Source organism: Capricornis sumatraensis, chromosome 4, assembly GCF_032405125.1.
Source record: "Capricornis sumatraensis isolate serow.1 chromosome 4, serow.2, whole genome shotgun sequence".
Lineage (NCBI taxonomy): Eukaryota > Metazoa > Chordata > Mammalia > Artiodactyla > Bovidae > Capricornis > Capricornis sumatraensis.
Genome location: NC_091072.1, coordinates 100100152 through 100172240, shown reverse-complemented (window position 1 = coordinate 100172240; position 72089 = coordinate 100100152). Strand labels below are relative to the sequence as shown.

The 72089-nt window shown below is 41.4% G+C and overlaps 1 protein-coding gene across 7 annotated transcripts; it reads left to right on the top strand.

Moving 5' to 3' along the window:
• The first annotated feature begins 35870 nt into the window (after positions 1-35870).
• On the top strand, positions 35871-71449 carry OS9 (OS9 endoplasmic reticulum lectin). 7 transcript variants are annotated; one of them, XM_068972002.1, is made up of 15 exons: positions 35871-36033; positions 36456-36632; positions 37505-37568; positions 37699-37775; positions 37960-38058; positions 66280-66490; positions 66609-66713; positions 66934-67034; positions 67236-67287; positions 67961-68049; positions 68276-68506; positions 68830-69019; positions 69927-70091; positions 70264-70376; positions 70700-71449. In XM_068972002.1, the coding sequence occupies exons 1-15, from the start codon at positions 35872-35874 to the stop codon at positions 70823-70825; spliced, it is 1962 nt and encodes a 653-aa protein (XP_068828103.1). In that variant the 5' UTR covers position 35871; the 3' UTR covers positions 70826-71449. The 7 variants fall into 7 exon arrangements, with proteins under 7 accessions (XP_068828103.1, XP_068828102.1, XP_068828105.1 ...); XM_068972001.1 differs by having other exon boundaries at positions 68276-68551; XM_068972004.1 differs by lacking the exon at positions 69927-70091.
• The last annotated feature ends 640 nt before the right edge of the window (positions 71450-72089 follow it).

The following is a 72089-nucleotide window of genomic DNA, read 5'->3' as shown; positions in this document are numbered from 1 at the left end:
GACTGAGCTGAACTAAATTTATACCTAAAGAGGAATGATTGACCTTTGTTATGCATTTTAATGTGTATGACTTGAGTTTCACAGTATCTTTTTAATGTTGGCAGCATCTTTAGTCATGTTCCATTTTCCAGCCTGTGGTTTCTATTTCTATTAGAATTTGGATTTAATTAATTTTTGACTTGTTGATCCTTTCTATTGAGTGTTTATTTTATACTTCTATCTACTCTTTTTTTTTTTTTTGCCATACCATGTGGTGTGTAGGATCTTAGTTTCCAGACTAGAGATCAAACCTACGCCTCTGCACTGAAACTGTGGAGCCTCAACCACTGGACCACCAGGGAAATGCCTTCAATCTGCTCTTTATTTTATCTTTTATCTTTTTTTTGGCTTTCTTTTTCTTTTTGTTGCCTTTTTTCCTGACTTCTGTAGATGGGTATTGAACACATTCATTTTCAACATTTTTTCTTTATTAATATATGCATTAATAAATGCATAAGGCTATGGATATTGTTCTACATACTATTTTACTTTCATCAAACAAGTTTTGTTATGCAGTTCTTTTGTTATTATTCAGTTAAAATATTTTCTAATTTCCATTATGATTTTAACTTTGACCCACTAATTATTAAGACATTTGAACATTTCCCAGTATATAAGGTTTTATAATTACTGCAACAATGCCAGCATGATGACTTATTTGCTTTATGACATAATATACACAAGAAAGTAGGGTAAAAGTATAATACCTGTAATCCTGTGGTTACTGAAAGCAGGTAAAGATTTTTTGGGTCAAATGTACATGTTATTGTGTTTGAAAGACACTTAGGGTTGTTTCTTCCGTGTAGTTATGCCACTAAATGGGTGGATAGTTAGGCTAACTTATTTAATTTTGTTTTTAAATTTTAGGGGTTAATTTCTTGTGAGGGCTTGGGAGACTTATTTTTGCAAAATATTTACACAGTCCAAAATCTTATCTGAAAAATAAAGAACAAGGCTGTGGTAGGCAGAATAATATCCCTCAAAATTATCCACACCCAGATCCCCAGAATCTGATATGTTTTGTTACATAACAAAAGGGACTTTGTAGATATAATTAAGGTTACAGACTTTAAAATAGGGAGATTATTTTGGATTATCCGGATGGGCCCAATATAGTCATATAAGCTCTTAAAAGCAGAGAACTTTCTCCAGCTTGGAGCAGAAAAGATGCAGCGGAAGAATGAGTTGGAGAGATTTTTCTGTATCTACTGAGATGGCCATTAGATTTTTCACTTTTCATTTAAAAATAAATTAAAATTAACAAGTAATCATAACCATTTTTAGTGTACAGTTCAGTAGTATTAAGTATATTTAAGGTATACTATTGTGCAATGAATCTTCAGAATTTTTTTGTCTTGCAAAACTGAAACTCTATAACCATTCCACCCCTTTTTAATTTTTTAAGTATGGCTAATTAAATTAACTCATCTTCTAAGGGTTTTTATATTTTTGAATTTTCTGTGATAATCTATGGTCACAAAGCATTTTTTTAGTACATTGCTGTATTCAGTATCCTAATGTTTTAATTTATCTTTAAAACTGCTTTCATACATGAGATAAGGCCATACTTTTTTTTTTTTGTACTGTCCTTTTTTTGTTTATTTGTTTTGGAGTCAGCTTATTTTAGCATCATAAAATGCCTTCAGGAGCTTCCCTCTTTTCCTGTTTTCTGGAATAGTTTGCTACTGCTACTGCTGCTGCTAAATCACTTCAGTCGTGTCCGACTCTGTGCGACCCCGTAGACGGCAGCCCATTGGGCTACCTCGTCCCTGGGATTCTCCAGGCAAGAACACTGGAGTGGGTTGCCATTTCCTTCTCCAATGCAGGAAAGTGAAAAGTGAAAGTGAAGTTGCTCAGTCGTGTCTGACCCTCAGCGACCCCATGAACTGCAGCCTTCCAGGCTCCTCCATCCATGGGATTTTCCAGGCAAGAGTACTAGAGTGGGATGCCATTGCCTTCTCCGATAGTTTGCTAAGATAGGCATTAATCTATTCTTTAGAGATTTGGTACTAATAGAACTCTTTAAGATGACCCCATGGGGATGGCTTAATTTTTTCTTTACAAATTTGACATTGTGTTCAGTGCATATGAATTCAGAATTTTGGTATTATTATGATACACTGCAGATGGTGATTGCAGCCATGAAGTTAAAAGACACTTACTCCTTGGAAGAAAAGTTACGACCAGCCTAGATAGCATATTCAAAAGCAGAGGCATTACTCTGCCAACTAAGGTCCATCTAGTCAAGGCTATGGTTTTTCCAGTAGTCATGTATGGATGTGAAAGTTGGACTGAGAAGAAAGCTGAGCACCGAAGAATTGATGCTTTTGAACTGTGGTGTTGGAGAAGACTCTTGAGAGTCCCTTGGACTGCAAGGAGATCCAACCAGTCCATTCTAAAGGAGATCAGCCCTGGGATTTCTTTGGAAGGAATGATGCTAAAGCTGAAACTCCAGTACTTTGGCCACCTCATGCGAAGAGTTGACTCATTGGAAAAGACTTTGATGCTGGGAGGGATTGGGGGCAGGAGAAGAAGGGGAGACAGAGGATGAGATGGCTGGATGGCATCAATGACTCGATGGACATGAGTTTGAGTGAACTCTGGGAGTTGGTGATGGACAGGGAGTCCTGGCGTGCTGCGATTCATGGGGTCACAAAGAGTCGGACACGACTGAGCGACTGAACTGAACTGATGATACATTATTCCTCTTATTTCCCTCTTACACCTTACTGTTCTGATCATTTTTTTCCTAGTCACATTTTTTGAAATTATGAAATATATCACAATACATAAAATTGTATAAAACATACACATATTATAATAAGGTATATATATAATAAAGTAAAGAACAATAAAGGAATAAAATCTAATCACTTTATGGAAGAACAAGAACAGAACCTTAAAACCCTTCTGTGCCCTGCACCCCCCATCCTTCTTTCTTCCTTAGTACAGAAGTAACGAGTATCCTGATTTTGTGAGGATAATTCTTCTGTTTTTCTCTAGAGTTTTACCATCTATGAATGCATCTCACTGAATTTAATCTTTTTCTGAACTTTTTACAAGTAGCATCATACTATATGAAAACAAGCAGAGTACATATACAGAAGTCTTCTGGCACTTGTTTCTTCACTGTGTTAATGAGGTTCCTACATGTTGATGGCTACAGTTGCAATGCATTCACTAACATGCCCATATAATATTCTTTTGTATAATTCATTGTCATCTGTCCACCCAAATTACCTTTCGTGGAGATTTGGATTGTTTCCATTTTTCTGCTATTACCAACAATTGCTTCTATGAACAACATTATTTTAAGTACCCCCTAATATTATGTACAAAAATTACTTCAGGAGAATTTTATTTGGTAATACCTTAGTGGGTGTAGGATATGAAGGTGAGCCTGTATCTTATTTTAGTATAATATCCACTTTATTTGTCTATGCCAATTGGTTTCCAAAATTGTACTCCACGTACAGTGTATTAGAGTTCCTAGCATTTCATATCCTGGCCGATACTTGGTATTGACACACTATTAATTTTATAAATAAATTATTGGGTGTTTAATGGTATATCATTGTGAATTTAATTGACATTTCACTGATTCCTAACAGTTGATCATATTTCAATTTTTTATTGACTAGTATGAAACTGATTTAAACTAATGTACTTAACTGATATGCTAAAGTCAAACTTCAGGCTGAAATTAAGTGTTATTTATTTTAATGTTAAACCAACTTTGTATTCCTGAAATGAACCCAATTTGGTCATTATGTATTATCCTTGACTATCCTTTTTATATCTTGCTTGATTCAGTTTACTAATTTGTGTATGTTTGTGCTATTTTTTAAATTGAATATGATTCAAATATGACCTTATATGAGTTTCAGGTGTACAATATAATAATTTGATATTTGTATATATTGTAAAATGATCACCACAATAAGTCTAGTTAATACTTATTACTCTACATAACTACAAAACTTTTTATTGTGGTGAGAACTTTTAATATTTACTCTTCAAATTTGCAATACAAGAGCCTCTTGATGAAAGTGAATGAGGAGAGAGAAAAAGTTGGCTTAAAACTCAACATTCAGAAAAGTAAGATCATGGCATCCAGTCCCATCACTTCATGGCAAATAGATGGGGAAACAATGGAAACAGTGAGAGACTTTGTTTTGGGGGGGTCCAAAATCACTGCAAATGGTGACTACAGCCATGAAATTAAAAGACGCTTGCTCCTTGAAAGAAAAGCTATGACCAACCTAGATAGCATATTAAAAAGCAGAGACATTACTTTGCCAACAAAGGTCCATCTAGTCAAAGCTATGATTTTTCCAGTAGTCATGTATGGATGTGGGAGTTGGATCATAAAGAAAGCAGATCACTGAAGAATTGATGCTTTTGAACTGTGGTGTTGGAGAAGACTCTTGAGAGTTCCTTGGACTGCAAGGAGATCAAACCAGCCCATCTTAAAGGAAATCAACCCTGAATATTCATTGGAAGGACTGATGCTGAAGCTGAAACTCCAATACTTTGGCCACCTGATGTGAAGAACCAACTCATTGGAAAAGACCCTGATGGTGGGAAAGATTGAAGGCAGGAGGAGAAGGGGACGACAGAGGATGAGAAGATTGGATGGCATCACTGATGCAATGGATATGAGTTTGAGAAGGCTCCAGGAGTTGGTGATGGACAGGGAAGTCTGGCATGCTGCAGTCCATGGGGTCGCAAAGAGTTGAACATGACTGAGTGACTGAATTGAACTGATTATTAACTATAGTCACCATGCTGTGCATTATATCCCCATGATTTATTTATTTTATAACTGTAAGTTTATATCTTTTGACCCCCTTCACCTATTTTGCCTATCTCTCATCTCCCACCTCTGGTAACCACCTATCTGTTCTCTGTATCTATGAACTCAGTTGTTGTGTTTAGTTTTTAGATTCCAGGTATTAGTGAGATGTTACAGTATTTGTCTTTCTCTGTCTGACTTATTTTGGGCTTCCCTGTTGGCTCAGAAAGGAAAGAATCCATCTGCCAATGCAGGAAACCCAGTTTTATCCCTGCATTGGAAAGATCCCCTGGAGACAGGAATGGCTACCCACTTCAGTATTCTTCCCTGGAAAATCCCACAGACAGAGGAGCCTGGTAGGCTACAGTCCATGGGGTCGCAAAGAGTCAGACATGACTTAACACTTTCACTTTTCACAATGTATTCAAGTTCCATCTATGTAGTCACAAGTGGCAAAATTTCATTCTCTTTTATAGCTGAATGATATTCCATTGTGTGTGTGTATATATATACATATACATATACATATATGTGTATGTATATATGTGTATATATGTACATATATGTGTATATATGTGTGTATATATGTACATACATATATGTGTGTGTATATATATATATATATATATACACACCACATTTTCTTTATCCATTCATCCATTGATGAACAACTTAGGTTTTTTTCATATTGTTTCTGTTCAGTCGCTCAGTCGTGTCTGACTCTTTGCCACCCCATGGACTGCAGCATGCCAGGCTTCCTTGCCTTTAACCATTCTGAATGGACCATATGCTGGTTCTATTTTTAGATTTTTGAGAATCTTTCATATTGTTTTCCATAGTGACTGCAAATTTTATGGTTCTGCCAATAGTGCAGAAGAGTTCCCTTTTCTCCACATCTTCTTCCTGTTCAACATTTGTTATTTCTTGGCTGCGTGGCATGCAGAATCTTAGTTCCCCAACCAGGGATGAACCTGTGCCTCCAGCAATGAAAGTCCAGAGCCTTAACTACTGGACTACCAGGGAAGTCCCATTGTCTTTTTGATAATAACCATTCTAGAGGTGTGAGGTGATATCTCTCTGTGGTTTAGATTGCATTTCCCTGATGATTACTGATGCTGCACACCTGATTTTCATGTGCCTACTCATCTTGTCTTCTTTGTAAATATATGTATTCAGATCTTCTGCACATTTTACAATCAGACTGTATTTTTTTTGCTATTGAGTTATATGAGTTCTTTATAGGTATTGACTATTAACCCTTTATCAGGTATTGTTTGCAAATATCTTCTCGCATTCAATACGTTGCATTTTCATTTTGTTGATGTGAAACTCCCTTTGCCGTGTGAGAGTTTTTTAGTTTGATGTATTCCCACTTGTTTATTTTACTTTTATTTTCTTGGTTTGGTGTCAAATCCAAAAACTCATCCCCAGGACCAATGGCAAGGAGCCTACCACCTATGTTTTCTAGTTTGTTAATTGTTTAACACACTGATCCTGAGAGATAATGACTTGTGGTTTTTTTCTCCTAGTTCTTTTCCCATCTTTCTCATGTTTTGGTAACAAGGGTATACTAGCCTCAAAAAATAAGTTCAAAATGTTCTTTGTCTTCTTACTCAAAGGAGTATATAAGATTGTAATAGTCTTTTATTCAATTTTTCGTAATAGAAGTCACTTGTAAAACCATCTTGGCCTAAGTTTTCTTTGTAGAAAGATTTTAGACTAAGATTCATTTTCTTTAGTAGTTTTAGGACTATTTAAAGCTTTCAATTTCTGGTTGGATCAGTTTTAGTAAGTTATATTTTTTAGAAGTTTATCTAGTTTATGTGATTTTTCATATTTATTATCATCAAGGTGTTCATGATATACTTCTACTGTCTTTCTAATCTCTGTAGCATCTGTAATTTGGTTCCTCTTTTAATTTTTCATGGATTATTTTTTTCCTCATTCTTGTTATTGGTCAGTCTCTCCAGAGGTTGTTTAGTTTTGTTAGTTTTTTCAAAGAACCCATTTTTGGCTCTGTTGAGCTTCTGAATTATATTTATTCTCTATTTTATTAATTTCTGCTCACTTTATTTTCCTTCTGCTTTGGGGGGCTTAATTTTCTGTTCATTTTTTCAACTTCTTTTTTAAAATATTGAGATAATTTTGTCTTACAACATTATAATAGTTTCAAGTGTCCAACATAATGATTTGTATACATTGCAAAATGATAAGCCTGGTTAACATCCATAACCACACAGAGTTACATTTTTTTTCTTGTGATTAGAACTTGTAGGATCCACTTTCTTCACAACTTTCAAATATATAACGCACCATTATTAACTATATTCATCGTGCATAACCCCAGCACGTAAACCGTGTTCATGGATCAGAAGAATCAATATAGTGAAAACGAGTATACTACCCAAAGCAATCTATAGATTCAATGCAATCCCTATCAAACTAGAACTGTACATGGAACGACAGACTGATTCCAAATAGAAAAAGGAGTATGTCAAGGCTGTATGTTGTCACCCTGATTATTCAACTTATATACAGAGTACATCATGAGAAATGCTGGGCTGGAAGAAGCACAAGTTGGAATCAAGATTGCTGGGAGAAATATCAATAACCTCAGATATGCAGATGACACCACCCTTATGGCAGAAAGTGAAGAGGAACTAAAAAGCCTCTTGATGAAAGTGAAAGAGGAGAGTGAAAAAGTTAGCTTAAAGCTCAACATTCAGAAAACTAAGATCATGGCATCTGGTCCTGTCACTTCATGGGAAATAGATGTGGAAACAGTGTCAGACTTTATTTTTGGGGGCTCCAAAATCACTGCAGATGGTGATTGCAGCCATGAAGTTAAAAGACACTTACTCCTTGGAAGGAAAGTTATGACCAACCTAGACTGCATGTTAAAAAGCAGAGACATTACTCTGCCAACAAAGGTCCATCTAGTCAAGGCTATGGTTTTTCCTGTGGTCATGTATGGATGTGAAAGTTGGACTGAGAAGAAAGCTGAGCACCGAAGAATTGATGCTTTTGAACTGTGGTGTTGGAGAAGACTCTTGAGAGTCCCTTGGACTGCAAGGAGATCCAACCAGTCCATCCTAAAGGAGATCAGTCCTGGGTGTTCTTTGGAAGGACTGATGCTAAAGCTGAAACTCTAATACTTTGGCCACCTCATGCGAAGAGTTGACTCATTGGAAAATACTCTGATGCTGGGAGAGATTGGGGGCAGGAGAAGGGGATGACAGAGGATGAGATGGCTGGATGGCATCACCGACTCAACGAACGTGAGTTTGAGTGAACTGCAGGAGTTGGTGATGGACAGGGAGGCCTGGCGTGCTGCAATTCATGGGGTTGCAAAGAGTCAGACATGACTGAGCGACTGAACTGAACTGAGCTGATCTATCAAGCTACCAATGGCATTTTTCACAGAGCTAGAACAAATCATTTCACAATTTGTATGGAAATACAAAAAACCTTGAATAGCTAAAGCAATCTTGAGAAAGAAGAATGGAACTGGAGGAATCAACCTGCCTGACTTCAGGCTCTACTACAAAGCCACAGTCATCAAGACAGTATGGTACTGGCACAAAGACAGAAATAGAGATCAATGGAACAAAATAGAAAGCCCAGAGATAAATCCACACACCTATGGACACCTTATCTTTGACAAAGGAGGCAAGAATATGCAATGGAGAAAAGACAATCTCTAATGAGTGGTGCTGGGAAAACTGGTCAACTGCTTGTAAAAGAATGAAACTAGAACACTTTCTAACACCAAACACAAGCATAAACTCAAAATGGATTAAAGATCTAAATATAAGACCAGAAACTATAAAACTCCTAGAGGAGAACATAGGCAAAACACTCTCCAACATAAATCACAGCAGGATCCTCTATGACCCACCTCCCAGAATATTGGAGATAAAAGCAAAAATAAACAAATGGGACCTAATTAAAATTAAAAGCTTCTGCACAACAAAGGAAACTATAAGCAAGGTGAAAAGACAGCCTTCAGAATGGGAGAAAATAATAGCAAATGAAGCAACTGACAAACAACTAATCTCAAAACTATACAAGCAACTCCTGCAGCTCAATTCCAGAAAAATAAATGACCCAATCAAAAAATGGGCCAAAGAACTAAACAGACGTTTCTCCAAAGAAGACATATGGATGGCTAACAAACACATGAAAAGATGCTCAACATCACTCATTATCAGAGAAATGCAAATCTAAACCACAATGAGGTACCATTTCATGCCAGTCAGAATGGCTGCGATCCAAAAGTCTACAAGCAATAAATGCTGGAGAGGGTGTGGAGAAAAGGGAAGCCTCTTACATTGTTGGTGGGAATGCAAACTAGTACAGCCACTATGGAGAAGAGTGTGGAGATTCCTTAAAAAACTGGAAATAGAATGGCCATATGACCCAGCAATCCCACTTCTGGGCATACACACCAAGGAAACCAGAATTGAAAGGGACACGTGTACCCCAATGTTCATCACAGCACTGTTTACAATAGCCAGGACATGGAAGCAACCTAGATGTCCATCAGCAGATGAATGGATAAGAATGCTGTGGTACCTATACACAATGGAGTATTACTCAGCCATTAAAAAGAATACATTTGAATCAGCTCTAATGAGATGGATGAAACTGGAGCCTATTATACAGAGTGAAGTAAGCCAGAAACAAAAACACCAATACAGTGTAATAATGCATATATATGGAATTTAGAAAGATGGTAACGATAACCCTGTATGCGAGACAGCAAAAGAGACTCAGATGTATAGAAAAGTCTTTTGAACTCTGTGGGAGAGGGAGAGGGTGGGATGATTTGGGAGAATGGCATTGAAACATGTATATTATCATATGTGTAATGAATCGCCAGTCCAGGTTCGATGCATGATACAGGATGCTCGGGGCTGGTGCACTGGGATGATCCAGAGGGATGGGATGGGGAGGGAGGTGGGAGGGGGGGTCAGGATGAGGAACACATGTACATCGGTGGCAGATTCATGTCAATGTATAGCAAAACCAATACAATATTGTAAAGTAATTGGCCTCCAATTAAAATAAATAAATTTATGTTAAAAAATAAAAATAAATAAATAGATAATTTTTTAAAAGTGAAAATAATAATAATAAAATTGGAATCAACTTCTTGAATGCTTAGCTCCTTCATTTCCAGTGTTTCCTCTTTCATAATAGGAACATCTCATAAATTTCTTATCAAGGACTACTTTAAGTGTCTCTCACAAGATTTTTTATCACTATTTTAACTTCCTTATATAATTTTAAAATGAATAATACTTTCCTATGATTAAAACCCAGAAATTTTAAAATTATAGAAATTTTAAAATTATAGAAAAGTGCATAAAAAAGAAATTATAGAAAAGCGTACAGTGAAAAATCTACCTCCCAAACTTGTCTCCCATCTGCTCAGTTCTTATTGTGCCCTCCCCCCACCACCAAGGTAACCATACTGTTAGATTTTCATGTGTCCTTTCAGTCTTTGTGCATTTATGAGTAATTATGACTAGAGATTCTTTTTTCCTGGTCCCTTTGTTCACACACAGATAATAGGATATTAAATGCATGGCTCTGCAGTTTATTTTTATTCCCTTGAATAAAAATTGTGTTCCTCTTAGAGTTAATTGTGTTTCCCCCTTAGAGTCTTTTCAGCAACAATATGTATAGAGCAGCCTCCTTTGTTTTTATGGTTGTATATTATTTCATCTAGGAATGTTCCATCATTTTGTTCCTAGTACTATCCTGATTAAAATGGTTCCCCCAATCATTTGTTATTCCAAAAGTTTATCACATTGTACATATATAAATATAACATGTTTTTGTGCTTAGTCACGCAAGAGAGTCGTGTCTGACTGTTTACGACCCCATGGACTGTAGCCTGCCAGGTTCCTCAGTCCATGGAATTCTCACGGCAAGAATACTGGAGTGGGCTGCCATGCCCTCCTCCAGGCGATCTTTCCAACTCAGGGATCGAACCCAGGTCCCCCCTATTGCAGAAAGATTCTTCAATGTTTGAGCTACCAGGGAAGCCCAAGAATACTGGAGTGGGTAGCCTATCCCTTCTCCAGGGGATCGTCCAAACCCAGGAATCAAACTGGGGTCTCCTGCATTGCAGGCAGATTCTTTACCATATGGACATATACATACATCCATAAAAGTATAGTTACTTTTCAAAGAGTCAGACATGACTGAGCGACTAACATTGGGGGAAAGGTATGTTTATTTAAAGATTTCATTTTAAGAAACATTTTATTATGGAAATTCAAAACAAATATAAAATTAGAAATATTATAATGACTCCCTATGTATCCCCTGGCTTCAACAATTAAGGCCAAACTCATTTCATTTATCCCCTGCCCACCTCCCTGCACTACCCCCCACCACTCACAGATTATTGGGAAACAAATCCCAGACATTATATTGTGTCATCCTTATGCGAAACATATTTCTGTTTTTACCTCTAAAAGATAAAGACTCTTTTAAAAATATAACCACATACTGTATCACATGAAAAAATTAACAGTAATTCTTTAACAGAATCAAATATTTGATATTTCCAATTTTTCTAATTTTTTAAAAAATCTATTCTTTAATTGTATAATACCTTTACAATCTTGTGTTGTACAACAACATGTGTTCTGCTGTACAACAACGTGAATCAGCTATGAAAGTGTTAGTTGCTCAGTCATGTCTGGCTCTTTGCCACCCCATGGACTGTATCCCACCAGGCTCTTCTGTCCATGGAATTCTCCAGGCAAGAATACTGGAGTGGGTAGCCAATCCCTTCTCCAGAGGATCTTCCCAACCCGGGGATCAAATCTGGTCTCCTGCATTGCAAGCAGAATCTTTACCATGTGAGCCACCAGGGAAGCCAAAAAAAAACTTATAGTGCATGATACAGGGATTAAACCTGTGACCTGGTGTCACTAGCACCATGCTTATATGTATACATATATCCCTTCCCTCTTCAACCTCCCTCTCACCTCCCCATCCCACTCATCTAGGTCATCACAGAGCACGGAGTTAAGTTCCCTGTGCTCTACAGCAGCTTCCCACTGGCTATCTCTTTTACACATGGTAGTGTATATATGTCAATGCTACTCTCTCAATTCGTCCCACCCTCTCCTCTACCCACCCCACATTCATGTCCTCTGCACCAGATTTTTCTAATTATCTCAATCTTTTTAAATAAGAAAACTATACTTGGCTTGTTTGAATCACAATCCAATAAGGCCTATATACTCCATTAGATTTTTATAGCTCTTAAAATTTCCTTTAATCTGTGGATAATTCCACCATCATTTTCTATTTCCTGTCCATCGTTTGTTAAAGAAACTAAATATTTGCCTCCTTGTTTTCCGTAGTCTTCTTTTGCTGTTTGCATCCCCAGGGGTCTTTTGATGTTTTCCTCAGTCCCCCTGTGTTCTCTGTAAATTGGTAGTTAAATACTGATCACATTCAGATTTCTTTTTTCTCTCTTTTGTTGATTCCACAAGTTTTGCTATAATGATATTTTCATTACCAATTAATTACAAATGTTTTCTAGTTACATTCTGATTTCTACTTTGAACCATCAATGAATGACAGAAAGAACATGATGATCACACAGGATATTTACAGGGCCAGGCCTGAAGGTAGTGTACATCACTTGACGCACCACTGGACAAAACTCAGTTACACAGTTCGATCTAACTACAGCAGAGACTAGGAAATGTAATTTAGCTGTAGGATAAGTAAGAAAATTAAACATGTTTGGTGAACACAGGATGTGGCTTTTACCTGAGTCCATTCTTTTAGTCATCAAATATGCATTTTATGTTTATTCACACACGTATATTACACACTTGCCTCAAGTTTTGAGAGAACCCAAATTCCCAACTAGTACTTGCATTAAGTTCAGCCCCAAATCTCAGAATGAAGTCTTCTTCCTCAGTTCCAGGTGTGGCTCCTCTCTGCCTCCACCTGCTCCCACCCCTGGCATAGGTACAGAAGAGCTGCAAATAAACACTCAGATAATCACGATGGTGTGATCACTCACCTAGAGCCAGATATCTTGGAATATGAAGCCAAGTGGGCCTTAGGAAGCATCACTACGAACAAAGCTAGTGGAGGTGATGGAATTTCAGTTGAGCTATTTCAAATCCTAAAAGATGATGCTGTGCAAGTGATGCACTCAGTTCAGTTCAGTTCAGTAACTCAGTCATGTCTGACTCTTTGCGACCCCATGAACCACAGCATGCCAGGCCTCCCTGTCCATCACCAACTCCCGAAGTTTACCCAAACTCATGTCCATTGAGTCAGTGATGCCATCTAACCATCTCATTCTCTGTCGTCCCCTTCTCCTACTGCCTTCAATCTTTCCCAACATCAGGGTCTTTTCCAATGAGTCATCTCTTCGCATCAGGTGGCGAAAGTACTGGAGTTTCAGCTTCAGCATCAACCCTTCCAATGAACACCCAGGACTGATTTCCTTTAGGATGGACTGGTTCAATCTCCTTGCAGTCCAAGGGACTCTCAAGAGTCTTCTTCAACACCACAGTTCAAAAGCATCAATTCTTCTGTGCTCAGCTTTCTTTATAGTCTAACTCTCACATCCATACATGACTACTGGAAAAACCATAGTCTTGACTAGATGGACCTTTGTTGACAAAGTAATGTCTCTGCCTTTTAATATGCTATCTAGGTTGGTCATAACTTTCCTTCCAAGGAGTAAGCGTCTTTTAATTTCATGGGCAATCACCATCTGCAGTGATTTTGGAGCCCAGAAAAACAAAGTCAGCCACTGTTTCCACTGTTTCCCCATCTGTTTGCCATGAAGTGATGGGACCAGATGCCATGATCTTAGTTTTCTGAATGTGGACTTTTGAGCCAACTTTTTCACTCTCCTTTTTCACTTTCATCAAGAGGCTGTTTAGCTCTTTGCTTTCTGCCAAAGGGTGGTGTCATCTGCATATCTGAGGTTATTGATATTTCTCCCAGCAATCTTGATTCCAACTTGTGCTTCTTCCTACCCAATGTTTCTCATGATATACTCTGCATATAAGTTAAATATGCAGGGTGACAACATACAGCCGTGACATACTCCTTTTCCTATTTGGAACCAGTCTGTTGTTGTATGTCCAGTTCTAACTGTTGCTTCCTGACCTGCATACAGATTTCTCAGGAGGCAGGTCAGGTGTTCTGGTATTCCCATCTCTTTCAGAATTTTCCACAGTCTATTGTCATCCACACAAAGGCTTTGGCATAGTCAATAAAGCAGAAATAGATGTTTTTCTGGAACTCTCTTGCTTTTTCCATGATCCAGCTGATGTTGGCAATTTGATCTCTGGTTCCTCTGCCTTTTCTAAAACCAGCTTGAAATTCTGGAATTTCATGGTTCATGTATTGCTGAAACCTGGCTTGGAGAATTCTCAGCATTACTTAACTAGCATGTGAGGTGAGTGCAATTGTGCGGTAGTTTGAGCACGCAATATATGCCAGCAAATTTGGAAAAGTCAGCAGTGGCCACAGGACTGGAAAAGGTGTTTTCATTCCAATCCCAAAGAAAGGCAATGTCAAAGAATCCTCTAACTACCGCACAATTGCACTCATCTCACATGCTAGTAAAGTAATGCTCGAAATTCTCCAAGCCAGGCTTCAACAGTACGTGAACCATGAACTTCCAGATGTTCAAGCTGGATTTAGAAAATTCAGAGGAACCAGAGATCAAATTGCCAATATCCGTTGGGTCATCAAAAAAGCAGGAGAGTTCCAGAAAAATATCTACTTCTGCTTTATTGACTATGCCAAAGCCTTTGACTGTGTGGATCACAACAAACTGTGGAAAATTCTTCAAGAGATAGGAATACCAGACCACCTGACCTGCCTTCTGAGAAATCTGTATGCAGGTCAGGAAGCAACAGTTAGAACTGGACATGGAACAACAGACTGGTTCCAAATAGGAAAAGGAGTATGTCAAGGCAATGTACTGTCACCCTGCTTATTTAACTTATATGCAGAGTACATCGTGAGAAGTGCTGGGCTGGAGGAAGCACAAGCTGGAATCAAGATTGGTGGGAGAAATATCAATAACCTCAGATGACAGCAGATGACACCACCCTTTGGCAGAAAGCAATGAACTAAAGAGCCTCTTGATGAAAGTGAAAGAGGAGAGTGAAAAAGTTGACTTAAAGCTCAACATTCAAAAAACTAAGATCATGGCATCTGGTCCCATCACTTCATGGCAAATAGATGAGGAAACAGTGGAAACAGTGTCAGACTTTATTTTCTTGGGCTTCAAAACCACTGCAGATGGTGACTGTGGCCATGAAATTAAAAGATACTTGCTCCTTGAAAGAAAAGTTGTGGCCAACCTAGACAGCGTATTAAAAAGCAGAGACATTACTTTACCAACAAAGGTCCATCTAGTCAAAGCTATAGTTTTTCCAGTGGTCATGTATGGATGTGAGAGTTCGACTATAAAGAAAGCTGAGTGCCGAAAAATTGATGCTTTTGAACTGCGGTGTTGGAGAAAACTTTTAAAAAATATTTATTTATTTATTTTAATTGGAGGCTACTTACTTTACAGTGTTGTAGTGGTTTTTGCCATACACTGACACGAATCAGTCATGGGTGTACACTTGCACCCCCCATCCTGAATCCCCCTCCCACCTCCCTCCCCATCCCATCCCTCAGGGTCATCCCAGTGCACCGGCCCTGAGCACTCTGTCTTATGCATTGAACCTGGAACCTGGACTCTTGAGAGTCTCTTGGACTGCAAGGAGATCCAACCAGTCCATCCTAAAGGAAATCAGTCCTGAATATTCATTGGAAGGACTGATGCTGAAGCTAAAACTCTAATACTTCAGCCACCTGATGCAAAGAATTGACTCATTTGAAAAGACCCTGATCCTGGGGAAGACTGAAGTCAAGAGGAGAAGGGGACAATAGAGGATGAGATGGTTGGATGGCATCACCTACTCAATGGACATGAGTCTGAGTAAACTCTGGGAATTGGCGACGGACAGGAGGCCTGGAGTGCTATAGTCCATGAGGTCGCAAAGAGTCAGACACGACTGAGTGACTGAACTGAACTGAACTGAAACACTCACACTCAGAAAAGGAAAGAATGGAGGGAAGACCAGCTGTGATCAATGGTACTTAGTGACCTGGGCATCTGGCAGAGCAGGCCAACAATTTCTCTGATTATATTCTGGTTCTATAATTTGAATAAATGTTGTTATCTTTATTCTCCATGACTCATGGATCTGCCTTTGGCATGGGTGGGAGCTTGCTTTTTTTCCCTATCCTCATGATTGCATCTCAGGTTCTTTGGAGAATACTCTCTCCTTGGGGCTATAGAAGTTATAAAGCCAACTTCCTATATGTAGAAATTTGGATGCCTTATAGTGGTTTTACATTTGAACCATCAGAGACAGTTTGTGGTTTCTATGCAGTGCAATGATGCAAAAACTTAGAGGAGATTTTTATGCCCTCTTAATTCTAGACAGAACACATTATTAATCTGTGTTTTGCCACAAGACAGGACACTCATGAGACTTATTGGTCAAGGCCTTCTCAATTTTGTTTCCCACTTTTTAAGTCTTGAAGCAATAGATTTTTCCAACACTTTAAGACCTAATGTTTCTGAACATGTAATTCCCTTTAATATTTGCTTGCAAAAAAAGGCCAGTTCTCCCTTGAACTCATCTCTTTTTTTGTAATGCATCCAAAATTTTCCAGTACATGCTGGCCATTTGATTCTTTTCAACACTTTAGTTTGAGCTCAGTGGCATGTTGTGTGTTTTCCTGATTATTTCAGGCATCGTTTTACCAAGAACTTTGTCACCATGTAACATGATGTTCCAGATAGTGTCTTTGGCCTCTCAGCTTAATACTTATCCTTTTAGAGCATCTTTTCTAATGTCAAGTAAGACTGCTTTCCTCATCATGTGGTTTCCTGTCAGGTCATGGTAGCAGTGAAGGGATGATGACACCCACTGCAGTGCAGTGATGACAGTGGAGGCAATGGGGTCCGAGTTCCTGTTCAGGCAGCTGGGTTTCAAGAGCAGCAGCCGCAGTGCTCAGCAATGGCAGCTTTTAGGGAACACCATTTCCCCTTTTGCTCTCTGGGAGTTAGTGACTTCCTGCACTTGCTAATCATTGAATAGTTTTATCTTCCTCTTTTTTCCTACTCCATCCCTTGTGAGAGTTTGTAAACGATTTTCTGTATTAAATTCTCTCTATTTGATACCCAGAATTGTTTCTGTTTTCTTAACTGAACGGTGTTTACTGTCTTGCTTGCTAACACAAATAAATCTCCATCCTTTGAGCCTCCAGTATAATTTTCTCATTGGCAGCCACCTGGTTGCTATGTTAGTTTCATATGTTTTTGTTTTAATTATAGCAGCACTTCACTTCCACTACCGTAACCCTGATACTTAACCCAGACAAAGAACTACAATAAAACTACAGACAAGTATCCTGTATGAATGAACATAATGTAAAAATCTTCAATAAAGATTTATATTCTTTCTATTCTAGCAAATAGAATTCAGCAACAACAGAAGGGATTTCCCTTGTGGTCCAGTGGTTAAGACTCCACTCTTCCATAGCAGGGGACATGAGTTCTACCCCTGGTCAGGGAACTAAGATCCCACATCTTAGTTCAGTGCAGCCAAAAAGGAAAAAATAAAAGCAGTCACACACCCAAAAGCAAAGTTGGATTAAAAAAAAGAAAATAATTCAGCAGCTTATTAAAAGGATCATACACTATGACTAAGTGGGATTCATTCCTGGAATGTAAGAATGATTCAGTATAAAAAGATTGATCAATGTAATATCCCACATGAACAAAACGAAGGGAAGGGATCACATAATCATCTCAGTTGATATAGAGTAAGCATCTGATTGCTGGAAAGGGTGTGGAGAAAGGGGAACCCTCCTACACTGATGGGAATATAAGTTGCTTAAGCCACTGTAGAATGGAGGTTCGATGGAAGTTCCTCAGAAAACTGAAGACTATCATGTGACCCAGCAATCCCACTTCTGGGCATATACCCAGACAAAACTGTAATGCAAAATGATACCTCACCCCTGTGTTTATAGCAGTACTATTTGCAATAGCCAAGACTTGGAAGGAAACTAAATGTCCATCAACAGATGAATGGATAAAGAAGATGTGGTACATGAATACTACTCAGCCACGAAAAGAACAAAATAATGCCATTTGCAGCAACATGGATGCAACTAGAGATTATCATAGCAAGTGAACTAAGTCAGAAAGAAAAAGACAAGTAACATATGGTATCACTTATCTGTGGAATCTAAAATATGACAAATGAACCTATGTATCTGTGAAACAATAGAATCATGGACAGAGAGAACAGACTGGTGGTTGCCAAGGGGGCGGGGTTTGGGGAAGGGATGAGGGGGAGTTTGGGATTAGCAGATGTGAACTATTGTATATATAATGAATAAGTAACAAGGTGCTGATGTATAGCACAGGGAACTATATTTACTATTCTATGATAAACCATAATGAAAAAGAATATCTTTTTTAAAAAGCAGAGTCTCAAAGAGATTTTTTAATATTCATTTTTATTCATTTATTTGGCTGTGCCAGTCTTAGTTGTAGCACACGGAATCCTCGATCTTCGTTACCACACGCAGGATCTTTAGTTGCAGCATGCGATGTCTCAGTTGCAGCATGTGGAATGTAGTTTCCTGACAAGGGATTTAATCCAGGCTCCCTGCACTGGGAATGCAGAGTGTTAGCCACTGGACCAACAAAAAAGAGATATTTGTATACTCATGTTCATAGCAGCATTATTCCCAATAGCTAAAATATGTAAGCAACCCAAGTGTTCATCAGAACAAGACTGGATAAGCAAAATGTGACATATACATGCAGTGAACTATTATTCTGTAATATGCTTCTACATAGATGAAACTTGGGGCCTTTAGACTGAGTGAAATGACAGTCACCATAGTACAAATACTATATGATTTTGCTTTTATGAGGTACTTAGTGTAGTCAAATGGTAAAGACAAAAAGTATAATGGTGGTTGCCAGGGGCTGGGGTAGGGGATCAGTTCAATTCAGTTCAGTAGTTCAGTTGTGTCTGATTCTCTGTGACCCCATGGACTGCAGCATGCCAGGCTTCTCTCTCTATCACCAATTCCCTCAGCTTACTCAAACTCATGTCCATTGAGTTGGTGATGCCATCCAACCATCTCATCCTCTGTCATCCCCTTCTCCTCCCACCTTCAATCTTTCCCAGCATCAGGGTCTTTTCCAATTAATTAGTTCTTTGCATCAGGTAGCCAAAGTATTAGAGCTTCAGCTTCAGCATCAGTCCTTCCAATGAACACCCAGGACTGATTTCCTTTATGATTGACTGTCTTGATCTCCTTGCAGTCTAAGCGACTCTTCTTCAATGCCACAATTCAAAAGCAACAATTCTTCATCACTCAGCTTTATGATCCAACTCTCACATCTATACCTGACTACTGGGAAAACCATAGCTTTGGCTAGATTGATCTTTGTTGGTAAAGTAATGTCTTTGCTTTTTAATATGCTATCTAGGTTGGTCATAGCTTCTCTTCCAAGGAGCAAGCATCTTTTAATTTCATGGCTGCAGTCACCATCTGCAGTGATTTTGGAGCCCAAGAAAATAAAGTCTCTAACTATTTCCATTATTTCCCCATCTATTTGCTATGAAGTGATGGGACCAGATGCCATGATTGTTGTGTTTTGAATGTTGGGTTTTAAGCCAGCTTTTTCACTCTCCTCTTTCACTTTCATCAAGAGGCTTTTTAGTTCCTCTTCACTTTCTGCCATAAGGGTGGTGTCATCTGCATATCTGAGGTTATTGATATTTCTCCCGGCAATCTTGATTCCAGTGTAATATCCCCAGAGTTTCAATTTTACTAGATGAAAGTGTCTATAAGATGTATGGTGATGATGGCTGCACAATGTGAATGTACTTTATACCACAGAACTGTACACTTAAAAATGGCTATGATGGAACATTTTATGTTATGTATGTTTCAACACAATAAAAAAATATTTTAAAACAATTGCTTGCCTATATATCAGTAATGAACAAGGGAAATTTGAAATTAAACTCACAATATCATTTACTTTAGCATTCCTCCAAATGAAATAATTAGGTATAAATTTAACAAAATGTGTATTGTATCTTTATGAGGAAAACAAAAATTCTGATGAAGGAAATCAATGAAAAATAAATAAGGAGGGTATTCATGTTCATGGATAAAAGGCCTCAATATTGTCAAGATGTCAGATCTTCCCAACTTAATCTATAGATTCAACACAATTCTAATCAAAACACCAGCAAGTTATTTTGCGGTTATTGACAAACTGGTAACTAAAGTTTATATGGAGATGGCAAAAGACCCAGAATAGCCAACACAATATCAGAGGAAAAGAACTAAATTGGAGATTGACACTGCTTGATTCATGACTTTCTATAAAGCTACAGTAATTAAAATATAGTGGTGTTGATAAAAGAAGAGACAAATCAATGAAGCAGAATAGAAATCTCAAAGATAGACCTACACAAATATAGTCAACTGATCTTTGAAAAAGGAACAAAGTCTGAGAATTTCCTGGTGGTCCAGTGATTAGGACTCTGCGCTTTCACTGCTGAAGGCTTGCGTTCAATTCCTCATGGGAGAATTAAGGTCCCAGAAGCAGCATGGGATGGCCAAAAAAAGAGAGAGAAAGAAGTAAAAGCAATATAATGGAGAAATTGCAGTCTTTCTGCAAATGGTGCTGGAACAACTGGACATCCATACACTGAGAGAGGAATCCAGACATGGACCTTACACCTTTCACAAATATTAATTCAAATGGATCACAGGCCTAGGTATAAAATGCAAAACTACAAAACTTCTAAAAAATCAGTGGCATCCGGTCACATCACTTCATGGGAAATAGATGGGGAAACAGTGGAAACAGTGTCAGACTTTATTTTTTTGGGCTCCAAAATCCCTGCAGATGGTGACTGCAGCCATGAAATTAAAAGACGCTTACTCCTTGGAAGGAAAGTTATGACCAACCTAGATAGCATATTAAAAGGCAGAGACATTACTTTGTCAACAAAGGTCCGTCTAGTCAAGGCTATGGTTTTTCCTGTGGTCGTGTATGGATGTGAGAGTTTGACTGTGAAGAAAGCTAAGCGCTGAAGAATTGATGCTTTTGAACTGTGGTGTTGGAGAAGACTCTTGAGGGTCCCTTGGACTGCAAGGAGATCCAACCAGTCCATCCTGAAGGAGATCAGCCCTGGGATTTCTTTGGAAGGAATGATGCTAAAGCTGAAACTTCAATACTTTGGTCACCTCATGTGAAGAGTTGACTCATTGGAAAAGACTCTGATGCTGGGAGGGATTGGGAGAAGGGGATGACAGAGGATGAGATGGCTGGATGGCATCACCCACTCGATGGAGGTGAGTCTGAGTGAACTGCAGGAGCTGGTGATGGACAGGGAGGCCTGGTGTGCTGCGATTCATGGGGTCGCAAAGAGTCGGACACAACTGAGCAAATGAACTGAACTGAACTGAAATGATCTTGGGTATGGCAATAACATTTTAGATACAACACCAAAGATATCATCTATGAAAGAAATTATTGATAAGCTGAACTTCCTTAAAATTAAAAATTTCTGCTCTGTGAAATATGCTGTCAAGAGGCTGAGAAGCAAGCCACAGACTGGGAGAAAATTTTTCAAAAGACATATCTGATAGAGGAATGTTATCTAAGATATACCCTGAAACTCTAAATTTCAACAGTAAGAAAACAAACAAGCCAATTAAAAATAGGGAATAACATCTGAACAGAAACCTCACCAAAGAAGATATACAGATGGCAAATAAGCATATGAAAAAATGTTCCACATCCTATGTCACTATGTCACTACTGCTGCTGCTGCTGCTAAGTCGCTTCAGTCATGTCTGACCCTGTGCGACCCCATAGACGGCAGCCCACCAGGCTCCCCCATCCCCGGGATTCTCCAGGCAAGAACACTGGAGTGGGTTGCCATTTCCTTCTCCAATGCATGAAAGTGAAAATTGAAAGGGAAGTCGCTCAGTCATGTCCGACTCTTAGCGATCACATGGACTACAGCCTACCAGGCTCCTCTATCCATGGGATTTTCCTGGCAAGAGTACTGGAGTGGGGTGCCATTGCCTTCTCCCACTATGTCACTAGGGAACCGTAAATGAAAACAACGATAAGATAGCACTAGCACATTGCTGTGTGGATCACAACAAACTGTGGGAGATTCTTCAAGAGATGGGAGTACCAGACCACCTGACCTGCCTCCTGAGAAATCTGTATGCAGATCAGGAAGCAACAGTTAGAACTGGACATGGAACAACAGACTGGTTCCAAATAGGAAAAGGAGTATGTCAAGGCTGTATGTTGTCACCCTGCTTATTTAACTTATATGCAGAGTACATCATGAGAAACACTGGGCTGGATGAAGCACAAACTGGAATCAAGATTGCCAGGAGAAATATCAATAACCTCAGATATGCAGATGACACCACCCTTTGGCAGAAAGCAAAGAAGAACTAAAGAGCCTCTTGAAGAGTGAAAAAGTTGGCTTAAAGCTCAACATTCAGAAAACTAAGATCATGGCATCTGGTTCCATCACTTCATGGCAAATAGATGGGGAAACAATGGAAACAGTGAGAGACTTTATTTTCTTGGGCTCCAAAATCACTGCAGATGGTGACTGCAGCCATGAAATTAAAAGATGCTTGCTTCTTGGAAGAAAAGTTATGACCAACCTAGACAGCATATTAAAAATCAGAGACATGACCTACAACAAAGGTCCATCTAGTCAAAGCTATAGTTTCTCCAGGAGTCATGTATGAATATGAAAGTTGGACTATAAAGAAAGCTGAGTACTGAAGAATTGATGCTTTTAAACTGTTGTGTTGGAGGAGACTCTTAAGAGATCCAACCAGTCCATTCTAAAGGAAATCAGTCCTAAATATTCATTGGAAGGACTGATGCTGAAGCTGAAACTCCAGTACTTTGGCCACCTGATGCAAAGAACTGACTCATTTGAAAAGACCCTGATGCTGGGAAAGATTGAAGGCAGAAGGAAACGAGGATGAGATGGTTGGATGGCATCACCGACTCAATGGACATGAGTCTGAGTGAACTCCAGGAGTTGGCAATGGACAGAGAGACCTGGCGTGCTGCAGTCCATGGGGTCGCAAAGAGTTGGACGTGACTGAGCAACTGAACTATAGCACACAGCTATTAGAATAGCCAAAATCTAGAACCCTGACAACCAAAAGGCAATGTGGGTTAGAAAAACTCTCATTCATGGCTGGAGGGAATACAAAATGGCACAGCCACTTCAAAAGACAGTTTGGAAGATTCTAACAAAGCTGAACATACTCTTAGTATACAGTCTAGCAATGTGGGCCTTGGTATTTATGCAGATGAATCAGAAACTTACATGCACACAAAAACTTGCACACAAATGTAATAGTGGCTTTATTTGTAATAGTGCTAATACCTGGATGAAGGACAAAGATATCCTTAAGTAACAGAATGGATAAATAAACTGGGGTACATTCAGACAATGGAATATTATTGAGCAGTTAAAAAAAAAAAAGCTGTCTAAGCCATGAAGAGACATGGAGGAAACTTAAGTGCTTATTACTAGATGAAAGAAGCCAATCTGAAAAGGCTACAGACTGGATGATTCCAACTATATGACACTGTGGAAAAGGTAAAGCTATGGAAACAAAACGACCAGTGTTTGCCAGGAGTTAGTGGAGAAGGTATGAATATACAGGTCACAGAGGATCTTTAGGGCAGTGAATCTATTCTGATGATACCATTAATGGTAGATGTCATTACATTTGTTAAAACTCAAGGGAAACAAGGGCTTCCCTGGTGGCTCAGTGGTAAAGAATCCACCAGCAATGCAGGAGACACAGGAGACAGGGGTTCAATCCCTGGGTGGGGAAGATCCCTTAGAGGAGGACATGTCAACCCACTCCAGTATTTTTGCCTGGACAGAGGAGCCTGGTGGGCTACAGACCCTGGGGTTGCAAAGAGTCAGACACAACCCTAGTGACTGGGCACACATGCCTGGGATCCAGAGGCCCAGGCTGGGAAGGGAGCACAGGCAGCTGGTTTCAGGAGGAGCAGGAGCACTTGGCCACAGTAGAGACCTCCCAGCCAGTCCCAGGAGAGGAACCTTGAAGGACACCAAGATGCCTGGTGAACAGCAGATTGAGGAGTGTGGGGAAAGGAGGAGGAAGAGATGCAAGACTAGATGGTGCTGCCAGTGAAGAGGGAGGAGGATGAGGGTGAGAAGTATGATGTGGTGACACTCAAGATCCCCATGGACCACAAGGAGGTCTCCAGCAAGGTGCCAGCACGATTGGCCAACATGGCAGTTCACACTTGGGCTGACCTGCAGCCACACCTTCGCTGGCCTTCCACACTGGCCAAGTACCCACTGACATGGGTGAGAGGCCCTTCCTGTGCATTTAATGCAGCCAGGGCTTCCTGGTGAGATGGGTGCACACCATAGCCAAAAGAAAAAAAGAAAGAAAAAACCCTCATAGAATGTATCACTATAGCACCAAGAGTGAATGAACCCTAGTGTAATCTGTGAGCTTTGATGATGTGTCCTTGTAGACTCACTAATAAGGGAAGGGTCACTCTTGTGTGGGATGTGATAGCAGTGGAGACTCTGTGTGTGTGAAGACAGGGGATATATGGGAACTCTCTGTACTGGATACTCAATTTTTGTGTGAACCTGAAATTGCTGTAAAAAAAATAGAGTCTGTTTACAAGGGAAAAAAATGAAATGTAGTTTTCAAAATACAAGCCCCAGAACCACAGTGGTATATAGAAGGGTGAATTTGAAGTGGAAAGACATATTTGATAATCAGCACCCTCTCCTTGCAGATAATACAAGAAACCTTGAAATTTTTAATTTGGTTCATCAAGTTCCCAATGTATGTTATTGCTTTGGTGCGTTTTAATTCCTTCCTCTTAAGAGTTAAACCCTAGAAGACATTAGCATTGGTGTTTTTCAACTGTCAATAGTCAGTAGGATTTTTACCTATTTCTCCACTTCATTCCTCAGACCTTTTGTTTAGTATCCTTGCCTTTCCTCTATATCTTTTAGATGTTCCTTAGTGACAGTCTTCTGGTTGCAAATCCTCCTGGGGGAGTTGTTTTTGTTTGGTCTGAAATTTTGCCCTCATTATTGAAAGCTATTTTCAGTAGCCATAAAATTACCAGTGGAGATGATTTTGTTTCATCACATTATCATCTATTGTCTTCTGGCTTCCACTGCTGTCATTCAAGAAGTTAGTTCTCAGTTTAACTGCTACTCCTTTGAAGATAATCTGGTTTTCTGGCTGCTTTAAATTTTTTTTTTTTTTAACTTTTGGCCTCACGGGGTCTTTGGTGCTTGCCTGACCTTTCTCTAGTTGGCGGGGAGTGGGGTTCCTCTTCGTTGTGGTGTGTGGTGTGTGCTCTTCCTATTGCTGTGGGTTCTCTTGTTGCAGAGCACAGACTCCAGGTTGCGCGGGCTCACTCGTTGTGGTGCACAAGCTTAGTTGCTCCGCAGCATATGGGATCTTCCCGGACCAGGGATGGAAACCGTGCCCACTGCATTGGCAGGAGGATTCTCAGCCACTGGACCACCAGGGAAGTCCCTCTGGCTGCTTTTAACCACTTTTGTTGTGGTAAAATGTACATGTAGCGAAATGCACAGGACTTACATGTTGTAGGTCCATGAGTTCTGAAGAATGTGTCCACTCATCCAAAGCACACTCTGGATGCTTTTAGTATCTGCTGTTTTTCTTCAGTGCCACTCAGGTTCATAGTGATATACCTATGAACAGACTTCTTTTCATCCATTCTGCTTTAAAGTTTTGGTGGGGGACATATTGAATCAGTGGATTTTGTATCTTTCATTAGTCCTAGAATATGCTAAACCATTATCTTTGCTTCATTCTTTCTTGAACTGTAATCAGTTTTCTCACTTTACTCTTTATATATCTTATTTTCTCTTTCATGTTTCTCCCTTTGTCGTTCTGTGTTTCATTCTGGGTAACATCTTCCAATGTATTTTCTACTTCACTAACTGTATCTTCAGCTAAGTTTAAACTTCTCTTTGAGACTTTAAAAATAAGATTTAAATGAAAATTTTTCAAATACAATACAAAGTTAAGTATAATGGATCTCTATGTACTATCATGCTGCTTCAACTAAAAATATGATCAATTTTGTTTCATCTATGCTCCGACCACTTCTCCTAGACTCCCACAGAATTATTTTAAGGCAAATGGTAGTCATTACACTCTTTCATTGGTGAATACTTGAGTATGCAGTCCCTAAGAGTTAAGACCTATCTTTTCAACATAACCATAATGCCATTATTACATCAGCAAAATTAACAATGGTATCTTCAGTTCAGTTCAGTTCAGTTGCTCAGTCGTGTCCGACTCTTTGCGACCCCATGAATCGCAGCACTCCAGGCTTCCCTGTCCATCACCATCTCCCGGAGTTCACTCAGACTCATGTCCATCGAGTCCGTGATGCCATCCAGCCATCTCATCCTCGGTCGTCCCCTTCTTCTCCTGACCCCAATCCCTCCCAGTATCAGAGTCTTTTCCAATGAGTCAACTCTTCCCATGAGGTGGCCAAAGTACTGGAGTTTCAGCTTCAACATCATTCCTTCCAAAGAAATCCCAGGGTTGATCTCCTTCAGAATGGACTGGTTGGATCTCCTTGCAGTCCAAGGGACCCTCAAGAATCTTCTCCAACACCACAGTTCAAAAGCATCAATTCTTTGGCGCTCAGCCTTCTTCACAGTCCAACTTTCACATCCATACATGACCACAGGAAAAACCATAGCCTTGACTAGACGGACCTTAGTTGGCAAAGTAATGTCTCTGCTTTTGAATATACTATCTAGGTTGGTCATAACTTTTCTTCCAAGGAGTAAGCGTCTTTTAATTTCATGGCTGCAGTCACCATCTGCAGTGATTTTGGAGCCCCCAAAAATAAAGTCTGACACTGTTTCCACTGTTTCCCCATCTATTTCCCATGAAGTGATGGGACTGGATGCCATGATCTTCGTTTTCTGAATGTTGAACTTTAAGCCAACTTTTTTGCTCTCCTCTTTCACTTTCATCAAGAGGCTTTTTAGCTCCTCTTCACTTTCTGCCATAAGGGTGGTGTCATCTGCATATCTGAGGTTATTGATATTTCTCCCGGGAATCTGGATTCCAACTTGTGCTTCTTCCAGTCCAGCATTTCTCATGATGTACTCTGCATATAAGTTAAATAAGCAGGGTGACAATATACAGCCTTGATGTACTCCTTTTTATCATATAATGTGTAGTCAGGGTCTGAATCTCCCTAACTGACTCATAAAAGTCTTTTCATAATAGTTTGATTCAAGATCCAAACAAGAGTTATATGTTGCATTTGACAGATAGGTTTCTCAAACTTCTTTTAAACTATAATAATTCTCCACACCCCCCCCGGCTTTTTTCTTACAATATATTTGTTGAAGAAACTGGAGCATTGATCCCATTTTATTCTTGATTACTTTCTGATGGTGTTTAACATATTGTCCTGTTTCTAATATTTCCTGCAAAACCAGTATTATATTTATAGTCTTGTGTTTTTTTGGGCAAGAATCCTTTGTAGAAAATGCTCTGTGCTTCCTATTGTATCCCATCAAGAAGCACATACTGTCTGGAATTTCTTCTTCTCGTTAAGTTTTATCAGTATGTGCACATGGTGTCAGTTTGATTCATGAATAAGCCTCTTGCTTAATATTTCTGATAGTCATTGATGACTATTGCCTAGATCATTTCATTAGGATTGTAAAATGATGACGGTATAGAATTCCTTCTGCTCTTATTAGCTAGAATTCTTCCATGAAGAATAATTTCTTAAACTACTTAGTTACTTTATTCAATTTTTAGTTTAAAACTCTATAATTGTATTTCTAGAGTCTCTACTTTAAATGTTAGATTATTTTTTATAGCTTCCTGTTTTCTGATATATTTTCAAATTTCTCTTGTATTTCTTTAAGTATAGTAAGCATAATTACTCTATAATCTATGTCAGATAATTACCATATCTGAAGTCTTTGAAGCTCAGTTTCTGCTGCTGTTTCTTCTGGCTCTCATTCAGTGTCTTGTCTCCTTTTGGGTTTAGTTATTTTTCATTAAGAGTCACTAACTTCCCTAGGAAAATGATCTGTAGGAGTTCTTTGGGGTCTGGGATGAAGAGGACATTTTTCCAGAGTGAATTTGCATTTACTTCAGCTAAGTGCCTACACCATTATTTTCTCCTCCTCAGAACCACTTAAATCTAAATTTACAGCTTGAATTTTAAAGAAACATTTAAATGTTGTGAAATTGTTCTGTAAAATTGTTTAAAGTCCTACTTGTAATCACACATTCTCCATCTTTGTTTGGCTCTGAGGCTACCTTCCTTGCAGGTCTCTGGAGCTGTGGAGCTGGGGGCAGGTCCACCAGCAGGAGAATCTTTCCTCAAACTCTCCACCCCCGAAGGATCGTCTTTCCCTTTCTCTAGAGAGCAAAGCTCACATCTGCACACTGTTGGTGGGAATGTAAATTGGTGCAATTGCTGTGGAAAACAGTATGGTTTCTCAAAAAACTAAAAATAGAGCTACAATATGATCCAGCAATATGTATATACATACACTGGAATACTACTTGGCCATAAAAAAATAAAGAAAAATCTGCCATTTGCAGCAACATGGATGGACTTGGAGGATATCACGCTAAGTAAAATGTCAGACAAAGAAAGACAAATACTGTATAATATCACATATATCAGATCTAAAAAATACAACAAGCTAGAGAATATAACAGCAACAAAAAGCAAACTCACAGATATAGAGAAAAAAGCTAGTGATTACCTGTGCAGAGAGAGAAGGGAGGAGAGGCAATAGAGAGCAGTGGATTAAGAAGTACAAACTGTTGGGCATGAAATAAGCTACAGGGATATATTGTACAGCACAGGGAAGATGACTAATATTTTATAATAACTATAAATGGAGTTTACCCTTTAAAAATTATGAGTCAATACACTGTACACCTGTAACTTGCATAATTTTGTAAATCACCTATGAAGTGAAGTGAGGTGGTCAGCTGTGTCCGACTCTTTGTGACCCCGTGGACTGTAGCCTACCAGGCTCCTCCTCCGATAGAGGTGAAGTATATTACCTATACTTCAATTTAAAAAAGAGTTCAAAACATACATTAACAAAACAAAGCTTAATTCTGCAAATTTGGCAAATGCCCTCCAAGCAAATGTGACTACAGGGTTTTGAATACCTCTCTAGGTTTCTGACTTAATTTAGGTTTTGGCCTGTTAATTCTTTACTGTTTTGTTGGCTTTATCCATGCTTTAAGAAGGAAGATAATTATATTTCACTCAGCATTTTAAATCATCTTTAGTGCAAGGTTAACCAACTGTGTTGAAGAAAACAGAAATCTGTTTAGCTTTTCCAGCGCAACTTTTTATCTTCATAAGAATTAATGTGTTTTTCTCCCCTTAACTTTCTACATGTGTGTGTGTGGGTTCGTTCAGTCATGTCTGACTCTTTGACCTGCCGTGAACTGTAGCCCACTAGGCACCTCTACATACTTATCATTAATATATCCTCTGGTTAAGCAAATGTCTCTTCAGTAAGTTCCAATATCTTAGGTAGTCTATCGATTTTATTTCTAAAAAAAATCACTCCTGAATCCTGAATTTTCTCTAATCTTGATGAATTGATCTCTGATCCTGCCCTACAACTTGGAATCTCCCTTTAACATCACCTTGGGGATTCCTTTTTCTCTTTTGTGCTGGATACTCCGTTTCATACATTTCTCTCTTTTGACTAATTTATTTGTCTTGGTGTAATAAATCCTCCAGTCAAGGCTGTGGTTTTTCCAGTGGTCATGTATGGATGTGAGAGTTGGACTGTGAAGAAGGTTGAGCGCCGAAGAATTGATGCTTTTGAACTGTGGTGTTGGAGAAGACTCTTGAGAGTCCCTTGGACTGCAAGGAGATCCAACCAGTCCATTCTGAAGGAGATCAGCCCTAGGATTTCTTTGGAAGGAATGATGTTGAAGCTGAAACTCCAGTACTTTGGCCACCTCATGCAAAGAGTTGACTCATTGGAAAAGACTCTGATGCTGGAGGGATTGGAGGCAGGAGGAGAAGGGGACGACTGAGGATGAGATGGCTGGATGGCATCACTGACTCGATGGAGGTGAGTCTGAGTGAATTCCAGGAGTTGGTCATGGACAGGGAAGCCTGGAGTGCTGCGATTCATGGGGTCGCAAACAGTCGGACACGACTGAGCGACTGAACTGAACTGAATAAATCCTCTTCTAACTTTCTGAAGAACAATGCATGGAATATCTGTATTTTGAATTGCATGTCTGAAATTGTCTTTATTCTGGACTCATAGTTAGATCATAGTTTGGCTGTGTGTATTAATAGAATTCTAGGTTGGAAACAGTTTTCTTCAAAATTTCGAAGCCATTTTTTACTGTCTTCTATATTACAGAGTTTTGATAAGCCAAATGCTATTCTGATTCTTGATCTTTGTATGCAACTTGTCCTTTTTCTCTGGAAGCTCTTAGAATTGTCTGTCTGTGTCCAGGTTTCTGAAATTCTATGATGAAGGATTTGGTGTGGGTTTGCTATCAGTGTGCCCTTCCAATTTAGAGACTTTGTTCATTTTAGGATAACACAATACTTTAAAATAATTTTGGTGATGATTTCTTCCTTTCTGAGTCTCTGTCCTTTTTGTGAAACCCTCGCTATTCAGAGAGGCTTTCCTGGTGGCTCGGTGGAAAGAATCCACCCGCGACGCAGGGGACCCAGATTCAGTCTCTGGGTCGGGAAGACCCCCTGGATGAGGGAATGGCAACCCGCTCTAGTATTCTTGCCTGGAGAATCCCATGGACAAGAGGAGATGATTGGGCTGTGGTTCATGGGGGTCGCAAAGAGTTGGATACAACTGAAGCAACTGAGCACCCACATATGCAATATTCAGATGCTGGACCTGCTGGACTGATCCTTAACTTTTTATTAATTTTCTCCTAAAGTAGGACAAATTTCATTTTCTTTCTTTCTTTCAAAGACTTACTTATTTGTTTATTTATGGCTGCACTGCGTCTTCACTTTTGCATGCATGACCTTTCTCTAGTTGTGGAGAGAGGGATCACTTCATTGTGATGCTCAGGCTTCTCACTGGAGTGGCTTCTCCTGTTGCAGACCCCAGGATCTAGAGCGCTGGATCGGGAGTTGTGGCGCACAGGCTTAGTTGCTCTGAGGCTTGTGGAATCTTCATGGATCAGGGATTGAAGCCATGTCTCCTGCATTGGCAGGCAGATTCCCAACCATTAATTTTCAACTTTATCCTCTAGTCTTTCTATTGAATTTCTATTGAATTTTTATTTTTACTGGTTTTGATTTCCAAGAGCTCTTTTTTTCTCTGACTAGTAGCTGCTTTTAAAAATTGCTTCCTTTAAAAAAAATAGCTTTCTGTTGTAAATTTTAAGTCAAAAATTTTATTTCTAAAATATAATCCAATGACTTCACGATCTTTCATGAACAAACATACCACCAATTCTCTAAAGGATAAAGAAAATTGAACCTGTCTATAACTACATATCTTGCCTGGATAGTCACAGAATATTTCATTCAATAATCAAAGAAAATGATTTTTCCAATGAGGAGTCAAGAGATCTATATTACAGTTCAAACTCTTTAAAATTAAAATACATAATATACTACAATATAAAACAAGATTTGTAGGAGGGATGAGCAAGATAGTAGTCCAGTTCCCTTTTTGTAAATAAGGTGAGTTGGTCTATTTAATTTATGATCCTTATTGGACTTAATACCTGAAAATTCCAATTTAGGGCTCAGACTTTGGCCTTATCATCCAAAATAGCAACCAAATTAAAAAATGCAGTAATTCTTCTAATTTAGCTTATTATATATTAAAAACTCAAAAGGCCAAAAATTCTATAATACATATTACCAATGAACAAAAATCTAAAAAGTTTATGGCAATGCATCACATAGCATTACCTTGCAATATATTTGTTTAAAGTAGACTTTTAAAATAGAGTACTTACATATTTCTTTCATACATTCATACTTGCCTTGGCAATTTCACATCTATAAAAATCTTAAAATCATTCTTTAATAAATACAAAATAATAAAAACACCTATGAAATTTGGACAAACAACATTAGCACTAAGTATAACCCATCCAGATTCTTAGTTTAACTCATTCAATTACTACAAAGATCTTTATAGAGTTGAATCTAATACTGTATATTGTACATCACTGCGCTCTGATGTCATCACCAATATATAATTTTAAATTAAGCAAGCAAAAGAAAAACTTTATTATAATGTAAAACAGAGTATGTCAATCTTATAAGCTACAGAGGTAGAAAATAAATTATAAGAAGTTTAATATTTTCCAGAAATATTAATTTCTTAGTAAGTTCTAAAAATTTACAGTGTTCCTTCATATAAGCCCTTCAAATAATTTTTCAAGATTTTCCCTGATGATCAGTTCAAAAGACACTGAGTCTCTAGTCAGTCAGTTCAGTCGCTCAGTCATGTCCGACTCTTTGCGTCTCCATGAATTGCAGGACACCAGGACTCCCTATCATCACCAACTCCCGGAGTTCACTCAAAGTCATGTTCATCGAGTCGGTGATGGCATCCAGCCATCTCATCCTTTGTCGTCCCCTTCTCCTCCTGCCCCCAATCTCTCCCAGCATCAGAGTCTTTTCCAATGAGTCAACTCTTCACATGAGGTTGCCAAAGTACTGGAGTTTCAGCTTCAACATCAGTCCTTCCAAAGAACACCCAGGGCTGATCTCCTTTAGAATGGACTGGTTGGATCTCCTTGCAGTCCAAGGGACTCTCAAGAGTCTTCTCCAACACCACAGTTCAAAAGCATCGGTTCTTCGGCGCTCAGAGTTCTTCACAGTCCAACTCTCACATCCATATATGACTACTGGAAAAACCATACCCTTGACTAGACAGACCTTTGTTGGCAAAGTAATGTCTCTGCTTTTTAATATGCTACCTAGGTTGGTCATAACTTTTCTTCCAAGTAGTAAGAGTCTTTTAATTTCATGGCTGCAATCACCATCTGCAGGGATTTTGGAGCCCCCCAAAATACAGTCTGACACTGTTTCCACTGTTTCCCCATCTATTTCCCATGAAGTGATGGGACCAGATGCCATGATCTTTGTTTTCTGAATGTTGAGCTTTAAGCAAACTTTTTCACTCTCCACTTTCACTTTCATCAAGAGGCTTTTTAGCCCCTCTTCACTTTCTGCCATAAGGGTGGTGTCATCTGCATATCTGAGGTTATTGATATTTCTCCCAGCAATCTTGATTCCAGTTTTTGCTTCTTCCAGCCTAGTGTTTCTCATGATGTACTCTGCATATAAGTTATATAAGAAGGGTGACAATATACAGCCTTGATGTACTCCTTTTCCTATTTAGAACCAGTCTGTTGTTCCATGTCCAGTTCTAACTGTTGCTTCCTGAACCTGCATACAGGTTTCTCAAGAGGCAGGTCAGGTGGTCTGGTACTCCCATCTCTTTCAGAATCTTCCACAGTTTAGTGTGATCCACATGGTCAAAGGCTTTGGCATAGTCAATAAAGCAGAAGTAGATGTTTTTCTGGAACTCTCTTGCTTTTTCGATGATCCGGCGAATGTTGGCAATTTGATCTCTGGTTCCTCTGCGTTTTCTAAAACCAGCTTGAACATCTGGAAGTTTAAGCAAAAATCTTCGCATATAATGAAATAATGAGATATAGGATTAAGTGGCAAATTAAAAACAGCTAGATCACTTTATAAAGGAGGGGAAATACAAGTGCAAATTTGAATATTTGAGACATATGCAAATTTTTCCATGCAATATAAATATATATTCACAATTTGGTTCCATGTTCTGACTACTGAAAAATGGCAAATCACCCAGTGTCTGCAGAAGAGCACATGTAGGGAAAATAAATATTTAATGAAAGGTCTGGACATTTTCTAAGTCTGACAATCAAAAGGATTTTCAATATTCAGTTTTGAAAAAGCACTGCACTTTAGAGCTCTAAAATCACAAAGTCTGAATCTTCATTTATTCAAAGAGAAGAAATTAAATTGAGGATGTCCACTTGATTGCAGGTATAGTTATTGGCAGTAGACTCTTACACTCATGCTTTATAAATTGTCCAAGTCCACCTTCTGGTGGGGGTTCAGATGTAGCCTTTTTTTTTTTTTTCTATTTTTTCCTTTTTCTTTCTCTTTTCTTCCACAGACTGAACATTCAGAATACTCCGAGATGCAGCCTCCTTCTGTCTTCTCTCTGCAGCCTCTGCAAGCTTTGCTCTTTTCTCTTTCAGGTCCGGCGAGGGAGGCGCGGCCTCCGTGGGACAGGGAAAACACACCCCCACTGGGATCGCGGTTGGAGGTCCCCTCCTCCGCCCGCCCTAACTAGGCGGTGAGAACTGCACGATCAAACGCGGGTCCCAGGTCTGCGGTGCTCGCTCCGCCCTGCTCCTGCTATAATTTTATGCGCACAATATATTATTTATCTGAGGCTCTTACTGATGGGTTTTTGTTTGTTTGAATTAATTTTCGGTTGCTTTTTCTCCCTTGCAATTTGCTTCCTCTGAGTTGCTGCTTTTCTTCTTGTTTTGTTTTCTTCTTTGTATATTAAAGACATTCCTTAAATGTTTTATGATCCTTGGCTGTCCGCTTATATTTTGGAGTGAGGCTGTCAAAAAACTGATTGGAAAGCTTGTGTGCCGGCTAGGACACGAGGGCTTCCCCGGTGGCTCAGACAGAGAAGAATCTCCCTGCAGTGCAGGATTCTCGGCCAAGGATTTAAATGTAGGATTCCCTCATCTTGTTTCTTTAAGAGAACCCTGATGAAAATATCTTTGGGGATTTCTCTGTTGGGCGGGACAGAGTCTCCAGATAAGTTTTTCCAAAGATATAGTCATGATCTTGTTTATGTTTGTTTAGGAATCAATTTCTCAGGATTACTTAATCAGTTCCCATTCCTCCATTTGCTTTCTAGCTTCTGAAATGTTGCTGCTGTCTCCTTTCCCTTTGTTCCTATGTGGCCTGGAAGACAATACCTACGTTTGTCACTCGCAGCTGTCCAGCTCCCAGTTTTCAACTGGAAGTTCCCATTATTTCTTTGGGGGCTTCCCTGGTGGCTCAGAGGTTAAAGTGTCTGCCTGCAATGTGGGAGACCTGGGTTCGATTCCGATCCCTGGGTCGGCAACCCACTCCAGTATTCTTGCCTGGAGAATCCCATGGACGGAGGAGCCTGGAGTCGGACACGACTATTTTTATTGGAAGACAACTGCAGGATCGTCCAGAAAGGTTTCGACACAAATTACCAGATCACCTAAATATGTATGTAAAATGAAAAGAGGAATGCTACTATACAATAATTGTTCTGTAACAAGTATTAAGTAGCTTTCAAGAGTATTGTGTGCACGCACCCATCCACCTCAAAGATCCGCTTGGCGGCGGCCAGACACAATACAAAAAATGACTTAAAAAGCAATCAGAAATGCGTACAACAGCTGGGCTAGAACAGAAAAGAAAAAAACACACACAAAAAACTGCTTAACTGGGCCCGGCGTGTAGACCGCGCCTCCCTGGAACTGGGAGGGGGAGGAGGGGGTCCGATATCATTGGTGATTGGTTGGCCTCTTCAACCAATCACGCGTAGCGAGTGATTTTGCTAATTGTCATGATACACCTCCTCGTGGGCTTTAGAGCTACGTTGACAAATGGGAATAGGGCACGTGAGAGGGACAGAAAGTTTCGCCAATAAGACCTTGGGGCGTTATGGGCGGGATGAGGCCGCCGCCAGGTTTAGGGCGGAAGGAGTTGTTCTGGATTAGAAGGGGAACGAAAGATGGCGGCGGAAACGCTGCTGTCCAGTCTGTTGGGACTGCTACTTCTGGGGCTCCTGTTACCCGCAAGTCTGACCGGCGGGGTCGGGAGCCTGAACCTGGAGGAGCTGAGTGAGATGCGTTATGGGATCGAGATACTGCCGTTGCCTGTCATGGGAGGCCAGGTGAGGAGGCGTAAAGGGGCAAGGGTCCTGGGCAGAAAGGGAAGGAGAAGGTAGAGGAAAAAGGGCAGCTGTGGAGTCTGTGGCGGAAGCCTAAGGAAAATCGGGAAGAGTAAGCAGCGGTTTTATGAGGACTCCTGAAGATCGTAGTCAAAGACCCGTTCCCTTGGGGCCAGGGACTGGGAGGGGTGGAGCTTCCCTCTGTCAACTTCAGGTCCCAGTTCCCTATTGAAACACCCAGACTCCTCCCCTGTGAAAAAGTGGGAGTGCCCTCTCCCCTCACCCGCTGAACACCGCTGGAGGACTTGTGGCTCACTCTGTCTTGACTGGACTCCTCCCCATTATGTGAAGAGGGATCTCGTTGTTCTCCCTGATCCCAAACCTCTCTTTGCCTCCCTGTCCCCCGACCCCCACTTCTTTCCCAGAGCCAAGCTTCGGACGTGGTGATTGTCTCCTCTAAGTACAAGCAGCGCTATGAATGTCGCCTGCCAGCTGGAGCTATTCACTTCCAGCGTGAAAGGGAGGAGGAGGCACCTGCTTACCAAGGGCCTGGGATCCCTGAGTTGTTGAGCCCGATGAAAGATGCTCCCTGCCTGCTGAAGGTGAAAGGAACTGGGATAGAGGGAAGGAGGGCATGGAAACTAGTTATCTATTTGGGAACTAGTTATCTATTCACAGTGTGTCTGTGAATGAGGAGTGATCAGAGTATCTGTAGGTGTTAAGAAGGCTATTGAAGGAGCAGGCATATTGTACAGACAGGAAAAAAGCAAAGAATCCTGTAACCAATGATGAAACTTTGCTGATTATAGAGGAGTGTTAGGATAGAAAATCTCAGAATAAAGATTAAGCTAATATTGAGGTGCTTAAAGGGGTCAGGCTGAGGCAGTAGGGGTACTCCCGTAGAGAAACTTTCCTGGTTAAGTCACCCCTTTCCCTGTCACTCTCTGCCCAGTGTCCTGTTTTATTTTCATCATGGCACTTTTCATGACCTGAAATTATTAACTGAATTATCAGTTTGTTTATTTTTGGTCTGAATCCTAGTACTAGAATGTAAGTCTGTGAAATCAGAGAATTTGTCTTGTTCACAGCTGTATCCACAGTAACTAAAACAGTACAAGGAAGATCAATTAATACTTTGATATTCCATGTTTCCCTGGTCTGAGTGCTTCAAGGATATCATGATTTCTTATCTTTATAGACAACAAAGAAGGATTAAAAAAAATTTACAAAGAAAAAAAAATTTTTTTAATATTTAGAAAGAGGAGAGTAATAACCCAACTAGGCTGTAGAAATCTCTCTCCAAGTTACAGAAGACAAAGAGCCCTCCTCACCAAGAATCTGGAGGATTAAGAATAAGGAGGAGATGAGAAGTAAATCAGTGGTTATGTGTTTTGAGGCCAGGAGAGATTTTGGTTTCCGAGAAGAGATGTCTGCATTCCATCCCCCTGACAGTTCTTTTTTCTTTTATTGTCAGACCAAGGACTGGTGGACATATGAATTCTGTTATGGACGCCACATCCAGCAGTACCATATGGAAGGTGAGTTCCACCTATGTTTTCCCTAAGCCCTCAGAAACCTGTCATGGAAGGTGACCTACCTCCCCAGTTCCCTTCCCTCCCAGTCCTCTGAGAACAGGGTAACGATGCTTCACTGTGCTCTCTCTTGCAGATTCAGAGATCAAAGGTGAAGTCCTCTATCTTGGCTACTACCAATCGGCCTTCGACTGGGATGATGAAACAGCAAAGGTGGCAGGGGTGCAGGACTGGGAGAGAAAGGGGTCTGGGCTGCAGACTGAGAGCTCTGTCGAGAAGGGGAGGGTCAGGATTAACTGACGTGCTTCTCTGGGCTTCGTCTTAGGAGCGAGTGCTCTTTTTCTTCCTCCTTGCTGTCTTTCTCACACCCCTGCCTCATGCCTGATGTCCTCCCCAGGCCTCCAAGCAGCATCGCCTGAAACGCTACCACAGCCAGACCTATGGCAACGGGTCCAAGTGTGACCTCAACGGGAGGCCCCGGGAGGCTGAAGTTCGGGTGAGTCTTGGGAGAGGGACGTTGACAGTCTGACAGTGACAACTCAGAGTCTAAGGGAAGAGGGCAGGGTTGTGTGGTATAGTCAAGAGTGTCTACCAGGCCCTAGACCCTAAGTTTAAGACTCATATTTCCAGCTTTGCGTCACTGCCTCAATTTTCACAGGCACTTCTATTTTTTTAAAATTGGTGTATAATTGCATTACAACGTTGTATTAGGTTCTGCTCTACAACGTGACACAGCTCTATGTGTACGTATATGCTCCCACTCTTGAGCCTCCTCTGTCCCCGCCCCCATACCCCACTCCTCTAGATGAGCGCATAGCCCCGAGCTGCTCTCCCTGCGCTGTACAGGAGCTTCCTGCCAGCTACCTGCTTTACACATGGCAGTGCATACATGTCAGTGCTACTCGGTTAATTCATCCCACCTACACCTTACCCCACTGTGCCCAGAAGTCCATTCTCTGTGTCTGCATCTCTATTCCTGCCCTGCAAATAGGTTCATCAGTACCATTTTATAGATTCTGTATAGACACATTAATATATGGTATTTGTTTTTCTCTTTCTGACTTCACTCTATATAACAGAATCTAGGTTCATCCACATCACTGCAAATGACCCAGTTTCATTCCTTTTTATGGCTAATACCCCACTGTATATATGTACCACATCTTTGTCTCTTCTGTTGATGAACGTTGAGGCTGCTTCCATGTCCTGCCTATTGTAAATAGTGCTGCACTGAACACTGGAGTGCATATGTCTTTTTGAATTATGGTTTTCTCAGGGTGTATACCCAGTGGTGGGATTGGTGCATCATATGGTAGCTTTAGTTTTTTAAGGAAGCTCTACTTTTCTCTGGGCTTCCCAGGTGGCGCTAGTGGTAAAGAGCCTGTCTGCCGATGAAGGAGATGTAAGAGATTTGGATTCCATCCCTGGGTTGGGAAGATCCCCTGGAGGAGGATATGGCAACCCAGTCCAGTATTCTTGCCTGGAGAATTCCATAGATAGAGGAGCCTAGTGGGCTACAGTTCATGGGGTCACAAAGAGTCGGACACGACTGAAGCGCATTAGCACACATGTACACTGTTCTCCATAGAAGTTGTATCAATTTCCATTCCCACCAACCAACCACACTTTTATCTGTGTTTCTCCTTTCTGTCCCCTAAGCTGGACACCTGAGTTTCATTACTGACTCTTCTTCACTTTGTCCTCCTTTCTTCACTTACTGACTCTGTAGTGAGGTCGTGCTGGAGTCGGTACTGGGCTCTGCTCTGGAGATGCAGTGGTGGGCAGCCCCTACCCTCATGGACTGGAGGCGGGAGAGGAAGGCAGAGGTTAAAGAATCACAAAAATGAGCCTGTGATTACAAAGCTGAGAAGCGATGTAGAGGAAAGGAATCAGAGTCGATAACAAAGCTCCTTCATTCTACTTCTGCATTTCTCTCATAGCTGTCCTCTTCTCTCATATGCTTCATACCTTCATCTCTCACCTACGTCATCTCCAACAGCCTCTTAACAAAGTTTCCTGATGTCGTGGTACTTAAAGGAATTCAGGCAGGCAGCTGTCTGGTAGGCCAAGTTCCTCAGGTGATCTAATGTGTATTCACAAACATATATGCCTGTAGAGAGCCAGGACACAAGAGTTCTCTTTATGCAATACAAATTTGCACATGCAGTTGTGTGGTGGTAAGTGTGGGACACTAGCATCGCCCAGGTAGGGTGGGGTCGGGGAGGGGGGAGCCCAGGTGTAATGTCTGCCAATATCCATGGTATAAATATCCCCACCATGGCCAAATTCATGCTTTCACTATGACGTCAATCATAGTGCAACATTCCTGAAAACTTACCACTTGGCTCTTGTGAACTGGCCCGAGTTGGCTCTAACACACCACTCTGAGCAAGTGTCCGAGTTCTGGAAAGCCTTCAATAATTCTGCCTGGCATAAATGATAAGACCCAAATACTTCAGAGCAGACTGGGGTGGTAGCAGTAGAGAAGGGGGAAAGCAGCCAGATTCTGCTGCTTTTGAAGCAGATTTTGAAGATAGAGCCAATAAGATTTGTTGAAGGATTGGATGTGACGGGGAGTCCACAATGATTCCAGGGCCTTTAGCTTGAGCAGCTGGAAAAATGGAATTGTCATTTAGTTAAGTGGGAGGGAACGGGTGTGGAGGAGTAAAGTGGGCTGGTGTTGGACATATGAAGTTCAAAATGCCTAGCAGATCTCCCAGTGGTGATGGTCAGTTGGTAGTTGGCTCTCTAATTCTGGAACTCCAGGACAGGGTCTGGGTTAGATATATAAAATCTTACTGCATTTCTGTCCCACTGCTCTTCTTCCTGCCCTTTGATTTTTTGTTGTTGTTGTTTGTTTTTTAAGAACTGTTTGTTTATTTGGCTGCACTGGAACTTAGTTGGGGCATGTGGGATCTAGTTTTCCCAACCAGGGACTGAACCCAGGCCCCCAGCATTGGGAGCACAGAGTCTTATCACTGGACCACCAGGGAAGTCCCTCTTCCTGTCTTTTGAGCCACTGGGTCTGTTTCCTCTGCCTAGAGATCTCTGAATGGCTGTCTCCATCCTCTCATTCGGATTATATATCCCTGTGACACCTCCACAGGGAGACCTGACAGGCACACAGACACACACACTCTTCGGCCTTCATCCTGGTAAACTCCTGTGGTGTTTTATATTCTTCAAAGCATGTGTTGTTTCCTGAAATTAGCTTGTTGTTTGGGTTTAATTTCTTTGTCTATCCCCACTAGAATAAGCTCCAGGAAGTCAGGGACAATATCTGACTGTCTTATTTTCTGCTGTATCCTCAGTGTCTTCCACAGTGCCTGGCACCAAGTAGATGCCCAGAGATTATTCACTGAATGAATGATGAACCATTTCAAATGTCACTGTATTTTTTGTGACCTTTCTTGGCTAGCCCAGAAAGTTCATTGTGTTCTTTCAGTGCTTCATATATCAGTACATCCGCATCCACATGTATCCACATCTTAGCCTGTTTGGGCTGCTATAACAAACTACCACAGGCTAGGTAGCTTATAAACATCAGAAATTTATTTCTCAAGTTCTGGAAGCTGAAGTCTGAGACTGGGGTGCCAGTGAGGTTGGGTGAGGACCCTCTTCCAGTCCCAGACTTCTTGTATCCTCACAAAGGAGCTCTGTGGGGTCTCTTTCATAAGAGTATTAATCCCATTCGTGAGGTTCCAACCTCATGAGCTAAGCATCTCTGACAGGACCCTCTCCTGATACCATCACAGTGGGCATGAGGATTTCAACCTACAAATTTTAGGGAGACAAAGACATTCAGATGACAGCAATCCACAGCACCCACACGCATATATAATCTATTATAGCACTTACTTCATTGTATTCTATATATTTCTTTACTTGTTTGTATGTTCAGTAACACTGAGAACTGAAGGCAAAGACTTCATTTTCCTCATAGCTACTGACAGTGTGCCCTGTGCCAAGCACTATGACAGACAACTGGAGAAGAAATGCTGACTGAGAGACCTAGTTTTGCTGTCAGGAGACAGACATTATACAAATAGCCACAGCACACAGGCAGACTCTCTGATGGGTGAGGTATTTTTCATAGGGGAACACACAAAGAGCTAACCCAGGTCGAGGGGAGACCTCTGGGGAAGGTGACCTTTGAACTGGCAGTAGAAGGATGAGGAGTTATTCTAGCCACTGTAGAGGAGTGGGAAGGAGAGGGTGTTCCAGGTGGAAGGTTCATGGAATTCAAAAGGCTTGGAGATGGGAGAGACTGGTAGCTATGCACTGACTGGAGGGAACTACGGGAGGTGAGGCTGGGCAGTCGCTAGGGGACAAGTCACGTCACGCTAAGCTCTGCACCTGTGTTGAGGAGTTTGGACAATCTGAAAAAGGGGAAACCAATGAAGTATTGGGTTGGCCGAAAAGTTCATTCAGGTTTTCCCATAAGCTGTCCTAGAAAAAACCCGAATGAACTTTCTGCCAGCCTGATCTTTTGAGCAGATGCTGACAAATTCACTGTTGGTTTTGACGGCTCGCTCTGCTTCAGTTCAGTTCAGTCGCTCAGTCGTGTTGGACTCTTTGCAACCCCATGAACTGCAGCATGCCAGGCCTCCCTGTCCATCACCAACTCCCGGAGTCTACCCAAACCCATGTCCACTGACTCGGTGATGCCATCCAACCATCTCATCCTCTGTTGTCCCCTTCTCGTCCTGCCATCAGTCTTTCCCAGCATCAGGGTCTTTTCAAATGAGTCAGCTCTTCACATCAGGTGGCCAAAGTATTGGAGTTTCAGCTTCAACATCAGTCCCTCCAATGAACACCCAGGACTGATCTTCTTTAGAACAGACTGGTTGGATCTCCTTGCAGTCCAAGAGACTCTCAAGAGTCTTCTCCAACACCACGGTTCAAAAGCATCAATTCTTTGGTGCTCAGCTTTGTTTATAGTCCAACTCTCACATCCATACATGACTACTGGAAAAACCATAGTCTTGACTAGACGGACCTTTGTTGACAAAGTAATATCTCTGCTTTTTAATATGCTGTCTAGGTTGGTCATAACTTTTCTTCCAAGGAGCAAGTGTCTTTTAATTTCATGGCTGCAATCACTGTCTGCAGTGATTTTGGAGCCCCCAAAAATAAAGTCAGCCACTGTTTCCCCATCTATTTGCCATGAAGTGATGGGACTGGATGCCATGATCAGAGTTTTCTGAACATTGAGCTTTAAGCCAACTTTTTCACTCTCCTCTTTCACTTTCATCAAGAGGCTCTTTAGTTCTTCTTTGCTTTCTGCCATAAGGGTGGTGTCATCTGCATATTGGATGTTATTGATATTTCTCCTGGCAGTCTTGATTCCACCTTGTGCTTCATCCAGCCCAGTGTTTCTCATGATGTACTCTACATATAAGTTAAATAAGCAGGATCACAATATACAGCCTTGATGTACTCCCCCGATTTGGAACCAGTCTGTTGTTCCATGTCCAGTTCTAACTGTTGCTTCCTGACCTGCATACAGGTCAAGTGGTCTGGTCAAGTGGTCTGGTACTCCCATCACTTTCAGAATCTTCCACAGTTTAGTGTGATCCACACAGTCAAAGGCTTTGGCATAATCAATAAAGCAGAAGTAGATGTTTTTCTGGAACTCTCTTGCTTTTTCCGTGATCCATCAGATGTTGGCAATTTGATCTCTGGCTCCTCTGCCTTTTCTAAAACCAGCTTGAACATCTGGGAGTTCACGGTTCACATATTGCTGAAGCCTGGCTTGGAGAATTTTGAGCATGACTTTACTAGCGTGTGAGATGAATGCAATTGTGTGGTAGTTTGAGCATTCTAAACTGACCTTTTCCAGTCCTGTGGCCACTGCTGAGTTTTCCAAATTTGCTGACATATTGAGTGCAGCACTTCCACAGCATCATCTTTTAGGATTTGAAATAGCTCAACTGGAATTCCATCACCTCCACTAGCTTTGTTTTTGGTGATGCTTCCTAAGACCCACTTGACTTCACATTCCAGGATATCTGGCTCTAGTTGAATGTGAGTGATCACACCATCATGATTATCTGGGTCGTGAAGATCTTTTTTGTACAGTTCTTCTGTGTATTCTTAATATCTTCTGCTTCTGTTAGGTCCATACCATTTCTGTCCTTTATCAAGCCCATCTTTGCATGAAATGTTCCCTTGGTATCTCTAATTTTCTTGAAGAGATCTCTAGTCTTTCCCATTCTGTTGTTTTCCTCTATTTCTTTGCATTGATTGCTGAGGAAGGCTTTCTTATTTCTCCTTGCTATTCTTTGGAACTCTGCATTCAGATGCTTATATCTTTCCTTTTCTCCTTTGCTTCTGGCTTCTCTTCTTTTCACAGCTATTTGTAAGGCCTCCTCAGACAGCCATTTTGCTTTTTTGCATTTCGTTTTCTTGGGGATGGTCTTGATCCCTGTCTCCTGTACAGTGTCATGAACCTCTGTCCATACTTCATTAGACACTCTTATCAGATCTAGCCCCTTAAATCTATTTCTCACTTCCACTGTATAGTCATAAGGGATTTGATTTAGGTCATACCTGAATGGTCTAGCGGTTTCCCCCACTTTCTTCAATTTAAGTCTGACTTTGGCAATACGGAGTTCTTGATCTGAGCCACAGTCAGCTCCTGGTCTTGTTTTTGCTGACTATATAGAGCTTCTCCTTCTTTGGCTGCAAAGAATATAATCAGTCTGATTTCGGTGTTGACCATCTGGTGATGTCCATGTGTAGAGTCTTCTCTTGTGTTGTTGGAAGAGGGTGTTTGCTATGACCAGTGCGTTCTCTTGGCAGAACTCTATTAGCCTTTCCCCTTCTTCATTCTGTACTCCAAGGACAAATTTGCCTGTTACTCCTTTCTTGACTTCCTACTTTTGCATTCCAGTCCCCTATATGATACAGACATTCTTTTGGGGGTGTTAGTTCTAGAAGGTCTTGTAGTTCTTTATGGAACCATTCAACTTCAGCTTCTTCAGTGTTACTGGTAGGGGCATAGTCATGGATTACCATGATATTGAATGATTTCCCTTGGAAACGAACAGAGATCATTCTGTTGTTTTTGAGATCGCATCCATGTACTGCATTTTGGACTCTTTTGTTGACCATGATGGCTACTCCATTTCTTCTAAGGGATTCCTGCTCACAGTAGTAGATATAATGGTCATCTGAGTTAAATTCACCCATTCCAGTCCATCTTAGTTCACTGATTCCTAGAAAATCGATGTTCTCTGGCTGGAGTGAATCAAATGATTGGGAGACCAGTGAGGAGGTGGTCACAGTAATCCAGGTGAGAAAACAAGGTGGCCCGGGGATGAAGACATTTGAATTATTGGAGAGATTCAAGGGGTCCCAGGTCTCTGGCTTGAGCAATTGAATAGATGGTGGTTTCCGTTCCCAAGATGGGTATAGTGGGAAGAGCAGTAGGTTTGGTAAAGGAAAACGTTGGTTTGGGTTTTGAATAGGATGACTGTAGTGGCTATAGGCATCCATGTATATATATGAGGAGGCTGTGGGATCTCTGGGTTCACAGCTCAGGAGAGAGATCTAAATTGAACCCAGAGTATTCGGAGCCATCAACCTACTGGTTATGATTGAAGCTGTAGTATGGATGAAATCCCGCCCAAAGAGACAGGATATTGTGAGAAAAGTGGAACAGAGCTCAAGGAAGCCATCACTGAAAGCCTGGGCAGAAGCAGTCTCTGCCGAGAAGAAGGGGCCAGAAAGGAGACTGTGGTGACACAGAACATAGAAAGGACATGTCTCGAGGAGGAACTGGCCCGTGGTGTTGGCTGCATCTGAACCTCAAGGAAGTGAAGAATTAAAAGCTGCTTGTGAGCGATCATAGGAATTGTTATTTTAATAAAAGCAACACACAAACATGGAAATAAAAATTTGGATGGTAGGGATGGGAGCCAGATGAGGATTGGTAAGTGCCCTGTTTGCAGCCTCCCCTGACCAGTCCTTGGTTGGACTTGGTGCCAAAGGTCGTTGGCGGTTTCCTGCAGAGCAGTTTCAGTGGGCTGGTGAAGCTGAGGTGTTGAGCACCGTGGTGAGAAAGTGGAAGTCTTTGAAGAAGTCTGAATTTGAAGGGGACGGGTGTGGGCTTGGGAAGGTGGGACTTTGTGCTTGTTGTTTCACATGTTAAGGTAGGAGCAGGTTTACATGCTGGGTGGACTTAGTAGAAAGGAGGGTAGGTTGAGGTATAGGAGAAGGAATGAGAACAGAATGTGGGCAAGGCTGGGATCTGAGTAGGGAACTATTACTATAACTAGAACAAAAAGACAACATATTTTCTGGGGAGTCTGGAGGTTTTGGTGGCAGAAAATTGATGATATTCCTATCTGACTGCTTCTCATTTTCAGCTTTTGATGGGCCCCCAAGTTAATAGCTTTAGTGACTGACTGAATCCCCCACTCCAGGGCTGGCCTGGTGAAGTTCCATCTTCCAGGTGCCTCCTAGGTAGGAGCAGTGTGCACAGAGTTTGGTAAAAGTGCATTTTCTATGGAGTTTGGGAACAGTGGGTTAGCCATCTGGAATTAAATAAATTTGGATCCCTATCTCACTTATATTAAATAGGATTTCAGAGAGCTCTGAGATTTTTTCCCACTAAAATGTTTAATTATGAAACATTTCAGACATACAGGAAATAATGTCATAGACAAGTTAAACAGATGTTTAACATTTTGCCATATTTGCTTCAGATCTGTTTTTTTTAAATAAGATGAATAAAATGCTAATGATATAGTTAAAGCCCACCATCTCATTTCTTCGTCTTGTCTCCAGAAACAACCAGAACCATCTCTGTGGTTGCTTTGTACTTTTATTAGTGCTACCCTGGTGGCTCAGATGGTAAAGTGTCTGCCTGCAATGCGGGGGACCTGGGTTCAATCCCTGGGTTGGGAAGATCCCCTGGAAAAGGATATGGCAACCCACTCCAATGCTCTGGAAAATTCCATGGACAGAGGAGCCTGATTGGCTACAGTCCATGGGGTCGCAAAGAGTCAGACACGACTGAGCAACTTCACTTTCACTTTCACGCATATCACAGGCAACATGCATAGTTTTGTGTTTTAAAATTATCATCAGCATAGTTCTGCTTTTTCACTAATGGAGGTATTTACCGTTCTGTGGTGTGACATGGAGATCCAGTTCAATGATTTTAATGGCTGCATTGTGTTTCATTGTTTACTTATTCCATTCCTCTATTGAGGAACAGTTGGATTTCAACTCTACTGCCCTTTATGTAGACCGCATTGTGAATGGGGAAGAGATTCTCCAGGGAAATACCTACTAGAATCACCAGGTTACTGGGAATGCAGATACTGGTGAATTGGGTGCATTGCCCATTTTTTAAATGTCTTTTTAACATAAAGGCATTCTTCATTTATTTTTAATTATTGCTTTTTAAGTTATAGTAAAACAAACATTAAAAGTTGCCATTTTAACAATTTTTAAGTGTACAATGCAGTAGCAGTAAGCACATTAACAATGTTGAATAATTGTTACCACTAATTACTATTTCATTAACATCTTCATTTTGTTTTCTTCACTAAGCTGTGTCTGACTCTGTGACCCCATGGACTGTAGGACGCCAAGCTTCTCTGTCTTTCACTATCTCCCAGAATTTGCTCAAATTCATGTCCATTGAGTCGGTGTTGCCATCCAACCACTTCATTCTCTGTCGCCCACTTCTCCTGCCCTCAGTCTTTCCCAGCATTAGGGTCTTTTCCAGTGAGTCAGCTCTTCTCATCAGGTGGCCAGAGAATTGGAGCTTCAGTTTCAGCAACAGTCATTCCAATGAATATTCAGGGTTGATTTCCTTTAGGACTGACTGGTTTGATCTCCTTGCAGTCCAAGAGATTCTCAAGAGTCTTCTCCAGCACCACAATTCAGAAGCATCGATTCTTTGGCGTTGAGCCTTCTTTATGGTCCAACTCTCACATCCATACATAATTGCTGGAAAAACCGTAGCTTTGACTATCCAGGCCTTTGTTGGCAAAGTGATGTCTCTGCTTTTTAAGACACTGTCTAGGTTTGTCATAGCTTTTCTTCCAAGGAGCAAACGTCTTTTAATTTCATGGCTGTAGTCACTGTCCACAGTGATTTTGGAGTGCAAGAAAGTAAAATCTGTCACTGCTTCCATTTTCTCCCCCATCTGTTTGCCATGAAGTGATGGGACTGGATGCCATGATCTTAGTTTTTTTAATGTTGAGTTTCAAGCCAGCTTTTTCACTGTCCTATTTCACCGTTAGTTCCTGTTCACTTTCTGCTGTTAGAGTGGTGTCATCCGCATATCTGACATTGTTGATATTTCACCCAGCAATCTTTTATTTTTAAATTTTTATTTTTACTTTATTTTGCTTTACAATACTGTATTGGTTTTGCCATACATTGACATGAATCAGCCACGGGTGTACATGAGTTCCCAATCCTGAACCCACCTCCCACCCCATATCATCTCTCTGGATCATCCCCGTGCACCAGCTCCAAGCATCCTGTATCCTGTATCGAACATAGACTGGCAATTCGTTTCTTACCTGATAGTACACATGTTTCAGTGCCATTCTCCCAAATCATCCCACCCTCTCTCTCTCCCACAGAGTCCAAAAGTCTGTTCTAAACATCTGTGTCTCTTTTGCTGTCTCGCATACAGGGTTATCATTACCATCTTTCTAAATTCCATATATATGTGTTAGTATACTGTATTGGTGTTTTTCTTTCTGGCTTACTTCACTCTGTATAATAGGCTCCAGTTTCATCCACCTCATTAGAGCTGATTCAAATGTATTCTTTTTAATGGCTGAGTAATACTCCATTGTGTATATGTACCACAGCTTTCTTATCCATTCATCTGCTGATGGACATCTAGGTTGTTTCCACATCCTGGGTATTATAAACAGTGCTGCGATGAACATTGGGGTACACGTGTCTCTTTCAATTCTGATTTCCTCGGTGTGTATGCCCAGCAATGGGATTGCTTCACTAAGCAATCTTGATTCTAGCTTATGATTCATCCAACTCAGCATTTTGCATGATGTACTCTGCATATAAGTTAAATAAGCAAGGTGACAATATACAGCCTTGTACTCCTTTCTGAATTAAGACCCAGTCAGTTGTTCTGTGTCTGGTTCTAACTATTGCTTCTTGACCCACATACAGGTTTCTCAGGAGACAGGTAAGGTGGTCTGGTATTCCTATCTCTTTAAGAGTTTTCCACACTTTGTTGTGATCCATGCAGTGAAAGGCTTTAGTGTAGTCACTGAAGCTGAAGCAGATATTTTTATGGAACTCCCTTGCTTTCTCCATGACCCAGCAAATGTTGGCGATTTGATCTCTGGTTCCCCTGCCTCTTCAAAACCCAGCTTATGCTTCTGTAAATTCTTGGTTCACATACTGCTGAAGCCTAGATTGAAGGATTTTGAGCATATGCTAACATATGAAATGAGCACATTTGTATGGCAGTTAGAACATTCTTTGGCATTGCCCTTCTTTAGGATTGGAATGAAAACTGACCTTTTCCCATCCTGTGACCACTGCTGAGTTTTCCAAATTGCTGACATACTGAGTGCAGCACGTTCACAGCATCATCTTTTAGGATTTGAAACAGCTCAACTGGAATTCCATCGCCTCCACCAGCTTTGTTCATAATGATGCTTCCTAATGCCCTCTTGACTTCACATTCCACGATGTCTGGCTCTAGGGGAGTGATCACAGCATCGTGGTTATCTGGATCATTAAGATCTTTTTTGTACAGTTCTTCTGTGTATTCTTGCCACCTCTTCTTAATATCTTCTGCTTCTGTTAAGCCCATACCATTTCTGTCCTTTATGGTGCCCATCTTTGCGTGAAATGCTGCCTTGGTATCTCTAATTTTCTTGGAGAGATCTCTAGTCTTTCCCATTCTATTGTTTTCCTCTATTCTTTGCACTGATCATCGAGGAAGGCTTTCTCATCGAGGAAGGCTTTCTCATCTTGCCTTGATAGTCTTTGGAACTCTACATTCAAATGGGTATATCTTTCCTTTTCTTTGTTTTTTGCTTCTCTTCTTTTCACAGCTATTTGTCTGCATTCAGTTGGGTATAAATTTCCCTTTCTCCCATACCTTTTGATTTTCTTCTTTCTTCAGCTGTTTGTAAAGCCTCCTCAGACAACCACTTTGCCTTCTTGCATTTCTTTTTCTTTGGGATGGTGTTGGTCACCACCTCCTGTACAATGTTGCAAACCTCTGTCCATAGTTCTTCAGGCACTCTATCAGGTGTAATCCCTTGAATCTATTTTTCACTTCCACTGTAAAATCATAAGGGATTTGATTTAGGTCATACCTCAATGGCCTAGTGGTTTTCCTTACTTTCTTCAATTTAAGCCTGAATTTTGCAATAAGGAGCTCATGATCTGAGCCACAGTCAGCTCCAGGTTTTGTTTTTGCTGACTGTATAGAGCTTCTCCGTCTTTGGCTGCAAAGAACATAATCAGTCTGATTTCAGTATTGACCATCTGGTGATGTCCATGGTAGAGTCTTCTTTTGTATTGTTGGAAAAGGGTATTTGCTGTGACCAGCTTGTTCTCTTGACAAAACGCTGTTAGCTTTAACCCTGCTTCACTTTGTACTCCAAGGCCAAACTTGCCTCTTATTCCAGGTATCTCTTAACTTACTTTTGCATTCCAATCCCCTATGATGAAAAAGACATCTTTTTTGGTGTTGGTTCTAGAAGGTGAGGTAGGTCTTCTTAGGACCAGTCAGCTTCAGCTTCTTTTGCATCAGTGGTTGATGCATAAGCTTGAATTACTGTGATGTTGAATGGTTTGCCTTGGAAATGAACCGAGATTATTCTGTTGGTTTTAAGACCACACCCAAGTACTGAATTTCAGACTCTTGTTGATTATGAGGACTACTCCAGTTCTTCTAAGGAATTCTTCCCTACAGTAGTTAGTAGATACAGTGGTCATCTGTATCATCAGAATTAAATTCTCCCATTCCTGTCCATTTTAGTTCATTGATACCTAAGACATCAATGCTCAAAATTCTCCAAGCCAGGCTTCAGCAGTATGGGAACTGTGAACTTCCAGGTGTTCAAGATGGTTTTATTTTTTTATATATGAAACTTTTAGTATTTTATTCATTTTCATAGTTTTACAGTATTAGTAAAAAAAAAAAAAGGCCATTATAAATAAGTATAAAATGGAAGTTGATGAAAAAATAACCCCAAGTCTTCCTTGACTTCCACCCTCCCACCAAAAAACTAGCTAGTGTATGGCAAATATCCTTTTCACACATTATCTTAGGCATATGTTCACTTTGTAGTGGTGGATGGTTTAGTCGCTAAGTTGTGTCTGACTCTTGTGACCCCACGGACTGTAGCCTGCCAGGCTCCTCTGTACATGGTGCTTTCCAGGCAAGATTACTGGAGTGGGTTGCCATTTTCTTCTCCACAACCTGGTTTTAGAAAAGGCAGAGGAACCAGAGATCAAATTGCCAACATCTGCTGGACAATGGAATAAGGAAGAGAGTTCCAGTAAAACATCTACTTCTGCTTTATTGACTATGCCAAAGCCTTTGACTGTGTGGATCACACTAAACTGTGGAAGATTCTGAAAGAGATGGGAATACCAGACCACCTGACCTGCCTCTTGAGAAACCTATATGCAGGTCAGGAAGCAACAGTTAGAACTGGACATGGAACAACAGACTGGTTCCAAATAGGAAAAGGAGTACGTCAAGGCTGTATATTGTCATCCTGCTTATTTAACTTATACGCAGAATACATCATGAGAAACGCTGGGCTGGAAGAAGCACAAGCTGGAATCAAGATTACCGGGAGAAATATCAATAATCTCAGATATGCAGATGACACCACCCTTATGGCAGAAAGTGAAGAGGAACAAAAAAGCCTCTTGATGAAAGTGAAAGAGGAGGGTGAAAAAGTTGGCTTAAAGCTCAACATTCAGAAAACGAAGATCATGGCATCTGGTCCCATCACTTAATGGGAAATAGATGGGGAAACAGTGGAAACAGTATCAGACTTTATTTTTGGGGGCTCCAAAATCACTGCAGATGGTGATTGCAGCCATGAAATTAAAAGACGCTTATTCCTTGGAAGGAAAGTTATGACCAACCTAGATAGCATATTAAAAAGCAGAGACATTAGTTTGCAAACAAAAGTTCGTCTAGTCAAGGCTATGGTTTTTCCAGTAGTCATGTATGGATGTGAGAGTTGGACTGTGAAGAAAGCTGAGCGCTGAAGAATTGATGCTTTTGAACTGGTGTTAGAGAAGACTCTTGAGAGTCCCTTGGACTGCAAGGAGATCCAGCCAGTCCATTCTAAAGGAGATTAGTCCTGGGTTTTCTTTGGAAGGAATGATGCTAAAGCTGAAACTCCAGTACTTTGGCCACCTCATGCAAAGAGTTGACTCATTGGAAAAGACTCTGATGCTGGGAGGGATTGGGGGCAGGAGGAGAAGTGGACAACAGAGGATGAGATGGCTGGATGGCATCACCGACTCAATGGACGTGAGTTTGAGTGAACTCCAGGAGTTGGTGATGGACAGGGAGGCCTGGCATGCTGCGGTTCATGGGGTCGTATGCGGTTCATGGACACAACTGAGCTACTGAACTGAACTGAAGTCATCAATACTCAATTTTGCTATCTCCTGCTAGGCCACATCCAGTTTACCTTGATTCATGGACCTAACGTTCCAGATTCCTATGCACTATTGTTCTTCACAGCATCAGATTTGACTCTCACCACCAGACATATCCGCAGCTGAGCATCATTCCCACTTTGGTCCAGCTACTTCATTCTTTCTGGAGCTATTGGTAATTGCCCTCTGCTCTTACCCAGTAGCATATTGGACACCTTCGGACCTAGGGGAGGGCTCGTCTTCTGATGTTATATCTTTCTGCCTTTTCATACTGTCCATGAGGTTCTCCAGGCAAGAATACTGGAATAAGTTACCATTTCCTTCTCTAGTGGACCACATTTTGTCAGAACTCTTCACTATGACCTGTGCCCTTGGGTGGCCCTGCATGGATTGGCTCATGGCATCTCCAACTTACACAGGCCCCTTTTCCATGACGAGGCAGTGATCCGTGAAGGGGAACATCACTATTTTATCATTTATTTCCTTCTTCTTCCTTTAAGTTCTGTTCTCTTTCTGACTTCTTGGATTTTTTTTACACTTAGAAAATTTTTTATATTTAATTTTTGAATAGGTATGAATTTTCATAGCTCTAATATAGAAATGCTTTACAAAGTGTACAGAGAAAAGTCTTAACACACTTTCCCCTCATCACTCTGTTTCTATCCCTGTAGAAAGGTAACCATTGTTAGCTTCTTTCTTACAATCAGAGATTTTTTTTTTGCTTTTATTTTTAAAAAATTAAAAAAATTTTAATTGGAATATAATTGCTTTATCATGTTGTGTTAGTTCTGTTGTGAAACAAAGTGAATCAGCTGTATGTGCATATACATCCCCTGCCTCCTGAGTCTCCCTCCCAACCCCCAAAGTTTTAATTAAAATATACTTGATGATGAATTATGTAAATTTTATAGTACAGTATAATGATTCACAATTTTTAAAGGTTATACTCCATTTATAGTCATTATAAAATATTGGCTGTATTCCCTGTGTTGTTCAGTATATCCTTGTGGTTTATTTATACATTATAGTTTGTACCTCTTAATCCTCTGCCCCTATATTGCTCACCCTTTCATCTCCTCTCTGATAACCACCGGTTTGTTCTGTGTATGTGTGATTTGACATTAAGTTACTTATTGATTTTCTAATGTTAAACCAATTTTGCTTTCCTGAGATGCATCTAGTTTTAAAAATATCTTAAAAAAAATACTATTAGTTATTTATTTTTGGATGCACTGGGTCTTCGTTGCTGCATGCTGGCTTTTTTCTAGTTTCAACGAGTTGGGGCTACTCTCTAGTGTGGTACACAGGCCCAGTTGCCCCAAGGCAGGTGGAATCTTCCCGGACCAGGAATCAAACCCCTGTCCCTGTGTTGATAGGTGGATTCTCAACCACTGGACCACCAGGGAAGTTCATATGTATTATCTTTGAGTATCCTTTTTTTACCTTGTTGGACTCAGTTTGTGATGTTTTTAAGGATCTTGTATGTCTCTTCTGAGAGAGAGTGACCTTAGTTTTTCCTTCTGGTACTGTCCTTATGCTTTAGACAAGGTTATGCTAGCTTCAAAAAATCAGTCAAACAATGTTCACTTTTTCTATATTCTGAAGATTGTGTAAGATTGTGATATTTTATTCTTACATGTTTGCTTGAATTCACCTGGAAAATCATCTTGGTCTAGGTTTTCTTTGTAGGAAGATTTTTACTTATGATTCATTTATTTTAGTAGTTTTAGGAATATTCAAAGTTTTTTTATTTCTACTTGGGTCAGTTTTAGTATATTTTCTAGAAATCGGTCTAGTTTGTCTCCTTTTTCCAATTTCTTGGTATAAAGGTGCTTATTTCCTTCTAATCTCTGTCAGTTCAGTTCAGTTGCTCAGTTGTGTCCAACTCTTTGAGACCCCATGAACCGCAGCACACCAGGCCTTCCTGTCCATCACCAATTCCTGGAGTCCACCCAAACCCATGTCCACTGAGTTGGTGATGCCATCCAACCATCTCATCCTCCGTTGTCCCCTTCTCCTCCTGCCCTCAATTTTTGCCAGCATCAGTGTCTTTTCAAATAAGTCAGCTCTTCGCATCAGGTGGCCAAAGTATTAGAGTATCAGCCTCAGCATCAGTCCTTCCAATGAACACCCAGGGCTGATTTCCTTCAGAATGGACTGGTTGGATCTCCTTGCAGTCCAAGGGACTCTCAAGAGCCTTCTCCAACACCACAGTTCAAAAGCATCAATTCTTTTGCCCTCAGCTTTCTTTATAGTCCAACTCTCACATCCATACACAACCACTGGAAAAACCATAGTCTTAACTAGACGGACCTTTGTTGACAAAGTAATGTCTCTGCTTTTTAATACGCTGTCTAGGTTGGTCATAACTTTCCTTCCAAGGAGCAAGCGTCTTTTAATTTCATGGCTGCAGTCACCATCTGCAGTGATTTTGGAGCCCCCCCAAAATAAAGTAAGCCACTATTTCCACTGTTTCCCCATCTATTTGCCATGAAGTGATGGGACCGGATGCCATGATCTTAGTTTTCTGAATGTTGAGCTTTAACCATACTTTTTCACTCTCCTCTTTCACTTTCATCAAGAGGCTCTTTCAGTCAGTCAGTCAGTTCAGTCACTCAGTCGTGTCCGACTCTTTGCGACCCCATGAATCACAGCACACCAGGCCTCCCTGTCCATCACCAACTCGCAGAGTTCACTCAGACTCACGTCCATTGAGTCAGTGATGGCATCCAGCCATCTCATCCTCTGTCGTCCCCTTCTCCTGCCCCTAATCCCTCCCAGTATCAGAGTCTTTTCCAATGAGTCAACTCTTCACATGAGGTGGCCAAAGTACTGGAGTTTCAGCTTTAGCATCATTCCTTCCAAAGAAATCCCAGGGCTGATCTCCTTCAGAATGGACTGGTTGGATCTCCTTGCATTCCAAGGGACTCTCAAGAGTCTTCTCCAACACCACAGTTCAAAAGCTTCAATTCTTCGGCACTCAGCTTTCTTCACAGTCCAACTCTCACATCCATACATGACCACAGGAAAAACCATAGCCTTGACTAGACGGACCTTAGTCAGCAAAGTAATGTCTCTGCTTTTGAAGAGTCTCTTTAGTTCTTCACTTTCTGCCATAAGGGTGGTGTCATCTGCATATCTGAGGTTATTGATATTTCTCCCAGCAATCTTAATTCCAGCTTGTGCTTCTTCCAGCCCAGCATTTCTCATGATGTACCCTGCATATAAGTTAAATAAGCAGGGTGACAACATGCAGCCTTAATGTACTCCTTTTCCTATTTGGAACCAGTCTGTTGTTCCATGTCCAGTTCTAACTGTTGTAGCATCTGTAATTAGATTCCTCTTTTCAGGTTATTCCTCTTGCATGTAATTCCGTCCTCAGAGTACATCAGAGAATTCACACAGGTGTAAAATCCTAAAAATGCAGTGAGGGTGCAAAGACCTTCTCCCCAGAAGTCAGATCTCAGTGCACACCAGAGAATTCACACAGGAGAGAAACCCTATGAGTGCAGTGAATGTGGGAAGGCTTTTAGCCAAAATTCAGCTCTTGGAATACACCTGAGAATTCACACAGAGGAGAAACCTTATGAATGTATGAATGTGGAAAACCTTTGTCCATAAAACAGCTATATTAGAGTATATCACACCACAATGCATACCATAGGGAAAACCCTGGAGTGTAATGAGTTTGGAAAATGCTAAAGGAAGTATGGGGCTTCCCAAGTGGCTCAGTGGTAAAGAATCCACCTGCCAAGCAGGAGATGCACATTCAGTCCCTGGGTGGGGAAGAGCCCCTGGAAAAGGAAATGGCAGAATCCCATGGACAGAGGAGCCTGGCAGCAACAGTCCATAGGGTCTCAAAGAGTTGGACATGACTAAGTGACTCAACAGCACCCACAGGTTTTGTTACTGGTCAGTCTCGAGAGGCTGGTCAGTTTTATTAGTTTTATTTTCCAAGAACTAATTTCAGCTCTGTTGAGCTTCTGTAGCAATTCAATATTTGTTTTCTATTGTATTTATTTCCAGGCAAATTGTTCTTTTCCTTCCTTCTACTTTTTTCAGCTTTTATTTGCTTTTTCCCCCCCTAATTTCTTGAGTACTTAACTCATTTCCAGCTTTTCCTCTTTTACATCCTCTTACAAATTTCTCTCCAGTTACTACTACAAATATGTCACAGTTTTCTGAGGCTATTTTAAGTTTTTTAAATCTAATTTTTAAATTGATAATAGTCTCCCATAACTCAAAACCCAGAAAGTATAAAGGTGTGTGATAAAAATTTTCCCTCCCAAACTTATCTCCCACCTGCTCATTTCCCATCATGCTCTCCCCCACTGCCCAGTAACCCTGCTCTTATTATTCTGTAGCCTTCTGGCCTTTCTTTGTGTGTTTAAAAGCAGTTGTGATTAGAGATTCTTATTTCCTGTTCCCCCTTTTTTAAAAACATACAATGCACAGTACGTTAAACATACTTTGTACCACCTTATTTTTATACATCTTGACAATAATTCTTAGCAATCTTTCAGGGGCAGTATGTCTAGAACTTTATTCTTTGTTTTCATGTTTACATAATATTCCATTGTATGAATGTTCTATCACTTTGTCACCATTACTATATGCTTAAAATCATTTCCCTCCTACTTTTTGTCATTACAGAAGATAATTCTATTATACATAAAGTATAATTGCTGGGTGCAGGTGATATGTATTTAAAGATTGTCTGTAAAAACTTTCTGTTACAGAAAATGAAAAACAAAACCAGAATTGTCCAGTGACCTCCCTGTGTATCATTTGGCTTCAACCAATATGGCCAGTCTCATTTCACCTATCCCCTTGCCCACCTCCATGCACTATACTTCCACTCCCAGCTTATTTGGAAGCAGATTGCAGCCATCATCTCATTTCATCCTTAAATATTTCTGTGTTATCCCTAAAAGACTAGAGCTCTTTTAAAAATATAACCATAGTACTATATCACACTTGAAAAATTAACCAAATTTCTTATCACCAAATAGTCAAGCATTTCAAGTTTCCCTGATTATCTTATATATATATATATATTATATATATATAATATATATATATATATATAATATATATATAATAGTTACATAGACTTTCATGGTTATACCATTAAATTTGAGTCCTTTCAAATTTGGTGAGACTGGTACAGTACAGTGTATGTCAGTGTCTGTGAATGATTCTTTGTGTTTGAAAAGAACATGTCCTCTACTGTGAGGCACGATGTTTTCTGTATGTCTTTTAGGTCATGCTGTTCAAATCTTTTATATCCTTACTGATCTGTCTCCCACTATAATTATGGATTTGTCTGTTTTTACTTATTATTCTTTGAATTTATTCGTCATTATTCTGTCAGCTGTTGCTTTTTGTATCTTGGGGCTATGTATCAATTTATTCAGCTAATGTTTATTAAGTGTGTCTATGTGCCAGGAACTGTTCTAGTTGCTAGAGATATTTCAAGAGAACACGAGACAAAAATGCCTCATCTCGTTGGGAGAGACAGACAAGGAAGATAAAGAATTACACACAATTTAAATTATTATTCCTCATAAATTGAATGGTTTAACATTATGAATTGACCTTTATCTTAGTAATTTTTTAACTTTAAGTCTCTGCTGTGATAATAATATAGCTATAACGGCTTTGATTGAGTTATGTTTACTGATTTTTTTCATCCTTTTGTTTTTACCTTTTCTATATTCTTATGTTTTAAGTGTGTCTCCAAATAGCACGTACTTGTATTTAAAACATTTTTAGCCATTTATATATGTGTGTGTATATATTTGGATTATGTCTAACATTTTATTTTATGCTTTCCTTTGTTCCATTTTTTCTCTCCTTCCTTGCTTTTGGTTTATCTTAATGATGCCACTTTTCTCTCATCTCAGTGGGAAGTTTTGGTCTGTCTCTTTATTTTTTAAAATAACACGTTTATGGAGATATAAGTCACATAGCACATAATTCAGGGTGTATTTCGGTGGTTTTTTCATGTATTCAGAGGTGTGCAGCCATCAGCACAAGCAATTGTAGACCATTGTCATCACCCTGAAAGAAATCTTCTACCCTTGAGCAGTTACTTTCTATTCTACCTCCACTCCCCACCCCATCCACCTCTCCAGACAACCTCTCATCTTTCACTCTGTAGATGTAATGGTGTATAATGTGTGACCTTTTATGTCTGGCTTCTTTCATTTATCATGTGTTCAAGAGTCATCTGTGTGCAGCAGGTACCAGTACTGCTTTACATTTTATTACCAAATAATATTTCACATTCTATCTATTCTTTCATCAGTTGGTGAACACTTGGGTTGTTTGCACTTTTTGGCTATTATGAACAATGGTGCTTTAAACATATGTGAACAGGTTTTTGTGTGGTTTTTTCTTTTGGTATATACCAAGGAATAGAATTGCTGGATCATATGGTAATTCTATATTAAATTGCCAGACTTTAATATTTTTAGATTGCCAGACTTTCATTAAATTCTATATTTAATTGCCAGACTTTTTCTGAAACAGTCCCATTGTTTTATTATATAATCCCACAAGTGTTGGGTGAGAGTTTGGATTTCTCCACATCCTCATCAGCACTTGTTTTTCACCTTTTTTAAAATTAATTAATTAATCTTGTTTTACTTTTGGCCACGCTGGGTCTCCGTAGCAGTGTGCAGTCTCCTCATTGAGGTGGCTTCTCTTGTAGCGGGCTTCAGTAGTTGCAGGACGTGGGCTCAGTTGTTGTGGCTGTTGGATTCTAGCTTGCTGGGTCAGTAGTTGTGGCTTAGTTGCTCCTCGGCATGTGGGATCTTCCCAGACCAGGGGCTGAACCTATGTCCTCTGGATTGGCAGGTGGATTCTTAACCACTAGACCACCAGTAAAGCCCTGTTTTTCATCTTTTTGACTGTAGCCTTCCTAGTGATTATGAAGTGGCATCTCATTGTAGTTTTGATTTGCATTTCCTGATGGTTAACAATGTGGAGCAACTTTTCATGGGCGTATTAGCAGTTTGTCTTTTTTTTAAGAGAAATGTCTATTCAGATCTTTCGCCCATTTGAAAATTGCATTGTCATTTTATTATTGAGTTGTAAAACTTCTTTATATATTCTAGATACAAGTTCCTTATCAGATATGATTTGCAATTATTTTCTCCCATTCTGTGAAGTGTCATTTCACACTCTTGATGGTATCCTTTACAACACAAAGGCCTTTAATTTTGATGGATTCCAAGTAATCTTTTTTTTCCTTTTGTTACTTGTGCTCTTGATATTGTACCTAACAAATCATTGCCTCATTTAAGGCCAAGAAGACTTACACTTATGTTTCCTTTTAAGAGTTTTATAGTTTTACCTTTAGGTCTTTGATCCAATGGGAGTTAATTTTTCTGTATGGTATGAAGTAGGAGTCAAACTTCATTGTTTGGCTTGTAGATATCCTTTTGACTTAGCATCATTTGTTGAAAAGACAGTTCCCATTGAATGATCTTGGTAACCTTACTGAAAGATGATAATAGTAAAGGTTAATTTCTGGACTCAACTCTGTTTCATTGGTCTGTATACTTATGTTAGTACCACAATATCTTGATACTGTAGCTTTGTAGCAAGCTTTGAAATCTATAAGTACGATTTGAAATCCAATCCTGTTCTTCAAGATTGTTTTGGCTATGTGGAGTTCCTTGAATTTTCATGTGAATTTTAGGAACATAACTTCTGCAAAGAAAGCACCTGAAATTTTGATGGAGATTGCAATTAAATCTATTGCTATCTTCACAATATTAAGTTTTATAATCTGTGAACTAGGATATCTTTCCATTTAAGTCTTTAATTTCCTTCAGCAATGTTTTATAGTTTGGGGTTTTTTTGTTTTGTTTTGTTTTCCTTTGAAATAGTGGATGTTAAAGAATAGTTAGTTATTGTTTTTATAATATTATATTTTAAATTTATTTTTTAAATAGAAGCATTGTTGGATTAGGGAATTCCCTGGTCTCATAGAATGAGTTGAGAGGTGTTCCCTCTTCTTCTATTTTTTGTGTTTTGGGGTTTTTTAAATATTTATTTATTTAAAAAAATTATTTATTTTTGGCTGCACTGAGTCTTTGTTGCTGTGCATGGACTTTCTCTAGTTGCGGAGAGCAGGAGCTCCCCTCTAGTTTCGGTGCCCAGACTTCTGTTGTTGCAGAGCATCAACCCTAGAGCTCAGTCTCAGGGGTCGTGGCACACAGGCTTAGTTGCCCCGCGGCATGTGGAGTTTTCCCGGACCAGGAATCGAACCCACGTCCCCATTTGCAGGCGGATTCTTAACCAGTGGACCACCAGAGAAGGCATTATTTATCTGTTTGTCTGTCTATGCCAGGCATGCAGAATCTTCTAGTTGCAGCATGCAGGATGTTTAGTTGTGGCAAGCGGACTCTTACTTGCAGCATGTGGGGTCTATTTCCTTGACCAGAGATCAAGCCTGTGCCCCCTGCATTGGAAGAACAAGTCACTGGACCACCAGGGAAGCCCCTCCTCTTCTATTTTTTTTGAAGAGTTTGAGACCAATTGGAATTTTTATGTTTTAAATGTTTGGTAAAATTCATCAGTAGACCCATTTGACCCAAGCTTCCCTGTGTGGGTAGTTGTTTTTAATTACTAACTTAACCTCTTTAATTGTTACTGGTCTATTTGAATAGATTTTTTCTTCTTTACTCAGTATTTTGTGTCCTTCTAGAAATTTGTCCATTTCATCTGAGTTATCTGATTTGTTGGCATATAGGTGACCATAGTATTCCTTTACAATCCTTTTTACATCTGTAAGGTTGGTAGTAATGTTCCTTCTTTCATTTTGAATTGTACCAACTTGAGTCTTCTCTTTTTTCCTTGATCAGTCTAACTAAAGTTTTGTCACTTTTATTGATCTTTTCAAAAATCAACTTTTAGTTTTTTTTTTCTATTATTTTTCTGTTCTCTATTTCATTCATTTCTGTTCTAGTCTGTATTATTTCTTTCCCTCTGCTTGCTTTGGGTTTAGTTTGCTTTTCCTTTTCTAGTTTCAAAGTGGAAGTTCAGGTTATGGATTTGATCTGTTTTTTTTATACTTTACAGGTAAAAATTTTCTTCTAAGCACTGCTTTAGCTGCATCGATAAGTTGTGTTATATTAGGTCTTCATTGTGTTTTCATTCATCTCAGTATTTTCTAATTTTCTTGTTATTTCTTTGAGCCATTGGTTACTTAGGAGTGTATTTGATTTCTACACATTTATGAATTCCTCAGATTTCTTTGTTATTAATTTCTTTTTTAAATATAAATTTATTTTAATTGGAGGCTAATTACTTTACAATATTGTATTGGTTTTGCCATTCATCAGCATGAATCCGCCACACATATGCATGTGTTCCCCATCCTGAGCCCCACTCCCTCCTCCCTCCCCATCCCATCCCTCTGGGTCATCCCAGTGCACCAGCCCTGGGCATCCTGTATCATGCATCGAATCTGGACTGGCGATTCTTTTCACATATGATAATATACATGTTTCAATGCCATTCTCCCAAATCATCCCACCCTCACACTCTCCCACAGAGTCCAAAAGACTGTTCTATACATCTGTGTCTTTTGCTGTCTCGCATACAGGGTTATCACCATCTTTCTAAATTCCATATATATGCATTATTATACTGTATTGGTGTTTTTCTTTCTGGCTTACTTCTCTCTGTATAATAGGCTCCAGTTTCATCCACCTCATTAGAGGTGATTCAAATGTATTCTTTTTTTATTTTTTTTAATGTATTCTTTTTAATGGCTGAGTAATACTCCATTGTGTATAGGTACCACAGCTTTCTTATCCATTCATCTGCTGATGGACATCTAGGTTGCTTCCATGTCCTGGCTATTGTAAACAGTGCTGTGATGAACACTGGGGTACATGTGTCTCTTTCAATTCTGGTTTCCTTGGTGTGTATGCCCAGAAGTGGGATTGCTGGGTCATATGGCCGTTCTATTTCCAGTTTTTTAAGGAATCTCCACACTGTTCTCCATAGTGGCTGTACTAGTTTGCATTCCTACCAACAGTGTAAGAGGGTTCCCTTTTCTCCACACCCTCTCCAGCATTTATTGCTTGTAGACTTTTGGATCGTAGCCATTCTGACTGGCATGAAATGGTACCTCATTGTGGTTTTGATTTGCATTTCTCTAATAATGAGTGATGTTGAGCATCTTTTCATGTGTTTGTTAGCCATCCGTATGTCTTCTTTGGAGAAATGTCTGTTTAGTTCTTTGGCCCATGTTTTGATTGGGTCATTTATTTCTCTGGAATTGAGCTGCAGGAGTTGCTTGTATATTTTTGAGATTAGTTCTTTGTCAGTTGCTTCACTTGCTATTATTTTCTCCCATTCTGAAGGCTGTCTTTTCACCTTGCTTACAGTTTCCTTTGTTGTGCAGAAGCTTTTAATTTTAATTAGGTCCCATTTGTTTATTTATGCTTTTATTTGTTATTAATTTCTAATATCATTACACTGTGGTTAGAGAACATACTTTGTCCCTGTTTTTATTAAAAAAATGTATTTTATTGAAATATAATTGATTTACAGTGTTGTTTTAATTTCTGCTGTAGAGCAAAGTGATTCAGTTATACACGTATATACATTCTTTTTCATAATTATTTTCCATTATGGTTTATCACAGGATATTGGATTAGTTCCCTGTGCTATACAGTAGGACCTTGTGTATCCATTCTGTATATAATACTTTGCATCTGCTTGGGCTTCCCTGGTGGCTCAGATAGTAAAGAATCCACCTGAAGTGTGGGAAACCTGGGTTCAATCCCTGCATTGGGAAGGTCCCCTGGAGAGGGGAATGGCTGCCCACTCCAGCATTCTGGCTGGAGAATTCCACTGGCAGAGGAGCCTGGCAGGCTACAGTCCATGGGGTCACAAAGAGTTGGACACGACTGCTCGACTTTCACTTTCGCATCTGCTAGCTTCAAACCTCCAGTCCTTCTCTTCTCCACCTCCCCTCCCCCTTGGCAATCACAAGTCTGTTCTCTATGTCTGTGAGTAGATTTCTGTTTCATAGATAAGTTCATTTGCATCATATTTTAGATTTATGTAAGTGATATAATAAGGTATTTGTCTTTCTCTTTCTGAATCACTTCATTTAGTATGATAATCTCTAGAGGTCCATCCATGTTGCTGCGAATGCCATTATTTCATTCTTGTTCACAGCTGAGTAGTATTCCAGTGTGCTTATGCACCACATCTTTATCCATTGATCTGTCAATGGACATTTAGGTTGTTTCCATGTTTTGGTTTTTGTAAATAGTGTTGCTGTGAACATAGGGGGTGCATGTATATTTTTTAATTATAGGAGAACATACTTTATATGATTTAAATTTTTGGCTCTTTGAATTTATCATAATGACTACTTTAAAATGTTTCTCTCTGAAATCTAACATCTGTCTCCTCTCACAGGCATTTTCTGTTGCCTGCTTTTTCCGTGTATGGATCACACTTTGTTTCTTTGCATATCTCATAATTTTTTGCTGAAAAGTGAACAAAAATATATTAAAATATACCTAAAATATTTTAGGTAATATATTGGAGCAAGTTTGGATACTGATTGTTGGCCTCCACCATGAGACATGTTTTGGTCATTTGCTTGTTTCTTTCGTGACTTGGCTGAGCTATTTTAGTGAGGCCTACTCCTCTTGCAGTATGAAGCCCTGATGTCACTCCTCTGAGGGCACAGCCATGGGCATGCACACAGCCACAGTGGATGATGGTGTGTCAGCAGGGCTCGCTTTGACTGTCTCTCTTGCTGATGTGTTAATCTGTCTGCCTCTGCCGATGTCATACCCAGCTGTTCATACTCATTAATTGCTAGCCAACTGCTCTGCAGTTTTTGACATGTGGGGCATAAGTTGCTCCATAATCTGATCCAGTTAAATTTGGGCTTCTGTACCAGGGTTGTTTTTGATGATACCAGCCTCCTCTTTAGTGCTTACCTCCAATTTTTTTCATTTTTTGGAAAGTGCCCTTAGGCTTAAACTTCCTCATACTGTTTGACAAGAAGTCAGTTCATTTGGAAAGACCTTTGGAGCTTTCTGTTCTAATGGATTGCCTCTCCCCCTGGCAGAATCTCTAAGCCCCTTCTCTGGAGCTGATGTCAGAGACACTGACCCAGTTCTGTCAGAGTGACGCTCCTGTTTTATGAGCAGAGACCTGGGCAGGGGTGATAGCCTCTGGTCCTCTCAGTTCTCATCTCTGTTGTGAAGCCTCTGCCCTTTTAGTGATCTGTGGTGAGGGTGATCAAGGCCCAGTATTCCTGTCCTTCTGCTCCTGAGGTGCAGCCACTGTCCTATGAGCGGGGCTGGGTGGAGGGAGTCCTCAGTCTCTTGACCGTATTCAGCAAGTATTCTCTGCAACTTGTAACTAGAGAGGATTGAGGAATATTGGTGGCCTGCCCCTCTGGTGACATACCATATCTCTTGACTGGTTGCTGAGGGGATAGAAGCCCCATTTTTTGGAACTTACTCACCTGGAATGGAGCATCTGTCTGAGCTGTGAAGTCAGGGTTGAGAGAAAAGAAGGAGGGTCATGGCCCAAGTACTATAAACTTACACTATTCAAGATTTAGTGGATTTTCTTGAATAGATGTTTCTTAATTTGTTGTACGTCCTTAGGAAAATTTCCAGAGATTTTAAATGCCTGAGTTAAAAAAAAAAGTGTTCACCAGTTACGGAATTTCACTAGGGAGTGGATCTGCAGAGCTCCTCGGGCTGCCACTCAGAAGTGGGACCTCTCTTCTACTTGTAACAGTTACTTTAGAAATTACAGAGTGTGTGTGTGTGCAAGCTCAGTCATGTCCAACTCTTTGCAACTCCATGTCGCACAGAGTCGGACACGACTGAAGCGACTTAGCAGCAGTAGCAGCAGCAGCAGCCCTGCCAGGCTCCTCTGTCCATGAAATTTCCCAGGCAAGAATATTGGAGTGGGTTGCCATTTCCTCTTCCAGGGGATCTTCCTGACCCGAGGATCGAACCCACATCTCTTGCATTGGCAAGCGGATTCTTTACTGCTGAGCCACCAGGGAAGCCCCAGAAATTACAGGGGTGAATCCTAACTAATCAAAGGCTAACATTAATTGATATCTTTACTCTCTTTCTGATTAATACAAAGACCTTAGAACTGTTTAAAGTTTTTTAAAATCATACACACATGCACACACACACAGAATATACATATTTCAAATACATATAAAAATATATATCAAATATGTATAAGTATGTACATACTGTATTTACATAAAGCAAGAACATGAAACAGAAATCAGCTGGTTACCTACAGTTAAGTTGCCCAAGTTCAATTCGTATTTTTACCACTTACCAGCTGGTCAGCCTGAACAAGTCCCTCAACTATATCAAACCCCTGTATCTTGAGCCACAGAGTTGAGATAATGTTACCCCCCTCACTGGGTTGTCGTGATAATTAAATGAGCTAATGCATGTAAGGGCTTCCCTGGTGGCTCAGAGGTTAAAGCGTCTGCCTCCAATGCGGGAGACCTGGGTTTTATCCCTAGGTCGGGAAGATCCCCTGGAGAAGGAAATGGTAACCCACTCCAGTATTCTTGCCTGGAGAATCCCATGGACAGAGGAGCCTGGCAGGCTACAGTCCACGGGGTCGCAAAGAGTCAGACAGGACTGAGTGACTTCACTTCACTTCAGTGCATGTAAAGGGCTCCCCTGGTGGCTCAGTGGTAAAGAATCCACCTGCCAATGCAGGAGATGGGGGTTCCATCCCTGGGTCAGAAGATCTCCTGGAGAAGGAAATGGCAACCCACTCCAGGTATTCTTGCCTGGGAAATCCCATGGAGGGAGGAGCCTGTCAGGCTATAGTCCATAGGGTTGCAAAAAAGTCAGATCCAACGTAGCAACTAAACACTAACAATGCATATATAGCACCATATACACAAGGCACAGAGCACAGTGCCTGACAGACTGTAAGTCCTTAATAGCAGACAACTGTTTTAAGAATAACAGTAATGGTTGGTGGTGATTACTATTTATTCATCCTCCTGTCCTGGCAGTTCCTCTGTGATGAGGGTGCTGGTATCTCTGGGGACTACATTGATCGAGTAGATGAGCCCTTGTCCTGTTCTTACGTGCTGACCATTCGAACTCCTCGGCTCTGCCCTCACCCACTCCTTCGGCCCCCACCCAGTGCTGCCCCCCAGGCCATTCTCTGCCACCCCGCCCTGCAGCCTGAGGAGTACATGGCCTACATTCAGAGGCAAGCTGGTGAGTAATTAAAAGAGGACAGGGAGGAAGCAGACACAAAGGGAGGGACAGGCAGAAGATCAAGTATCAGGGAGCTGAGAACGTATCCTCGTCCCGCTGACACGCTATCTTCCGGTAGACTCAAAGCAGTACGGAGACAGGGCCCTAGAGGGGCGGCGGCAAGACCCGGGCCCTCCAGTGTGGAGTGAGACCAAGCCTGGGGTGGTGCCACCAAAGAAAGCAGGTAGGTCCTTGAGTCACCTGTTTCGTGACACACGTCTCCACTTCTTCCTTTCTTCAGTGTTACTGCCCTGTGCACCCAGGGATGTGCTGTCTTGAACAGCCCAACAGCCCTGACTTTTGGGGTGGGGGAAGGAGTACTACAGGCCCTAACCCCTCACAATAGAAGAGGGAAGCATATCCCATCTATCCTTTCAGGTTTCTCTTTGTTTTCTGTATTCTAGGTGCAAGCCCAGCCAAGGAGAACAGTAAGGAATCAGATTTCTGGAAGATGCTTCATGAGCCAGAGGAACAGCCCCAAGAAAGGGAGGAGACACAGGCTGAGGTGAGAGCCAGCTTCCTAGCCACTTCTCTGAGGAGGCTGAACATGGGCTTTGGGTCGGAGGGCCACTCAAGCTGAGGTTCATTATGAGATGACCTCTTTTTATCTAGGGATGCAAGACCATACCCAGAGGCAGTGCCTTAAGAGTTTGGTTGGCATGCAGAAAAGCCTGTGTACTTGACTCTGCCCTTTTCTCCCCATCAGGAGCAGGAACCAAACCTTGAAGCCATAGACCCACCGCCAACCTCTCCCGACGGTGAGTGAACTCCCCATGTCTCCTATACTGCTTGCATGTGTTTTCAGGTTGGCAAGCATGGCGTGGGGATAGACCTAGACACTAGGAGGGAGGCTGAGCAGCCAGGCCGGCAGCAGATTCCTTTTTAGAGACAGCAGTGCTTCTCTAGGGGGGTAGCAGAACATAGTGGTTCCACTGCTTGCCTGACTTTATAGTCCTGGATAATTTCACTCAAGCTCAATTTCCTTACCCATAGCATGTGGGCAATAGCCCCTAACTTAGAGGGCTGTTACAGGATTAAATGAGAATGAATCTAGTTTACAATACAATCCCTGGAACTGAGTAGACAAAAAAGGGTTTGTATTTGTGGGGAGAACAGGATTCAGGGAGGAGGAGCCCTTGGTCCCAGAATCTCTTCTGTTGACCTAAAAGCCAGGTTGATTGCCAGGAAGCCATCAGTGGCACGTGAAAGAGCAGGTAACTTGGCAGCCTGTTAGCATCCTTCTCTCTCACCTGTGAGGCCCCCTTAGGCCCCCTAAGTGCTCTTTGGAGGGGTGGGTTGGCCACTGTCTCTCAGACCAGACAGGTAGTTCCTGGAGCCAGGGACCATGTCCTTCCTTGACTTCCTTAACTCCTCTTCTTAGGAAGTAAGAGTAGAATTAGTTTATGATCTATTCCTATTCCTTCATCTCAGATTTTCAGAACAACGTACAGGTCAAAGTCATTCGGAGTCCCGCAGACTTGATTAGATTGATAGAGGAGCTGAAGGGTGGAACAAGAAAGGTATGAGCCCTGCTCCCGGGAAAGTTGGAACCTTTCTCCCTTCTGGGGGCACCCGGAACACCACCCCTGAACTGGGCCCACAGAGTTGCCTCAACTTCCTTTACTCCTCATGAGTCCCCAACTAAACCACATCCCTGCTGTCTGCCCCCCACCCCACACTGTTTGTCTCTATGGAAAGCCCAACCATCTGCCATTTCTCTTTCTCCTGATCCTCACCCATCCAAAGGGGAAGCCAAACACAGGCCAGGAGCAGCCTGGAGACAGTGCTACAGAAGTCCCTTCCAGGAAACCAGAGGTGAAGGAAAAGGGAGACCCAGAACAGCAGAACGAGGTTGAAGAAGAGGAGGATGATGAGGATGAAGACGAAGATGAGGATGAACGGCAGTTGCTGGGAGAATTTGAGAAGGAACTGGAAGGTATACTGCTCCCATCAGACCGAGAGCGGCTCCGGGAGGAGGTGAAGGCTGGCATGGAGCGGGAGCTGGAGAACATCATCCAGGAGGTGAGCTCTGCTCTCCCGCCTGCAGCTTCCAGCTTACTTGGCTGCCTGCGCCGGTAGGCGGAACCAGTTGAGGGGCTGGGAGAGAACCCGGGCCATGCTGCGCCTGCCTTGGGCATTCAGCCAGGAGCCCTGAAGTGCTAGTTGCTTAATTAAGACTGGGACGGTGGGGAAGGGGATCTGTGAGAAGGATGAGACTTAGCCATTACTCCTTTGTAGAGCCTGGATAGCCCCTCACTCCCCAGATCCCTGACTCTCCACCCCCATCTTGGGCCTCCCAGACAGAGAAAGAGCTAGACCCAGACGGGCTGAAGAAGGAGTCAGAGCGCGATCGGGCTATGCTGGCCCTGACATCCACTCTCAACAAACTCATCAAAAGGCTGGAGGAAAAACAGAGCCCAGAGCTGATGAAGAAGCACCGAAAAAGGAGGGTTGTCCCCAAAAAGCCTCCCCCACCCCCTCAACCAACAGGTGAGGGCTGTCAGACAGGAACAAACGGCTAGGTCCATCACCTTTATCCCTTCTGAGAATGCTCACCCTCTCACTCTTTCTGGAACACCATTCTCGGGCTTCCCAACACCTCTAGCCCTTTGCCTGATTACTTCCTAGTGATCCTTTTGAGAAGCAGCTTTCAGAGCCGGTGTGGCTCCCTGGCATGGCTGTTTCCTGGCTTGCTCTATACATCCAGTGTCTAGCACTTTGCCGGCACCTTGTGATTGATGAGTAGATGTTAAATGAGTGACTGTGAATGTGCAGGCCAAAGGCCACACACCTGTGACAGGTGCTCCTGTCACCTAGGACTGCACAGGGAGCGCCCTCAGCCGGCAGAGGGGAACAGGCAGCCCAGCTGCTCATAAGCCAATTGCCTGGACAGACTCATTCCCTTCCTGCTGTGTCCCTTGTGTCTGTCTCACAGGTCCTGTATGTGTGGAGGCCAGGCATTCCAGGTCTAACGTCCTAGTTTCAATCCTTCCACCCTGCTATCTCTGTTATAAACACTGAAATGTCTTTCAAGTCCCAACATTGTTGGGTGCCAAACCAAAGTTTTCCAACCTCCTTCTTAAAACAAACTTCTCTGCAGGCCCCAACTTCTCTGATTTTTGCTTCAGAAAACAGTTGTTTTCCTGTAGGTGATGGGCAGAATTACTGGGTCCAGCGGGAAGAAAGGAAACTGCAGTCGGTGGAGGGAGCTTTATAGGTTGGAATGGGGTGGGGAGTGATGGGTCCTGATTTATTCTGAACCCTGACTCACATACCTGTTTGAAAGGGAATAACTTGCCGAAACCAACTGATGGCTTAGGGAGAGGCGAGCACCCCAGCCCCTAACCCTGGAGTCACGGCTCTGCTTTGTGTCTCCCTGTGTGTCTCCCCCTCTAAGAGGAGGATCCTGAGCACAGAGTCCGGGTCCGGGTCACCAAGCTCCGTCACGGAGGCCCCAATCAGGATCTGACTGTCCTCGAGATGAAACGGGAAAACCCACAGCTGAAACAAATCGAGGGGCTGGTGAAAGACCTGCTGGAGAGGGAGGGACTCACAGCCGAAGGTGGGCCCTGGGGGGCGGGCTGGATTCAGAGCTGTTGGTAGGGCTTGCTGCTGGAAGTGGAGGGGCTGGGGACCTTGGCTGGGGACCCTGGCTGGGGACCCAGGGGGCAGAAGACCTACACTGGAGCTGCCACCTGGCCTCTCCTCTCACTGCCCATCCCACTCCTTTCCAGGGAAAATTGAGATCAAAATTGTCCGACCAGGGACAGAAGGGACTGAGGAGGATGCACGCTGGCTGACTGATGAGGACACAAAAAACCTCAAGGAGATTTTCTTCAATATCTTGGTGAGAGGCACCCCACCCCTGAGTCCTAGACTTCCCACCTTCCCTGTCCCCCAGCAGGCTGAGGGGTTGAGGGTGAGGTTTAGAGTCCTCCAGGCAGCCCCCAGCCTTGCCTCCATCTGAGCCTCAGTTTCCTCATCTATAAGAGGAGGCTATCAGTTCTGGGTGTTGAGCCCTCAGCAAGAGCCCTACAAGTCACCTGTGTGAGTGCTGGCTCCTGCCTCCCCACCAACAACTGCCCGCCCACCCCCCACCCCCATCCTCCAGTGTCTGCTACAGCTTCTGCTTATCCCACGTCCCCACCCCACCGTGTGGCCTTCCCCCAGGTGCAGGGAGCTGAAGAGGCGCAGAAAGAGCGGCAGCGGCAGAAAGACCTAGAGAGCAATTACCGCCGGGTGTGGGGCTCCCCAGGTGGGGAGGGCACTGGGGACCTGGATGAATTTGACTTCTGAGACCACCACCATCAGCTTGCCAAAGAGTCCAGAGTCTTCTAGACTGGCCCTGCCTCTGTCTCCCACAAACCCCAGGGCCCTGAAGGCAAAACAGCAGAGAGCTGAGCTGTGAGCTGTGGACCCCGAGGCCCTCCTGGGGTGTGGAGGGGCTGTGGGGCAAGTGCTGCTGCTACTGCTGAGACCTGGAGACCTCCCAGGCCTATGTGATCTACTGTCCCTGGTTCTCCCCACACCCTCTTCCTTCCCTCCTGGCTTCCCCTGCTGTCATCCCCCAGCTTGTGGGTTCCTTTCCCCTCCCTAACGAACATTTTGAGATCTTTTGAGTAGAGCAGGGAGAGCAAGAAGAGGGGCTGGTCAGCAGGCCCTAAGAGGTAGGCCCTCCACCCTTGCCCCACTGCTATTGAGAGTCACCTCCCTGCTTCCCCCAGATCAGCTTGAGATGTCCTGCCCCTTTCCCTTTCCACACTGTTCCCTACAAATCTGTGCTTCTGAGTGGAACCACCTTCTCTCTGTTGCTGAGAAAATGGGAAGAAAGTTGCCCACCGTCTCTGACACAATCCCACGGAAAGGGTAGGCTACAGACCCACCTACCATGTTCTAGAACAATCAGGTTTCTAAATAAAGAACTGGACCATCAAACCATCAGTCTTTTTTTCCTTCAGGGTGGGGGGCTCAGTAGAGGAGACTTGGTGTTCTAGGATGGAAGGCATGCTCCCTGATCCTTTTCTGTGCTTCACAGTCAGGGCAGTGGCAGTGGATCTGGGGTATGCAGAAGAGACCAGGACAGTGAAGCAAAGCCTGCTGGCCTGGCCAGGACTGAAGCAATTCCAGTGCTAGTCTCCCTCCTTTTCTTCATCTGTCCATTTCTGTTCCTTCTCCCCCCTTTATAGCCCAAAAGCCACAGGGTACATACAGAGTTACCCCACCATGGGGATCCTCCTGCTGCACTCTCCCTACAGTGTGCTGCAGACTCCATCCCCATACCACTTCATTTCCCAGAAAAGACCTCTAGCTTTGGTCTTGCCCAGAGAGAGGGCTGCCACTCACACAGGTCAGCTCCATAGTATGCCAGTGGTTGGTGGCCTGGTTAGGTATCTCCATCTCTTTCTCACTAGCAAGTGCAAATCTAGGTCCCCTGCTTCTCCTACTTTCTTTCTCTGTCTGCATCTCTCAGGTGTGCAGCATTTCTGCTGACAACTTCACTGACTCATGAGATAAGAAATAGAGGGTGTGAATCTCCCAGGTCTCCAAAAGTGGACAAAAA

Coding starts and splice junctions, on each gene's coding strand:
- OS9 (XM_068972001.1), top strand. CDS start 35,872: ATGGCGGCGGAAACGCTGCTGTCCAGTCTGTTGGGACTGCTACTTCTG. Junction 67,288..67,960: donor ACCGCCAACCTCTCCCGACG/GTGAGTGAACTC, acceptor CCTTCATCTCAG/ATTTTCAGAACAACGTACAG. Junction 68,552..68,829: donor TGGAGAACATCATCCAGGAG/GTGAGCTCTGCT, acceptor TGGGCCTCCCAG/ACAGAGAAAGAGCTAGACCC.